The sequence below is a fragment of the Pseudophryne corroboree genome, chromosome 1 (assembly GCF_028390025.1).
Source record: "Pseudophryne corroboree isolate aPseCor3 chromosome 1, aPseCor3.hap2, whole genome shotgun sequence".
Lineage (NCBI taxonomy): Eukaryota > Metazoa > Chordata > Amphibia > Anura > Myobatrachidae > Pseudophryne > Pseudophryne corroboree.
In genome coordinates this window covers 1,211,325,774-1,211,397,862 of record NC_086444.1, presented here as the reverse complement: position 1 = coordinate 1,211,397,862, position 72,089 = coordinate 1,211,325,774, and the positions used below count along the sequence as shown (strand labels likewise).

At 46.2% G+C, this 72,089-nt stretch overlaps 1 pseudogene; it reads right to left on the bottom strand.

The window, feature by feature from the left end:
* Window positions 1-47,265: 47,265 nt before the first annotated feature.
* LOC134935511 (5S ribosomal RNA) lies at window positions 47,266-47,385 on the bottom strand (annotated as a pseudogene).
* Between the last annotated feature and the right edge of the window lie 24,704 nt (window positions 47,386-72,089).

Below are 72,089 nucleotides of genomic sequence, written 5' to 3'. Positions count from 1 at the left end.
ATATATATAATATCACTAGTACTGCAGCCGGACAGGTATATATATTTATTATGTAATGACTGATGACGGACCTGCTGGACACTGTCAGCTCAGCAGCACCGCAGACTGCTACAGTAAGCTACTATAGTAGTATGTATCAAGAAGAAAGAAAAGAAAAAAACCACGGGTAGGTGGTATACAATTATATATATATTATATACAATTATATATATATATATATATATATATATTAAACTGGTGGTGATTAATTAAACTGGTGGTCAGGTCACTGGTCACACTATCAGCAACTTGCAAGTAGTACTCCTAAGCAGACAATCACAATATATACTGGTGGTCAGTGTGGTCACAATGGCAGTGTGGCACTCTGGCAGCAAAAGTGTGCACTGTACGTTAAAATATGTACTCCTGCTCTCAGACTCTAACTGCTCCCCACTGTCTCCCCCACAAGTCAGATATACAGTCACACTATCACTTCAGCAAGTAGTAGTACTCCTCCTAATGCTCCCCAAAATTACTAAAGTAAATACTGTGTCTCTCTCTACTCTAGTCTCACTCTCTTCTCTATAAACGGAGAGGACGCCAGCCACGTCCTCTCCCTATCAATCTCAATGCACGTGTGAAAATGGCGGCGACGCGCGGCTCCTTATATAGAATCCGAGTCTCGCGATAGAATCCGAGCCTCGCGAGAATCCGACAGCGGGATGATGACGTTCGGGCGCGCTCGGGTTAACCGAGCAAGGCGGGAAGATCCGAGTCGCTCGGACCCGTGTAAAAAAACCTGAAGATCGGGCGGGTTCGGATTCCGAGGAACCGAACCCGCTCATCTCTAATAGAAACACGATCTTGCATGCCACCAGTTTTCACCCGCCAGCACTTAAATGGGGGTTACCATACTCTCAATTCATGAGAGCATATCGGATCTGCAGTGACCGCAAGGATGCTATCAAACAGATTGATATAATGTTACGTAAATTCTTGATGAGAGGGTACCACCTGAAATTTCTCAAAAAAGCCAAGGAAAGAGTCTTGTCGCAAGACCGAGTGTCCTTACTACAAAAAACAAATAGGCCAACGCATCACGACCGGATTGTATGGCCTCAGGATTTTTCTACATCCAGCGAACATACTGTAAGAATTGCCAAACAAATCTGGCCTATTGTCACACATGATAAGCAGTTTAAGAAATTTAAAGCCACTACTATTTTACCCTCTTACAGACGCGGACGCAACATCAAAAACCAAGTGGTCCACAATGATGTTACCAATTTCAGAAATGCAACCCCTGTGCATTTTCTTACACGAAAACCGGGTAGTTTTAGATGCTTAGGCTGCACCACCTGTAGCAGTCTGGAAACGGGTGAATTTTTTCACCACCCCAGATCGGGCAAGAAATTCCGTATCTCTCATCCATTTACATGCACCAGCAGATATGTAATCTATTACATTAAGTGCCCCTGTGGTCTCCTTTATATAGGGGAAACGATTCGACAGTTTAAAGAAAGGATTGCCCTACACCGGTCTAGCATACGGGCAGCCATTGAGGGCCGTGGATCCGACCAACCTGTAGCCCGACACTACAGAGACTTTCAGCATAGCCTAGCATCCATTCGCTATAAAATCATTGATGGCGTGCTTGAAAACACCCGTGGTGGTAATCGTGGACGTCTGTTGCTTCAGAAAGAAGCTAGATGGATCCACACGTTACAGACGGTAAAACCGTCTGGATTGAATGACATATTGTCATACACCTGCTTCCTATGACCATTTAGTATACGTTTTATGTTAGTAGTTGCCGAACTTGTACATTGTTTTATTGTCTGGGTTTATAATTTAATTGATGCATGCAGTACATCGTCCTTGCCGGTTCCTGCTCCGCCTGTGATGGTCCCAGAATCTCACCACCGCTACACTTTAATGTATTATTTAAGATATAAAGTTTGTCTACAGTAACGTTAACATGCAATGCGGTGCGTCAGATTGCAAACCTTGCCCTGACTATGATCATATTTTGTTCTCTATTGCAGCCGTCTTTATGGTTACTATGGTGATGGTACACTTCCCTCCTGTTCCACGCCCCCCCCGGGGGATGCCGTTTCGCCGGCGCCGACAGGCGCCTATGACGTCATGGACTCCCGGAGATTGCTGGACAGGGACGTGCACGAGGTGAATTGGTAATGTATAAATGTGAGTTTATTGTCTTGTGTGCAGCTTGTCTTGATAAAAGAGCGTGAGCTCTGAAACGTTGGCATAAGCAACTGTGTCAGCTCTTCTTTTCAAAGCCTCCTGAGGGCCAGTCGCACACTGTCTATACAATAGTTTTTGAATGACAGGGCACCGGAGCAATACCTACCTTATTTGAGGAGTGCCAAACCTCTATCTGTTTCATATATATATATATATATATATATATATATATATATATATTTTATATATATATATATATATATATATATATATATATATATATAACACACAAAAAAGATAAAGAAGGCAGCGGCACTCCAGATTAAATCAACCAAAATCTTTGTATTGGTGCAAAAGATGGTCACATACTGCCAACGTTTCTGGGTCCTTAGCCCCTTTGTCAAGGCGTGAACATATATTATGGCCGCCTCCTACATTTGACTTCAGCAGCGCGTAGCCCATGAAGTACATCACGTGTCATGCGCTGGCTTGGTGGGTATATAAGGTGTGTGATAGGACGTCTGCACACATATGACTCGTTACTGTCATGGGTTAAAGGGGAAATTTATCAGTTGCAGTAAGGGATGATTATGGTCTTTCAGGCAAGGGGCGACAGTATTTCTGAAACAGTACAGTGTCTGAACTGTCTGCATGCTGCTTCAGTGAAGGTTTATCAGTACTGGACAAATGGCACCATTGTCAACAACCGACATGGAAACTGCGGAGCGCCACATGCCACTAATGTGAGGTGAACGTCGGCTATGAAGGTGCGTGAGGGCCGACCGACACGCTGCAGGGGAACAGCTCTCCATTAAAATCAATCTGGTGGCTACCAGACGTGTGTCTAATGCGACAGTTCAGCCCGTCTAGCCGCTGTTCGTGCTGCACACGGTGGTTAGTCTGGCTATTAGCGGTCGTCTTAATGTGACTCAACCATGTGTATGTACATATATGATATTGAGCAGGTAGGAGATCAGCAGTTATGTGAGGTGAGGCAGAACCTTTTCTGTCATACCAACGTATACATCAGAGTTTTGACTATATGAAAAATACAAATAATATATCATAACTATCTACTTTTATTATTCTAATCATATTTATAGTCAAAACTCTGGAATAAAAAGTGTATGGCAGGTAAAGCAGAGTGTCCCCCCCCCCCACCCCCCGGCCCCCCTCCGCCCTGCTTATCTTTTCTCCTACGTCCTAGAGGATGCTGGGAACTCCAAAAGGACCATGGGGTATAGACGGGATCCGCAGGAGACATGGGCACTTTAAGACTTTAATGGGCATGAACTGGCTCCTCCCTCTATGCCCCTCCTCCAGACCTCAGTTAGATTCTGTGCCCAGAGGAGACTGGTCACACACTAGGGGAGCTCTCCTGAGTTTCTTTAAAAAAGACTATTGTTAGGTTTATTATTTTCAGGGTGACCTGCTGGCAACAGGCTCCCTGCTTCGTGGGACTGAGGGGAGAGAAGCAGACCTACTTCTGTGAGTTTCAAGGCCCTGCTTCTTAGGCTACTGGACACCATTAGCTCCAGAGGGTCTGATCACTTGGTGCGCCTAGCTGCTTGTTCCCGGAGCCACGCCGTCACCCCCTCACAGAGCCTGAAGTAAGAAGCCGGGTGAGTAGCAGAAGCAAGAAGCCTTCAGAGGCGGCAGAAGACTTCAGTTCTTCCTTGAGGTACCGCGCAGCGGTCGCGCTGCGCGCCATTGCTCCCACACACACAAGGCATTACATAGGCGCAGGGGGGGTGCCCTGGGCAGCAATAAAACCTCTAACTGAGACTGGCAAGTTGGTATACAGTGCATAGGCACTGTATACAGACCCCCGCCAGTATAAAGAAAAGCGGGACATAAGCGCGCCATTGAGGGGCGGGGCTGCCATTTTATCTCCACAGCTTGCTGCAGAGGCGCTGCTCATGGCCCTTCACTGCTGTCACAAGTAACAGGGTACAAAAAACAAGGGGGGGGGGGCACAGCAATTTGGTGTTGGTTACTATTATATAAAAGCGCTTATAGGTCTGAGGCATTATTTAATTCTTTCAGACCGGTGAGGCGCTGGGTGTGAGCTGGCAAACTCCCTCTCTGTCTCTCTGAAGGGCCTTACTGTGGGTCTGTCCCCTATAGCCCAGTGTGTTTGTGGGTGTCAGAACGCGTGTGTCGACATGTCTGAGGCTGAATGCTCTTCCCAGGAGGAGGCTGTGGTGGGGGCTGAACAGAATGAGGGAGTGACTCCGTTGGCACCGCCGACTGCTGATTGGGTAGAGATGTGGAATGTTTTAAATACAAGTGTGGCTTTGTTGCACAAGAGGTTGGACAAATCTGAGGCTCAGAAACAAGCATGGAGACAATCCATGGAGGATGTTTTGTCACAATCTCAGACCCCCTCAGGGTCCCAGAAACGTTCGTTTACCCAGATAGCAGACACAGACACGGATTCCGACTCCAGTGTCGACTATAATGATGCCAAGTTACATCCTAAGGTGGCTAAGAGTATTCAGTACATGATTGTGGCAATAAAAGAAGTGTTACATATCACAGAAGACCCCGCTGTTCCTGATACTAGGGTCTGTATGTTTAAGGGAAAGAAACCTGAAGTAACGTTTCCTCCCTCTCATGAACTGAACGCTCTTTTTGAAAAAGCTTGGAAATCTCCTGACAAGAGACTACTGATTCCCAGGAGGATTTCTATGGCGTATCCATTTCCCTCGGGGGATAGGTTACGGTGGAAATCCTCCACTACGGTGGACAAAGCCCTGGCGCGTTTGTCCAAGAAAGTGGCGCTACCGTCCCCGGACACGGCAGCACTTAAAGAGCCTGCCGGTCGAAAGCAGGAAACTACCTTGAAATCTATTTATGTCACTATGGGTACGCTGCTCAGGCTGGCCGTGGCATCGGCATGGGTGAGTAGCGCTATTGAAAAGTGGGCAGATTACTTGTCATCTGAAATAGACACCCTGGATAGGGAAAGCGTGCTTTTGATGCTGGGTCACATCAGGGATGCTGCAGTCTATCTAAAGGACACTGCGAGAGATATTGGCCTCTTGGTGTGAGCTCAGCCTTAGTTAACAAAATCCTTTTCCTCGAAATGTCCATCTCCTCTGGGCACAGTTCCTATAACTGAGGTCTGGAGGAGGGGCATAGAGGGAGGAGCCAGTTCACGCCCATTAAAGTCTTAAAGTGCCCATGTCTCCTGCGGATCCCATCTATACCCCATGGTCCTTTTGGAGTCCCCAGCATCCTCTACAGACTAAGAGAAAAGGATTTACCGGTAGGTATTAAAATCCTATTTTCTGCACATCTGTTCAAAACTCACCAGATTTTCATCAATATAAAACTGCTACACCTGTGTATAATGCCCACATGTATATACTGCTGCTCCTGTGTATAATGCCCACATGTATATACTGCTGCACCTGTGATTAATGCCCGCATGTATATATTGCTGCACCTGTGATTAATGCCCACATGTATATACTGCTGCACCTGTGAATAATTCCCACATGTATATCCTGCTGCACCTGTGTATAATGCCCAGATGTATATACTGCTGCACCTGTGAATAATTCCCACATGTATATCCTGCTGCACCTGTGTATAATGCCCAGATGTATATACTGCTGCACCTGTGAATAATTCCCACATGTAACTCCTGCTGCACCTGTGAATAATGCCCACATGTATATAGAAAAAAGAAAATCTACGGGAAGGTGAAGGATAGGAAGCCATAAGATGAACAAGAAAGGGACTTCTGCTACCCACTCAAGGGGGTTTCAGGTGGCGCCAGAGCCTGGACCACCCGACAGTATCCAACCTCTTCCTGTCCATATCCATGATCCTCTTAACCTCGTGCAGAATATTTCCCACCACCTCCTCACAGGGGAGGACCTTTGCTCTGAGGGAAACCTGACACCGTGAAACCCCATGTGTGAAACCTAACTTCTAAACTAACTATAAAAATTGTGGTTAAATCAAACCTTCTATACCCTTTGAACACCCCATAAACCCACTCAGGGTAACTAAGCCCCGAAAGGCACGGGATGCATAAGGCCCTTGATACCGCTCTGTAAACCTTTATATTCAAGGGACACTCAAGGAGGCAATGGTCCATTGTCTCCACGCCCCCTAGACATTCCTCACGTGGGCAGCCACGGTCATTGGCACTTCGACACTTGAGGTTGCCCCGCACAAAAAGCCTCCCTTGGAAGGAAAGCCAGGCAATATCTCTGAACTTCAGTGGGATTCTTCAAGAATTAATCAAAGACAATCCATCTGAGCAGACACTGCCTGGGCAGTCCCTTAACGACAGCGGAGCATAAAAGTGAGTCCGCAAAACTCTTCTCTCCAACTCCCTTCTAGAGAAGTTTTTGACTTCACCCACCTCCAGCCCCCAAAGCCTTGTCATCTTCAAGCACAGTATAACGTAGATCGGGAGGTAGTCATGTCGGACTCGAAAGGTTTTTACTTGGCCACCATCCATCCATAACCTGAGGAAGGGAAACACCCAGGCCCTAAAACTCTCTACCCATCGAGGGGGAGTTTTTAGAAACAAACTCCCTAGGTTCAGTTTTAAAAACGTTGTAGCAAAAAACACCACAGGGTTGACCATACTCAGCCCACCCTGTTCCCTCGATCTGTAGGTGATCCCTCTCTTGACCAGATTCATTCTATTCCCCCATAACATCAGGAAGAATATAGAATTCATCTTGGTCCACAAAGACTGTGGCAAGAAGCACACATAACTGACATACAGAAAAAGCGGAATCAGATAGGTTTTGCATAAGTCAACCCTCTCCCTGAGAGAAAGTTGCCACCTTCTCCAGGACTGCACCTTCCTGTTAGCATCTTCCAGCCTCTTCTCCCAATTCTGAGTGGCATAATCACCACGGTCAAATTTGATACCTAGAATTTATATCTCTGGACTGGCGCGGGGGAGGCTATCCGGAAGGGTAAACTCATCACCTTCCTCCCCCATCCAGAAAGCTTCACACTTATCCTGATTGATTCTGGAGCACGAAGCCTCAGAGTACTCACAGATAAGATGTTCCATGCCACGTGCCTCTGCCACAGATGACAGGACCACAGTAACATCGTCTGCGTACGCCACCACCCTCAGCGGCAACCCAGGGCCCAGCTGCACCCCTGCCACAGCACCACTCTCAATTCTCCGCACAAAAGGATCAATTGCAAATACATATAGAAGGGGGCTCAGGTTACACCCCTGACGGACACCCAAGTCGACCGCAAAAGCAGGGCCTACCCAGCCATTGACAAGTGGGAAGCTCTCAGCCTGATTGTAAATGACACATAGCCAATCTACCACCCTCACTGGAAGACCATACCTCTCCAGCACAGCCCACAGGTACTGATGATTAACTCGGTCAAAAGCCCTGGACTGATCCAATGCCAACAAATACTTACCCCACTTTTCAGCACGACATTGCTCCACAGCACTAAATGTGCTTCGGCCTTTTACAGTGCAATGCTGAGACGGAGAAAGTAACAGCCCGGAAACTTCCATCAGCCGATTAAAAAGTACCTTTGCCAGAATCTTTCTGTCCGTATTGAGAAGAGCGATGGGGCGCCAGTTGTCAACACGCACCGGGTCCCTACCTTTAGACACTAATATGAGAGCAGAGGATCTCATAGAGGGAGGGAGTGATCCCTTACCCAGGCTTTCATTAAATACCTCCATGAGATGAGGAGCCAAGATGTCTGAAAGAGCTTTAAAAAATTCAGATGTTAACCCATCTGGGCCTGGAGATTTTTTTATAGACAAACCGTCTATGGCTTTCTTGACCTCCTCCACTGTCACATCACTCCCCAAAGAGTCAAAAGAAGGATCAAGTTGCTCAAGCCCAGGTGTCTCCCTCAGAAACTGATCCATCCTCTCTCTGATGAGTGGCTGCTCAGACAAAAGGCTGGAGTAATAGGACCTGATGACTCCCAAAATACCCTCCCTGTCTTCATGAAGAGTACCCTGGTCATCAAACAGGCTCCGGACCTCCCTCAAATCAACTGATTTTCTGCAACTCTGGTAGGGATCAGGCGAGTGGTACTTCCCATAATCCCTCTCCAGAATCAAAGAAGCCAGGCGATCGTACTGATATTCCTTCATCTGAGCCTTCACCCGGGAGATTTCCCCACTATCTCCACGCTCAGAGATCAAGAAATCCAGTTTCTTTCTCAGGCTCTGGTAGATACATCTTTTTGTCAAGTTTTTCCTGGCTACCAGCCTTTGAAAAAGCCTTCAAGTCCTCTTTTTACACTCCTCCCACCACTCAGACCTACTCCAACCCGCCTCCAGAAGTGTTTCCTGTAGTTGAAGAAAGTCTCTAAAGGACTGGCTAACTCCCTCCTCCTTCAGGAGCTCGGAATTCAAACGCCAAAGGCCCCGCCCTTTCTGCTGAGTTTCTGAGACGTTTGTCTCAGGAGGCAAAGTTTTCGAGGACTCCTTAACAAAAAACCTATCTATCCTAGACCTACGACTACCACAATGATAGGTGAAACCTGTGAGGTCTGGGAAATGGCGAACGTGCACATCCACCAGACCAGCCTTTCTAACCATGCTAACTAGAAAAATTGGAATCATAGCCCAGGGTCGCCTTTGTGTCCCCTCTGTCTTTTGGCCTAATGACGGTGTTAAAATCACCTCCAAAGACAATCTGCCGGGCCGTAAAAAGAAACGGTTTTATCTCCCTGAAAAGACATTTCCTGTCCCACTTTGAATGGGGCCCATAGATGTTTATTAGCCTCAGGTCATGTCCTCTCAGGTTGACATCTAAAACCATGCACCTACCTACCTGTAAATCTATAATCCTGTGTACATTTACCATAGCAGTAAAAAGAACTGCCAACCCACTGGACGCCTCGGCCGCAAGAGACCAGAAGGAAGGCCCCCGCTTCCACTGACACTTGGCCCGATGGAGTGTGGCCAAGTCACCTACCCTGGTCTCCTGCAAAAATAAAAAGTCAACATCAACCGTGTTGAAAAAATCGAAGGCCAAGAAACGAGCACGTTCAGAAAACACGGAAGCCACATTAATGGTGGCACATCGTATAGGTTGGGGATCCATGTTTCTTTGATTATAGAGGTAGGACCCCATTCACTTTTTCTTTGCTTGTCTTTTAGAATCCTTGTCTGAGGACCCTACTCTTTTACACGTAACCCCGAAGGGAAGAACATCCTCGTCGGACAAAGATATTTCTTCCACCTCCCCCTCCTCCACCCCACCAACAACTGAGACCGCAGTCTCACAGAACAGACCCTTAGATCCCTCTACAACAACAACCTCCCTAATATCACACCCCTCCCCATTTGCAACCCTGTCTGGGGAGGATCCGGATCAGGGGCTTTTGAGGCAATAATACAAGAACCGCCCCCAGGATCATCCCCACCAGAGGACTCTAAAGGAGAATAGGTAAGGCTCCCCGCCTCAAGGCCAGGAGTCTCCTCCACCACCATCACCTTTCCCGGAGATTGAGGGGCCATCCCCTCTGAACTCTGCACTACCTCAACCTTATTTAATAGCGGTCCCAAGGCCTGACTTAACTCTGTCCTTGTAGGATCCCACTCTAGATCCCCCTGAGAACTATCTAAGTGCTTGGTTTTGCTCTGAACTTTACCACATCCCCCCTCTTCCTGTTTAGCTTTGACCGTAACTGCCACCCCATCAACAGACAGATTAGAGGCCTGTTTTGGCTTTTTACTTTTAGAAGTATTCGGAACAAACACTAGCTCTTTTCCCCCAACCATGACTACCTCCCCCTCATCCTCATCATCAGCGGAAGACAAAACGTCAAACCTGTTAGAGCATACAACGTCCACCCCCCTCTTTTTCAGCTTCTTCCTCCTGCTTTTACTAACTGCCTGAAAAGATGCTTCCCCCTTTCGCCAGCTTCTAGTTTCCTCAACATATCCTGATGCTGTAAAGCAACCACCATGTTCTCCTCACAACTGGGCCTAATTTCTAGTGCCTCCTCAACCACCCCTGCATCATGATTATGCAATGCTTTAGGGCACCGACTATAGGGATGGCCATCCGCTCCGCAGAGATTGCATCTCACCTTATTACACTCACGGGATCCGTGCCCCATCTGGCCACACAGAGCACATTTAACAACCGTACAATCATTACTAAGGTGGCGAAAGTCACCACACTTGTGACAAGTTCTGGGCTGCCCAGGATAGAAACACTGAAGCCGGTCACGGCCAATATAAGCAGCAGATGGTATGTGCTTAGTCTCAGCCCTTACCTGGTGCAACCTCACAAAGGTCGAATAGGCACCACCCCAGACCCCCTTAGTGTAATCAAATTTCTCAAGCGGGGACAACACTGTGCAGGACCTGGACAACCAATATACGATATCCGCGGATGGTAGTGACTCATTGCGCACCAGAACAGTAATCTTTACCCTATCCTGCCTGGTGATGGTGTTGGTTTTAAAATGGCAGTTCAGCTCCTTGGTCTTGTTCTTCTCCCATTGGGAGCCAAAAGCTTGCAAGCCATTCAGGGAGAGGAAGCTCAGATCAAAGTCGAGAGTTCTCACCGGATGGATGCACGCAAAAAGGTCTGCGGCCCTAAAACCCAGCGAGAATACTATATCCAAGAACTCCGACTTTGAAGGAGCCTCCCCCTCCCCTACCCATCTAAACTGAACCACATTACGCCTTTTTATAGGCTGACCCCCACTTACCCCAAGCTGAGGACCAGTACTAGCCCAACCAGAACCCTCCAAAGTTTTGGCATATGAACCAGATCCTGGTCTAACCACAGGAGAGATTACAGGGAGACCCTTGGGTGCCTGAACATTTACCTTCTTACTGACCTCTATACCCGCACTACCAGCCATCCTAGTTTGGTTTGCCTGGATCAAGCTTATGGCCGCTAAAACCCTCACAGGCATATCCATATCTCCGTAAACTGTTTGTACTAGTGTAGTCTCCTCAGGGGTTAAGCTGCTCTTATCAACTGCCGGCAGTCCTTGGGCCAATCTTTGCCCAGTTTTTAATATGGCTTCATACTCCGGAATTCCCATTGATGCAGTTAATGATGTCACTTGTGATGTCACACATGATGCGTCTTTGGCCCCGCCCCCCTCAGCCACCACAGCGACTAAGCCGGAGCCAGTCGCAGCAGGCTTACAGGGAGTGCCAGCCTCAGCATCTACCATGGCCCGCGCCATCCCCAAACTCGCAGCTTCAGAGACAAGTGTATCGGGAGCGAGTCCACAGGAAGCAGTAGCAGCTACCAGAGCTCCGGCACCCGCCGCCACCCCAGCAGCCACCATGCCCCCTGCACTGCCACCACCCAGCACTCTCTCTGGGAGAGACGCCTCCCCCTCATGGAAAGCACAGGATGACGTCATCACAGGGTTCCCCTCAGTATCACGGCACCAGACGCAATCCCAGAGGTTTCACCTCCATCATGGCCCACAATATCCACCATTTCTTCCGCAGTCTTGCCGACCACCTCCATGTCTTCCACTGGAACTATGAGCCCAGATGCCGCCACAGAACCCACCGGGACCGGGCCGCCATCACATCCACCATCTTATCCAGATATGGACTTTAGCAGTGCCTTTTTCTTTTGCAATAGAGCCTGATCCTGCAACATTTTAATCCTCTTTTTAACTGCAGCCAAACTGTCATTCAGCTCCCAAAGTTCATCTTTCAGGGCAACTCTCTCCCATCTGCTGCTACAGTTACGCCTTCTTTTTTTATAAGTAACACGGGAGTATATTAGAGATGAGCGGGTTCGGTTTCTTTGAATCCGAACCCGCACGAACTTCACTTTTTTTTCCACGGGTCCGAGCGACTCGGATCTTCCCGCCTTGCTCGGTTAACCCGAGCGCGCCCGAACGTCATCATGACGCTGTCGGATTCTCGCGAGGCTCGGATTCTATCGCGAGACTCGGATTCTATATAAGGAGCCGCGCGTCGCCGCCATTTTCACTCGTGCATTGAGATTGATAGGGAGAGGACGTGTCTGGCGTCCTCTCCATTAGAATAGAGATAGATAGATTAGATAGAGAGAGATTGTGCAGAGTCGCAGACAGAGTTAGTTTACCACAGTCAGTGACCAGTGCAGTTGCTAGTTAACTTTTATTTAATATAATATATCCGTTCACTTCTCTCTGCTATATCCGTTCTCTGCCTGAAAAAAAAAACGATACACAGCACAGTCAGTCACACAGTGTGACTCAGTCTGTGTGCACTCAGCTCAGCCCAGTGTGCTGCACAGTCATCAATGTATAAATTAAAAGCTTATAATTAATTGTGGGGGAGACTGGGGAGCACTGCAGGTTGTTAGCAGGAGCCAGGAGTACAATTATATTAATTAACAGTGCACACTTTTGCTGCAGGAGTGGTGACCAGTGCCTGACCACCAGTATAGTATTGTTGTATACTACTAATATCTCTTTAAATATCAACCAGTCTATATTAGCAGCAGACACAGTACAGTGCGGTAGTTCACGGCTGTGGCTACCTCTGTGTCGGCACACGGCAGGCAGTCCGTCCGACCAGAATTGTATTATTTATTATTATATACCTACCACCTAACCGTGGTTTTTTTTTCATTCTTTATACCGTCATAGTGTCATCCTAATTGTTACGAGTATACTACTATCTCTTTATCAACCAGTGTACAGTGCGGTAGTTCACGGCTGTGGCTACCTCTGTGTCGGCACACGGCAGGCAGTCCGTCCGACCAGAATTGTATTATTTATTATTATATACCTACCACCTAACCGTGGTTTTTTTTTCATTCTTTATACCGTCATAGTGTCATCCTAATTGTTACGAGTATACTACTATCTCTTTATCAACCAGTGTACAGTGCGGTAGTTCACGGCTGTGGCTACCTCTGTGTCGGCACACGGCAGGCAGTCCGTCCGACCAGAATTGTATTATTTATTATTATATACCTACCACCTAACCGTGGTTTTTTTTTCATTCTTTATACCGTCATAGTGTCATCCTAATTGTTACGAGTATACTACTATCTCTTTATCAACCAGTGTACAGTGCGGTAGTTCACGGCTGTGGCTACCTCTGTGTCGGCACACGGCAGGCAGTCCGTCCGACCAGAATTGTATTATTTATTATTATATACCTACCACCTAACCGTGGTTTTTTTTTCATTCTTTATACCGTCATAGTGTCATCCTAATTGTTACGAGTATACTACTATCTCTTTATCAACCAGTGTACAGTGCGGTAGTTCACGGCTGTGGCTACCTCTGTGTCGGCAGTCGGCAGGCAGTCCGTCCATCCATAATTGTATTATTATTATAATATATACCACCTAACCGTGGTTTTTTTTTCATTCTTTATACCGTCATAGTGTCATACTAGTTGTTACGAGTATACTACTATCTCTTTATCAACCAGTGTACAGTGCGGTAGTTCACGGCTGTGGCTACCTCTGTGTCGGCAGTCGGCAGGCAGTCCGTCCATCCATAATTGTATTATTATTATAATATATACCACCTAACTGTGGTTTTTTTTGCATTCTTTATACCGTCGTCATAGTGTCATACTAGTTGTTACGAGTATACTACTATCTCTTTATCAACCAGTGTACAGTGCGGTAGTTCACGGCTGTGGCTACCTCTGTGTCGGCAGTCGGCAGGCAGTCCGTCCATCCATAATTGTATTATTATTATAATATATACCACCTAACCGTGGTTTTTTTTTCATTCTTTATACCGTCGTCATAGTGTCATACTAGTTGTTACGAGTATACTACTATCTCTTTATCAACCAGTGTACAGTGCGGTAGTTCACGGCTGTGGCTACCTCTGTGTCGGCAGTCGGCAGGCAGTCCGTCCATCCATAATTGTATTATTATTATAATATATACCACCTAACCGTGGTTTTTTTTTCATTCTTTATACCGTCGTCATAGTGTCATACTAGTTGTTACGAGTATACTACTATCTCTTTATCAACCAGTGTACAGTGCGGTAGTTCACGGCTGTGGCTACCTCTGTGTCGGCAGGCAGTCCGTCCATCCATAATTGTATTATTATTATAATATATACCACCTAACCGTGGTTTTTTTTTCATTCTTTATACCGTCGTCATAGTGTCATACTAGTTGTTACGAGTATACTACTATCTCTTTATCAACCAGTGTACAGTGCGGTAGTTCACGGCTGTGGCTACCTCTGTGTCGGCAGTCGGCAGGCAGTCCGTCCATCCATAATTGTATTATTATTATAATATATACCACCTAACCGTGGTTTTTTTTTCATTCTTTATACCGTCGTCATAGTGTCATACTAGTTGTTACGAGTATACTACTATCTCTTTATCAACCAGTGTACAGTGCGGTAGTTCACGGCTGTGGCTACCTCTGTGTCGGCAGTCGGCAGGCAGTCCGTCCATCCATAATTGTATTATTATTATAATATATACCACCTAACCGTGGTTTTTTTATACCACCTAACCGTGGCAGTCCGTCCATAATTGTATACTAGTATCCAATCCATCCATCTCCATTGTTTACCTGAGGTGCCTTTTAGTTCTGCCTATAAAATATGGAGAACAAAAAAGTTGAGGTTCCAAAATTAGGGAAAGATCAAGATCCACTTCCACCTCGTGCTGAAGCTGCTGCCACTAGTCATGGCCGAGACGATGAAATGCCAGCAACGTCGTCTGCCAAGGCCGATGCCCAATGTCATAGTACAGAGCATGTCAAATCCAAAACACCAAATATCAGAAAAAAAAGGACTCCAAAACCTAAAATAAAATTGTCGGAGGAGAAGCGTAAACTTGCCAATATGCCATTTACCACACGGAGTGGCAAGGAACGGCTGAGGCCCTGGCCTATGTTCATGGCTAGTGGTTCAGCTTCACATGAGGATGGAAGCACTCAGCCTCTCGCTAGAAAACTGAAAAGACTCAAGCTGGCAAAAGCACCGCAAAGAACTGTGCGTTCTTTGAAATCCCAAATCCACAAGGAGAGTCCAATTGTGTCGTTTGCGATGCCTGACCTTCCCAACACTGGACGTGAAGAGCATGCGCCTTCCACTATTTGCATGCCCCCTGCAAGTGCTGGAAGGAGCACCCGCAGTCCAGTTCCTGATAGTCAGATTGAAGATGTCAGTGTTGAAGTACACCAGGATGAGGAGGATATGGGTGTTGCTGGCGCTGGGGAGGAAATTGACCAGGAGGATTCTGATGGTGAGGTGGTTTGTTTAAGTCAGGCACCCGGGGAGACACCTGTTGTCCGTGGGAGGAATATGGCCGTTGACATGCCAGGTGAAAATACCAAAAAAATCAGCTCTTCGGTGTGGAGGTATTTCACCAGAAATGCGGACAACAGGTGTCAAGCCGTGTGTTCCCTTTGTCAAGCTGTAATAAGTAGGGGTAAGGACGTTAACCACCTCGGAACATCCTCCCTTATACGTCACCTGCAGCGCATTCATAATAAGTCAGTGACAAGTTCAAAAACTTTGGGTGACAGCGGAAGCAGTCCACTGACCAGTAAATCCCTTCCTCTTGTAACCAAGCTCACGCAAACCACCCCACCAACTCCCTCAGTGTCAATTTCCTCCTTCCCCAGGAATGCCAATAGTCCTGCAGGCCATGTCACTGGCAAGTCTGACGAGTCCTCTCCTGCCTGGGATTCCTCCGATGCATCCTTGCGTGTAACGCCTACTGCTGCTGGCGCTGCTGTTGTTGCCGCTGGGAGTCGATGGTCATCCCAGAGGGGAAGTCGTAAGCCCACTTGTACTACTTCCAGTAAGCAATTGACTGTTCAACAGTCCTTTGCGAGGAAGATGAAATATCACAGCAGTCATCCTACTGCAAAGCGGATAACTGAGTCCTTGACAACTATGTTGGTGTTAGACGTGCGTCCGGTATCCGCCGTTAGTTCACAGGGAACTAGACAATTTATTGAGGCAGTGTGCCCCCGTTACCAAATACCATCTAGGTTCCACTTCTCTAGGCAGGCGATACCGAGAATGTACACGGACGTCAGAAAAAGACTCACCAGTGTCCTAAAAAATGCAGTTGTACCCAATGTCCACTTAACCACGGACATGTGGACAAGTGGAGCAGGGCAGGGTCAGGACTATATGACTGTGACAGCCCACTGGGTAGATGTATGGACTCCCGCCGCAAGAACAGCAGCGGCGGCACCAGTAGCAGCATCTCGCAAACGCCAACTCTTTCCTAGGCAGGCTACGCTTTGTATCACCGCTTTCCAGAATACGCACACAGCTGAAAACCTCTTACGGCAACTGAGGAAGATCATCGCGGAATGGCTTACCCCAATTGGACTCTCCTGTGGATTTGTGGCATCGGACAACGCCAGCAATATTGTGTGTGCATTAAATATGGGCAAATTCCAGCACGTCCCATGTTTTGCACATACCTTGAATTTGGTGGTGCAGAATTTTTTAAAAAACGACAGGGGCGTGCAAGAGATGCTGTCGGTGGCCAGAAAAATTGCGGGACACTTTCGGCGTACAGGCACCACGTACAGAAGACTGGAGCACCACCAAAAACTACTGAACCTGCCCTGCCATCATCTGAAGCAAGAAGTGGTAACGAGGTGGAATTCAACCCTCTATATGCTTCAGAGGTTGGAGGAGCAGCAAAAGGCCATTCAAGCCTATACAATTGAGCACGATATAGGAGATGGAATGCACCTGTCTCAAGTGCAGTGGAGAATGATTTCAACGTTGTGCAAGGTTCTGATGCCCTTTGAACTTGCCACACGTGAAGTCAGTTCAGACACTGCCAGCCTGAGTCAGGTCATTCCCCTCATCAGGCTTTTGCAGAAGAAGCTGGAGGCATTGAAGAAGGAGCTAACACGGAGCGATTCCGCTAGGCATGTGGGACTTGTGGATGCAGCCCTTAATTCGCTTAACAAGGATTCACGGGTGGTCAATCTGTTGAAATCAGAGCACTACATTTTGGCCACCGTGCTCGATCCTAGATTTAAAGCCTACCTTGGATCTCTCTTTCCGGCAGACACAGGTCTGCTGGGGTTGAAAGACCTGCTGGTGACAAAATTGTCAAGTCAAGCGGAACGCGACCTGTCAACATCTCCTCCTTCACATTCTCCCGCAACTGGGGGTGCGAGGAAAAGGCTCAGAATTCCGAGCCCACCCGCTGGCGGTGATGCAGGGCAGTCTGGAGCGACTGCTGATGCTGACATCTGGTCCGGACTGAAGGACCTGACAACGATTACGGACATGTCGTCTACTGTCACTGCATATGATTCTCTCAACATTGATAGAATGGTGGAGGATTATATGAGTGACCGCATCCAAGTAGGCACGTCACACAGTCCGTACTTATACTGGCAGGAAAAAGAGGCAATTTGGAGGCCCTTGCACAAACTGGCTTTATTCTACCTAAGTTGCCCTCCCACAAGTGTGTACTCCGAAAGAGTGTTTAGTGCCGCCGCTCACCTTGTCAGCAATCGGCGTACGAGGTTACATCCAGAAAATGTGGAGAAGATGATGTTCATTAAAATGAATTATAATCAATTCCTCCGCGGAGACATTGACCAGCAGCAATTGCCTCCACAAAGTACACAGGGAGCTGAGATGGTGGATTCCAGTGGGGACGAATTGATAATCTGTGAGGAGGGGGATGTACACGGTGATATATCGGAGGGTGAAGATGAGGTGGACATCTTGCCTCTGTAGAGCCAGTTTGTGCAAGGAGAGATTAATTGCTTCTTTTTTGGGGGGGGTCCAAACCAACCCGTCATATCAGTCACAGTCGTGTGGCAGACCCTGTCACTGAAATGATGGGTTGGTTAAAGTGTGCATGTCCTGTTTTGTTTATACAACATAAGGGTGGGTGGGAGGGCCCAAGGATAATTCCATCTTGCACCTCTTTTTTCTTTTCTTTTTCTTTGCATCATGTGCTGATTGGGGAGGGTTTTTTGGAAGGGACATCCTGCGTGACACTGCAGTGCCACTCCTAGATGGGCCCGGTGTTTGTGTCGGCCACTAGGGTCGCTAATCTTACTCACACAGCTACCTCATTGCGCCTCTTTTTTTCTTTGCGTCATGTGCTGTTTGGGGAGGGTTTTTTGGAAGGGACATCCTGCGTGACACTGCAGTGCCACTCCTAGATGTGCCCGGTGTTTGTGTCGGCCACTAGGGTCGCTAATCTTACTCACACAGTCAGCTACCTCATTGCGCCTCTTTTTTTCTTTGCGTCATGTGCTGTTTGGGGAGGGTTTTTTGGAAGGGCCATCCTGCGTGACACTGCAGTGCCACTCCTAGATGGGCCCGGTGTTTGTGTCGGCCACTAGGGTCGCTTATCTTACTCACACAGCGACCTCGGTGCAAATTTTAGGACTAAAAATAATATTGTGAGGTGTGATGTGTTCAGAATAGGCTGAAAATGAGTGTAAATTATGTTTTTTGAGGTTAATAATACTTTGGGATCAAAATTACCCCCAAATTCTATGATTTAAGCTGTTTTTTAGGGTTTTTTTAAAAAAACACCCGAATCCAAAACACACCCGAATCCGACAAAAAAAATTCGGTGAGGTTTTGCCAAAACGCGGTCGAACCCAAAACACGGCCGCGGAACCGAACCCAAAACCAAAACACAAAACCCGAAAAATTTCCGGCGCTCATCTCTAGAGTATATACGGTTCTGCTCCATTCTTAATTCCTCTAGACTCATATTCATGTATTTATCACTAGAGGATGATGAATCCTCCTGGCTGCTGTCATAAACCTTGTCATCTCCACCTCCAGCACTAACCCCCCGCATCACCACAGGCAAGCTCATTCACCTTATCACCTCCCTGGGTTACCTCACCCAGAGAGCCAGCAACCTGCGGTTTGGGGGTCTCCTGTTTGGGATCCTGTTTCATCACCGCACCCACAATCACTGGAAACACTGTACTGTCCAAATCCTCCAGCACCGAAGCTTTCACTGCAATCGGTAGGTCAGAATTCCCAGGGCCTCCCTCAGGCCTCGCAGCCTGGGACTCTCAGTCATCCTCCTCCCCAGGAGGATCCATCCTCCCCTGGGAGGCTCCCAGGGGAAACACTGCAGGCTTTTAAGAAGAACCAGGGCCAAGGAGCTATACACTGTGCACCTGTGTAGAATGCTCACATGTATATACTGCTGCACCTGTGAATAATGCCAACATGTATATACTGTACTGCTGCACCTGTGAATAATTCCCACATGTATATCATGCTGCACCTGTTATTAATGCACACATGTATATACTGCTGCACCTGTGTATAATGCCCACATGTATATACTGCTGCACCTGTGTATAATGCCCAAATGTATATACTGCTGCATCTGTGTATAATGCCCACATGTATATACTGCTGCACCTGTATATAATGTCCACATGTACATACCACTGCACCTATGCTTTGGCCCTCATTCCGAGTTGATCGCATCAAGCAACTTTTTGCTGCTGTTGCGATCAACTCATCTCCGTCTATGGGGGAGTGTATTTTAGTATAGCAGGGCTGCGATCGCTTGTGCAGCCCTGCTATGCTAAAAAAGTTTCCTGCAAAACAAGACCAGCCCTGGACATACTTACCCTGTGCAATGGATCCAGCGATGATGGGCTCGGCTTTGACGTCGGACATCCGCCCTCCATTCGCCTGGACACGCCAGCGTTTTTCATACCACTCCCCAAAAATGGTCTCCAACGGTCAGTTGACGACCCGGAACGCCTTCCTGCAGTCAATCTTCTTGCAATCGCCGCTACAACCGTTTTTTACGCTGTCAGCGACGTTGCCCGGTGTCAATGACGTGCGTGCGCATTACGGCCCCCGCGCGTGCACAGTAGTGACCCGATCGCAGCTGTGCAAATGAAAGCATACGGAGATCAGGTCGGAATGACTCCCATAATGCCCACATGTATACAGTATACCGCTGCACCTGTGCATGATGCCCACATGTATATACCGCTGCCCCTGTGCATAATGCCCACATGTATATGGACACATGTATATACCGCTGCCCCTGTGCATAAAGCCCACATGTATATACCGCTTAACCTGTGCATAATGCCCACATGTATATATCGCTGCATCTGTGCACAATGCCCACATGTATATACCGCTGCACCTGTGCACTTTGCCCACATGTATATACTGCTGCACCTGTGCACAATGCCCACATGTACGTACCGCTGCACCTGTGTATAATGTCCACATGTATATACCGCTGCACCTGTGCATAACGCCCACATGTATATACCGCTGCACCTGTGTATAACGCCAACATATGTATACCGCTGCACCAGTGCATAACGCCCACATGTATATACCGCTGCACCTGTGCATAACGCCCACATGTATATACCACTGCACCTGTGTATAACGCCCACATGTATATACCGCTTCACCTGTGCATAATGCCCACATGTATATACCGCTTTACCTGTGCATAATGTCCACATGTATATACCGCTGCACCTTTTCATAGTGCCCACAAGTATATAATGCTGCCCCTGTGCATAATGCCCAAATGTATATACCGCTGCCCCTGTGCATAATGCCCACATGTATATACCGCTGCAGCAGTGCATAATGCCCACATGTATGTACCGCTGCACCTGTGCATAATGCCCACATGTATATACCGCTGCACCTGTGTATAATGTCCACATGTACATACTGCTGCACCTGTGTATAATGCCCACATGTATATATTTCTGCACCTGTGTATAATGTCAACATGCATATGCTGCTGCACCTGTGTATAATGCCTACATGTATTTACTGCTGCACCTGTGTATAATGCCTACATGTATTTACTGCTGCACCTGTGTATAATGCCCACATGCATATACTGCTGCACCTGTGTATAAAGCCCACATGTACAAACCGCTGCACCTGTGCATTGACCCTCATTCCGAATTGATCGCACCTAGCAACTTTTTTCTGCTGGTGCGATCAACTAATCTCCGCCTATGGGGGAGTGTATTTTAGTATAGCAGGGCTGCGATCGTTGTGCAGCCCTACTATGCTAAAAAGTTTCCTGCAAAACAAGACCAGCCATGGACATACTTACCCTGTGTAACAGATCCAGCGATGATAGGATCGGCTTTGACGTCGGACATCCGCCCTCCGTTCGCCTGGACGTGCCAGCGTTTTTCTTACCACTCCCCAAAAACGGTCTCCAACGGTCAGTTGACGCCCCGGAACGCCTTCCTGCAGTTAATCTTCTTGCGACCGCCGCTGCAACAGTTTTTTCCGCTGTCAGTGTCGTTGCCCGGCGACAACTACGCTAATGCACAGTAGTGACCCGGTCGCAGCTGTGTGAATGAAATCATGCTGCGATCGGGTCGGAATGACCCCCATAATGCCCACATGTATATACCGCTGCCCCTGTGCACATTGCCCACATGTATATAACGCTTCACCTGTGCACAATGCACACATGTATATACCGCTCCACCTGTGCACAATGCTCACATGTATATACCGCTCCACCTGTGCACAATGCCCACATATATATACCGCTGCATCTTTGCACAATGCCTACATGTACATGCTGCTGCACCTGTGTACAATGTCCACATATACATGCTGCTGCACCAGTGCATAATGCCCACATGTATATACCGCTGCACCTGTGCATAAAGCCCACATCTATATACTGCTGCAGCAGTGCATAATGCCCACATGTATATACCGCTGCACCTGTGCATAACGCCCACATGTATATACCGCTGCACCTGTGTATAACGCCCACATGTATATACTGCAGCACCTGTGTATAACTCCCACATGTATATACCGCTGCACATGTGTATAATGCCCACATGTATATACTGCTGCACCTGTGCATAATGCCCACATGTATATACTGCTGCACCTGTGTATAATGCACACATGTATATACCGCTGCACCTGTGCATAATGCCCACATGTATATACCGCTGCACCTGTGCATAATGCCCACATGTATATACCGCTGCACCTGTGCATAATGCCCACATGTATATACCGCTGCACCTGTGTATAATGCCCACATGTATATACCGCTGCACCTGTGTATAATGACTACATGTATATACCGCTGCACCTGTGTATAATGCCCACATGTATACACCGCTGCACCTGTGTATAATGCCCACATGTATATACTGCTGCACCTGTGTATAATGCCCACAAGTATATACTGCTGCACCTGTGTATAATGTGAGAATGCTGACTTTCATACAGGACTAAAAGCAACACTTTAAAAAAGACATTTCATACACTTTAAATGAAGCCGCTGCGGCCGCTATACTTAATCCGTAACCTACGGACTTTTTACACCGTTAGCATACAGAGTCCCGTACCGAGTACAGACTTTGCGTACAAACGCTGCGCTGGCTGTACAAAGTACACACAGCACGTACACACCCAATGATTCACCGTGAACCCTTAACAGCTATGCAATGCTATAATAATACACTTTAAACCTTAGCAGGGAAAGGAATGCACGACACCAGATTGTAATTTAACTGCTGGGTTCCGACACCACAGCATATTATTACTGAAAGGGGGTTACAATAACAAAGCAATACAATACAAAAGAATAATGGCTACAGTCAATGATACATACTTGTTTGGATTTCGCCGCGCTACCCAGTCTGGTCCTCGGTCATCTAGATAGATAACTTTGTGAGTCTTGTGTGACCAGGCCTGCAGCAGGCATCTTTTATACAATCTTCCAAAACTTAACACAATGGACACTGTAATCTCTTTGTCCATTGGACACAGGGATGGTCATTTACAGTACAGGAGAGGTCATAGGTCGGTTTGAATAGGTGGGCGATGTCTGTTCCAGATGCACTTGTGGGTGGTCTCCTCTGGGTTCCCGCCGCATACTTAATGTACAGTAAATACAGTTTATATCTATATTCTGCTCCTGCACATAACTATTCGCAGGAACATGCGATCTTATTCAAACCAACACCAGAATATTACCCTTAAAATACCCTACAGCTGGATACCAAACACCACCTTATAACCTTGTTCTGTCCCCTCCTATCCTATTAAGGTGAATCCCTTTGTTCTGTTACCATTTAAACTGTTGTAACTTACTGATGTGGTGCAGGGAGACTATGTGTACATTGTGCACTATTTGGATTAAATATGTAATGTGTTTTGATAGCTTTTCCATGCGATCACAAACTCTACCGTAAATACTCATACCACGCACTAATGCACAGGACCGCGTGAGCGACCATACGCAAATTGCGGATATGCGCACGCACGGCAGAACAAGTACACGCACGGAGGCCATCTGTGTGTAGTTTGTACGTGATGTGTGTACTGCAATATTTTTCGACTTTGACAGTCCACCCTTTGGCAGTCACCAATAACTGCCACTATCTAATCAATAAACAGAAAAATATCTATACAATATCTACAGAAGTTTGGATGGTCGGGGGAGAGTTGTAGGTGGGAAATATATGACCAAGTGGGATAGTAAAAAGCATGTATGTATGAACCCATGTCTGAGGGGCATGTATCATCGTGCCGTATATGTAATAAGCTTTGAGGTATTGCAAAGTATACATTAAATCCTTCTCATCCCGTATTAAGGGTCTGTAAATGGGCCAACAAACACTACCGAGCTCTTTTCGGCTTCTTGTTCCAACAAATGGGGTGCACATTTAGTTGATGATACATGGAGGGGGAAACATATGTGAGTGCTAGTATATGTGAATATCACCTGTCGACTATGTGTGCCATTAACTGGAGGTTGCAGAGATGAAGATAAGACACATATCTAAAATACATTCACATAACATTTTGGGTAGGGCTGATGTCTTTTCCGGATGGATGTATCTGGGCAGAGGGGGAAACAAAAGAAAAACGAGTGAAAGAAACAGGCCATAAAATTCATTTGCAATCCTAATCATAACACTGTCTCTATGGATGGGTCATAAATTAAATCTGCTGCTATAACAGCGCCCTCACTCCTTAGACTCATCAGAGTTGTGCCGTGCTTGCGCCGCATTAGAATTCGAACACACCTAAATATCGAACCAATAATTATGACGACTCCCAGGATACAAGGGAGAAACTTCCCCACACTCATAATGACATTCTGAGCCCTCTCTCTTAAACCTGAGAACCATTTGCGTGGGTTCAACCATGAGACCCAGCCGGTCAGTTCATTACTCATAGTCGCTAAGGTATGGTTGTGCTTCCTCCTGAACTCCCACTTCAACTGCAAGATATCGTCCATCTTTCGATCGATAATCTCCGTTGGGTCGTCAGTGCTGTTTGTAATATAAGTACAGCACTTCACACCATATTGAGTTGCCAGAGTAACACAGTACCCACCTGTCACGGCTGTGACATAATTAAGGACCATCCTGTGCTGAATCAGTTCCTTTTTGTAAGCTTGTAACTCCCTTCCCATATACCTGAAGGTGTCGTCATACATCTCAGTGATATTATCTATCAAGTTCGCTAGCGCATGGATATACCTATAATTTATAGTTCCTCTGGCAGTACGGGTAATGTCTAATGCGAGAAGGAAATGAATCCTGGTGGATTCGTGGATCAAATCAGAGGCTGCGTGCTCTGCCCTATCTATGAGGTGTCTCTTGATGATGTGTTCATAGTGAGTATGAGTATAAGGAGCCTGAGCACTGCAGTGAACGTCTTTCATCTTATCATGAGTTATGGTCATGACCTCTGGTAGTACTCTCCCAATATAACACAATCCCTCTGAGCTCGGGGCAAGCCACTTGTACGCCTTCCTTCCACATATGAAATAGGCATCATCTGGGAGAACATAGGGGACAAAATATAACATCACCATATTTCCAAATTGCAAATTTTCCAAGTAAAGAAACCAATCCCTAGTTCTCCCATCTGCTCAGTACAAGTATCGGGCTGGATGATATGGGCACAATACCCTGACGATACTTTTCCAACCCACATGGTCTTGCTTCCACGGGTGTACCTATACCGAAAATACCTCCCACTGTTGGCTATTTGGCATATAATTTCAGAGTCTATGGGTATCCTATCAGCTCTGTATGAAAAGGTAATTGTCTGGTTATTCCATGTCACTTCCCAATTTCCCGGTTTTCAGTAATTGGAAATATTAAAACACAATAAGGACCTGTCTACATGATACTGGTGGAGCTTCAAACTAGGGGGCCTAGAGATATTGAATTTCTTGTCCACCGGTCTCCCACCCCACAATTCGAGTACCTCATCTATTGCTAAAGGGTATGGTACTAATCTTGACTTACTCTGACCTTGAGGTACTTGTGAGCACACCCAGCATTCTATCTGGTTTAAGACCTTACCCACTAGTGAGTGGTAATCACTCAACGGATGACGGTCCATGTCGATATTAAGGTTGAACTGACATCTCTGGATGCACCCATCCTCTACTATATTCTCACAATTCCTACAAATACAATATTCATCAGACAATAACCCCTCACAGTGCCTCCGAGCTTCCTGACTACCAGAGCGCTTACTGATGCCAGCCTTTACTAAAGTGATGTGCTGATCCCGAGATCCTACAAATTCATACTTGCCATCAGAACCCATTCTAGATCCCTGCTCGACCTCTCTGGGACCCTCACCAAAACAAACTGTCCTGATCAAAACCAGAATTACTAACAGAACCCGAAACGCAGTCTCTTGGGATCGATCCATTTCTTTAGGGGAAAGGAGGAAAATAAGGAGAAAAGAAAAAAAAATGCAGGGGGAGGTGAAAAAAGAAAGTGGTACGACAACCGTTCTAGGTCTTGTTACTCTCTGTGCTCAGATGCCCTTCACAGTCCTGCCTCTCAACTTTCCCGGAACAGACACTCCAGTGATACGAGATTCTCTACACTCTGTTCTTTGTCACGAGTTCTCTCCAGGTCAGCGACCTTCTTGCAGTGGGACGAGTGGACCCAAGTCTCTCTTTCGGCGACCTTCAATGCTGTCGTGCTGGTTAACAAGACTTGGTATGGTCCTTCCCACCTGTCTGTGAGGCAACCTGAGCTTAAGAAATTTCGAATTATCACATAATCCCCAGGCTCAATGTCATGACAATTACTGTTCGGCAGGTCAGGAATCACCAGCTTTAAATTTCTTTGTTGATTTCTCAGCTGCTGGCTCATCCCAACCAAATATTTCACAGTCACTTCATTATTACATTTCAAATCATCCTGGGGGTCTATCATTACATGAGGTTGTCGACCAAAAATAATTTCAAAAGGTGATAGGTTAAGGGGAGACCTGGGAGTGGTTCTGATTATGTACATCACTAGTGGCAAAGCTTCTGGCCACGACAATCCAGTTTCAGCCATTAGTTTGCTCAGCTTGTTCTTAATAGTGCTGTTCACGCTCTCTACCTTTGCACTCGCCTGTGGACGGTACGGAGTATGCAGCTTGCTATTAATTCCCATCAGTTTGCACAGGACCTGAAAGACTTCACCTGTAAAATGGGTACCCCTGTCACTTTCAATTATTCTAGGGATACCATATCTACACACAAATTCCTGCACAATTTTCTTTGCAGTGAACGTAGCAGTATTTGTGGCAGCAGGGAACGCTTCTACCCAGTTGGAAAATACACCAATGCAAACTAACACATATTTCAAATTCCTACAGGGTGGTAACTGTATGAAATCGATTTGTACTACCTGAAAAGGTCCGTCTGTCGGAGGGATATGGGATGGCTCTGTTGGTATTGACTTTCCAATATTCTTCCTCAAGCAAGTCAAGCATGTCATTGCTCTCTTACCTGCATGAGAAGAGAATCCTGGCGCACACCAGTAGGCCCAGATGAGTCAGACCATGTGCCGCCTCAGCTAAGCTTGGAAGATATGCTCTGGGGGCCACCGGCTTACCTTGTCCACCTGTCCACAGTCCTGAGGATTCCTGGCCATACCACTTTGACCTCCAGACCGCCTTTTCCTGTAAGAACACAAATCTTTTTCATTTTAATTTACTATCGTGTGTTATCAGTTGTGTGAAGTAAACCGTCTCTGGATAAGAGAAAAGAGGGGGATATAGTAAATAGAGAAAAGAAAAATGTCAGATTTGGAAATGTCAGGTTTGGCATTCACCAACAGGCTGTCACACCATCATGCATATCAGTGTCTGTGCACAGTCTCCCTTCACCAGTATTCTCATTCTCCACCCTTTGTGCATGACCAGGCACACTGCATTAATACTGGTGTCCTTATGCTCTTATGCTGGTGAGATATACTGGATTTGGGCAGAGCTCTGAAAGACCGAGTAGGTATGTGGCGTTTGAACTGTAATCGGGTCCATGTGTTGTACCCTCCTGTCGGTGAACTTAAGAGGTGAGGATGAAACTTTGAAGAAAAATCACATAGAGGTTAGTAACAGGTAAGAGACAAAGAGGATTTTATAAAGTTTTGACAACTGGATTGGGCACTATGGGGAAGTGATTCTCTACTGTCTATAACTCATAAAAAAAAATCTTTGTGTCATATATCTACTGGGATTATCCCAGCCATCAATCCAGTGTCCTGTCCATCCTAAATTCATAGGGAACCCGGTATCTGTGAGATGATTTCCTCTACCTGTGATGGACATGCATTTAGAACAGTTAAATGCAATATTAGTCTTCGTGGGTATCCAACATACTTTGTGCTTCCTGGGCGGGAGCACTCAATATGTATACCATCTCTAACAAAACTCCTGTTATGTTAATCAGGGGCCATTTCTGCTAAAGAAAGAAGCAAAAGTTTAGAGGCCTCCTCCTAACCCCAGCAAATTCTGTCAAAAGGGTAAAGTTACATTTATTCTGTTCTTCCCATTAACCGAATCTGTGTTTTCTATATGGCTCGTGATTCCTTACTAGATGTCCCTTGATCCCGTCTATGTGTTTAATACTGTGGCTTGTTTTCTCTGTCTAGGGGTCTATATTGACTATGTGTTCTACAATACCTACAATCTCTGGCAAAATGCCTTTCCTTCCTACAAGTGTAACATATTCTAGGTCTTTTCCAAACGGCAGGGGTCTGGGATTTTGGTTGATGAGGCTTTGCTGCAAGAGCCTGTAGACTTATTGTCATTAGCTTCTCCTCCTGTTGTTTTCTATATATAGCAATATTCTTATGATGTTCAATTGCACATGCTCTAACACAAGCTACTGTGGCCCCTCTCCAATTAGGGAATGATGCTTGTACCCTGTCCCTAACTGCCTTATTGAGTCCATCCATTAGCACAGAGACAGCCACCTCCCTGTGATTCGCATCGTTCCCTGTATCTGATACCCCAATGTATCTATCCATTGTTTGCAGGGCCCGATGAAAATATTCAGATGCCATTTCATTTTCCCTCTGTTTTATGGAGAAAATTCTTCTCCACTTAACATTAATGGGGAAACACAACTCTAGTTGCCTATTAATTCGTTTTATATTTTCCTGATTGTTTCCGTCAGTCATAGGACTATCTGACTCTAACCCACAATCAGTGATACATTTTTGGGTGTCAATATTAGGGGGTAGGCACGCTTTTAAGAGTATCCGCCAATCTTTATTAGCTGGTTCATAAGCATTACCCAGATCTCTGATAAACTTCTGACATCTGGCTAAATACTTCCAGGGATCGGGGAAGTCTGAAATGATTGACCGCAGCTCAGCTCTGGACCACGGGCAACACATTTCATTATTCCTGGTGAGGACTACTCCCTGACTATCGGTTCCCCCATTGGGAGTAACTATTTCCAAGACAGGATGTAATCCTACCATTCCGTTTCTAATCTGTTTACTGTAAGGTGTTGTTGTCTCTGTGCAATGACCCGTCTCACACTTACCCCTAGCCAGGGCCGGACTGGGACTAAAAATAGGCCCTGGCATTTTTGAAGCACACAGGCCCACCTTTGTGACTCCTCCCCTTATTATTCCTGACTCCTCCCACTTATTAGTCTATGCTCTTACAAATATAATTAATATTCTAACAACATACAAGCGTACATCATTTTCTATTAAAATACACACAACCTGTGGTTGAAGTGGAAATTTTTAAGTGGGGGCATGTAAATGTGAAGTTTGTAAATAAGCGCGCGCCGAAGGCGCGCGCTCCGGAAAAGGGGCGTGACCACTCAAAAGGGGGCGTGTCCTTCAGTGTAGTTTATCACACCATACACCCCTTATACGCATTATGCACCACAATAGTAGGACCCCTTATACTATCTAGTACTGGTGCCTCTTTCACATTATACCACACAGTATGAGCCAAAATTCACATTATAGCACCCAGTATGAGCCGAAATTTACATTATAGCACCCAGTATGAGCCGAAATTTACATTATATGCCCCCAATAGTGCAGTGCCAGATCCACAATTGCCCCCACAGTGCCAGGTATACAAATGCCCCCACAGTGCCAGGTATACAAATGCCCCCACAGTGTCAGGTATACAAATGCCCCCACAGTGCCAGGTAAACAATTGCCCCCACAGTGCCAGGTATACAATTGCCCCCACAGTGCCAGGTATACAATTGCCCCCACAGTGCCAGGTATACAATTGCCCCCATAGTGCCAGGTAAACAATTGCCCCCACAGTGCCAGGTATACAATTGCCCCCACAGTGCCAGGTATACAAATGCCCCCACAGTGCCAGGTAAACAATTGCCCCCACAGTGCCAGGTATACAAATGCCCCCACAGTGCCAGGTAAACAATTGCCCCCACAGTGCCAGGTATACAAATGCCCCACAGTGCCAGCCAATTGCCCCCACAGTGCCAGATATACAATTGTCCCCACAGCAGCCAGTGCTGCAGCTACTTACCGCTGCTGCACTGCTGCTGCTGCTGCTCCACCGGGCTGTGAGGGACGGGGGTGAATCAGGAGAGCAGAGCGCCCGCCAGCGCGGCTGTGTCTGGTGCTGCGGCGGCTTCGTTCAAACCAGCCGCCGGTTCGTGAGCCAATCAGAGCTCGCGGACCGGCGGCTTCTGATTGGCTGCCGGTCCGCGAGCTCTGATTGGCTCACGAACCGGCGGCTGGTTTGAACGAAGCCGCCGCAGCACCAGACACAGCCGCGCTGGCGGGAGCTCTGCTCTCCTCTCCTGACAGCTGAGACATGCTGCCGCCGGACTGAGCGGCAGCGTGTCTCAGTGACCGCTGGACCGGCCCAAGTGGCCATCGGCCCTTCTGGCATTTGCCAGAAGTCATAAAAAAAAAAAAATGACCACAAAGAAGATCAAAAAAAACCCTGGTTGGAAGCACTCTTGTCTGAGGTAACGGAACAAAAATTGTTTTGAAAAAAAGATACTGATAAGAATTATTATAAATATTAAGATTACAAATTTTATTTGGTATGCCTTAAAAATGATTTATATAACATCCATATGAACGAACTAATAAATATATGAGTGATCTTCTTGCAAAAATATGAAAAGAATGTGTATGGTCTGATCTAAATGACCTCAGTCAAAGACAGATAATTCTATTTGAGTCCGTCTGTGCAATAATTCCCTTCTCATGAATAAGAAAAAGTATATCAAAATTTTTTTGATAGTGTGACCATCATCTGTATCATATATGTGCCCATATATGGATTCTCAGGGCAATAATTTTGAATCATAGGTCACTTTTGAGTCGGGTCACTTATGTATCAGCGTGTGGCCCAGTTAACGTGGAGAAAGTGTCTATGTAGTGGTTTCTTTCAAGACATATCAAATCAGGGTATTCCATCAATAGGACAGAAAGAATGGTACCACCTGTATAAGGAGACAAGGAGTTAAAGTTTTGTTGATTCACCTACATAAATAATGGGAGAATGCAAGGCACCCGTATCATAACCAAATTGCCCTGTGTACTCTATCCCAGTTGTTTATAGGTTAATCACCCAAAAAGGGAAAGGATCGAATTACCTTAAGAGAGGATCATATAAGTTATTGTATAAAGGTACGAGGTGCATGGGCTTCCAAATCCAGCAATCAATCAGGCAATCCGCCTGCTGGATTAAAGAGAGGAGGTATTGAGGCAGAAATGCTCAGGCAATTGTCTAATCAATAAATTGCCTTGTTATAACAATTGGATAATGGTTCTCCAAATGTAATTTTACCTTAATTGTCCACAGCTGAGCATTCCTATGTCTCAAAAGCAAATCCTTTCTATGAAGAGCCCTGGACGTACCACTCCAGATCTCCTTGTCATGAATTCTTTCACATATGTCCCATGATTTTGAGCCAAGATCCTGACAGAGGTATGGGGCACAATTGCCTCAGTTATTTAGTCACTGACTATCAAGTGGTTAACTTAGCAACAACTGATAATTTCAGATGCTGAAGTACAGAGAGTAGTTATTTACAACCATGTCCAAACGGAGGTATGAGGCACCAAATCCTTGATTCCTATTAAGAGTTATCAGATGATCTCAGTACCATGACAGAGGTGTACAGCATACAAAGTTATAGTTCTTTTTGACTAATACCATGTGGTTGGATGTCAAAGGTATGAGGCACCAATGCCTCAGTTTTTATGATGTCAAAAAAATTATTTTATTACTAGGCAGAGGTCACTGACCCACAAACTTCTGGTATTTCCAGCAGCTACTGGTGCATCTCGCTAGTTTTTAACCATAATATGTTATGCACATAGAGGTATAAAGGGTGGCCAAGATATAGGCAAACCTCCCTTCTGCTGTTCTCCCGTCTTGCCAACAGGTATAGGACGAGGAATGAGAGAGGGTAGGTGCATCCAAATTGACCAGAAGGAAGAGAAAGAGGAGGTATCAAGCAAAGAGACTCAGGCAGGAATTCCCTGATGCCTTATAACAGGTAGTGCAGAGATTTAAACCTGCACATTTGTCTCTAGTGCGGTACACTCCAGAAAAGTCAATTGAAATTGTAGTTACTATTGATTCTAGTCACTATCAACCAAGATGCATGAAAATATACTTCTTCTCTCTTTACCCTAAACTCCTCCCATATGTACCCCTGAAGGACATATATACATATATAGTAAATAAATGAATAAGTATTTTCACAGTGCCCATATACACATATATAATAAATAAATGGTGAATATCTTCACAGTGCCTATCAACAACCGTTTGTCATGCAATAATAAGCTGTTCTCTCTAATACAATATAGCTGCTACTACCAATGTAAGTAACCAGTGTTCTCATGTACTAATTAGGACAATGGATAATTCCTGAGGGCTCATGAGCATGTTATAATGAGCTGTTTTCTCTGATACAGTATTGCTGCTAATGCCAGTGCTAGTAGCTAATGTTGATACTTGTCAGAGATATGTATCAAAAAAGTATGATACATCTATCAAAAAGATATGTTGCTGTTTTCAAAATAACACCTCAATAAGTATCCCCATAATTATTAATTATATTCCCCTCCTGTCTTGTTCCATTTCATACAAATAATAAGAATTTACTTACCGATAATTCTATTTCTCATAGTCCGTAGTGGATGCTGGGACTCCGTCAGGACCATGGGGAATAGCGGGCTCCGCAGGAGACAGGGCACATCTAAAAAAGCTTTTAGGTCACATGGTGCGTACTGGCTCCTCCCCCTATGACCCTCCTCCAAGCCTCAGTTAGGTACTGTGCCCGGACGAGCGTACACAATAAGGAAGGATCTTGAATCCCGGGTAAGACTCATACCAGCCACACCAATCACACCGTACAACTTGTGATCTGAACCCAGTTAACAGTATGATAACACAAACGAAGTAGCCTCTGAACAGATGGCTCACAACAACAGTAATAACCCGATTTTTGTAACAATAACTATGTACAAGCATTGCAGACAATCCGCACTTGGGATGGGCGCCCAGCATCCACTACGGACTATGAGAAATAGAATTATCGGTAAGTAAATTCTTATTTTCTCTAACGTCCTAGTGGATGCTGGGACTCCGTCAGGACCATGGGGATTATACCAAAGCTCCCAAACGGGCGGGAGAGTGCGGATGACTCTGCAGCACCGAATGAAAGAACTCCAGGTCCTCTTTAGCCAGAGTATCAAATTTGTAAAATTTTACAAACGTGTTCTCCCCTGACCACGTAGCTGCTCGGCAAAGTTGTAATGCCGAGACTCCTCGGGCAGCCGCCCAGGATGAGCCCACTTTCCTTGTGGAATGGGCCTTTACAGATTTAGGCTGTGGCAGGCCTGCCACAGAATGTGCAAGTTGGATTGTACTACATATCCAACGTGCAATCGTCTGTTTAGACGCAGGAGCACCCAACTTGTTGGGTGCATACAATGTAAACAACGAGTCAGATTTTCTGACTCCAGCTGTCCTTGAAATATATATTTTTAATGCTCTGACAACGTCCAGTAACTTGGAGTCCTCCAAGTCGCTAGTAGCCGCAGGCACCACAATAGGCTGGTTCAAGTGAAATGCCGAAACCACCTTAGGGAGAAATTGAGGACGTGTCCTCAATTCTGCCCTGTCCGAATGGAATATCAGATATGGGCTTTTGTATGACAAAGCTGCCAACTCCGAAACTCTCCTGGCTGAAGCCAGGGCCAACAGCATGGTTACCTTCCATGTAAGGTATTTTAAATCTACCGATTTTAAAGGCTCAAACCAATGAGATTTGAGAAAATTTAGAACCACGTTCAAATCCCACGGTGCCACTGGAGGCACTATTGGGGGTTGTATATGTAGTACACCTTTGACAAAAGTTTGTACTTCAGGCACTGACGCCAATTCCTTCTGGAAGAAAATTGATAAGGCCGAAATTTGAACTTTAATGGACCCCAATTTGAGGCCCATAGACAATCCTGCTTGCAGGAAATGTAAGAATCGACCCAATTGAAATTCTTCCGTTGGAGCCTTCTTGGCCTCACACCACGCAACATATTTTCTCCAAATGCGGTGATAATGTTGTGCGGTCACTTCTTTCCTGGCTTTAATTAAAGTAGGAATAACTTCCTCAGGAATGCCCTTCTCTTTTAGAATCCGGCGTTCAACCGCCATGCCGTCAAACGCAGCCGCGGTAAGTCTTGGAACATACAAGGTCCCTGCTGAAGCAGATCCCTTCTTAGAGGTAGAGGCCACGGATCCTCCGTGAGCATCTCTTGAAGTTCCGGATACCAAGTTCTTCTTGGCCAGTCCGGAGCTACCAGTATTGTTCTTACTCCTCTTTTCCGTATAATTCTCAGTACCTTTGGTATGAGAGGCAGAGGAGGGAACACATACACTGACTGGTACACCCACGGTGTTACCAGAGCGTCCACAGCTATTGCCTGAGGGTCTCTTGACCTGGCGCAATACCTGTCCAATTTTTTGTTGAGGCGAGACGCCATCATGTCCACCTTTGGTTTTTCCCAACGGTTCACAATCATGTGGAAAACTTCTGGATGAAGTCCCCACTCTCCCGGGTGAAGGTCGTGTCTGCTGAGGAAATCTGCTTCCCAGTTGTCCACTCCCGGGATGAACACTGCTGACAGTGCTACGACATGATTCTCCGCCCAGCGCAGAATCCTTGCAGCTTCTGCCATTGCACTCCTGCTTCTCGTGCCGCCTTGTCGGTTTACGTGGGCGACTGCCGTGATGTTGTCGGACTGGATCAACACCGGCTGACCCTGAAGCAGCGATTTTGCCAGGCTTAGAGCATTGTAGATCGCTCTTAGCTCCAGTATATTTATGTGAAGAGACGTCTCCAGGTTTGACCACACGCCCTGGAAGTTTCTTCCCTTTGTGACTGCTCCCCAACCTCGTAGGCTGGCATCCGTAGTCACCAGGACCCAGTCCTGTATGCCGAATCTGCGGCCCACTAACAGATGGGCAGTCTGCAACCACCACAGGAGAGACAACCTTGTTCTCGGTGACAGTGTTATCCGCTGATGCATGTGCAGATGCGATCCGGACCATTTGTCCAGCAGATCCCACTGAAATGTTCGTGCATGGAATCTGCCGAATGGAATCGCTTCGTACGAAGCCACCATCTTTCCCAGGACTCTTGTGCATTGATGTACTGACACAGTTCCTGGTTTTAGGAGGTTCTTGACAAGTTCGGATAACTCCCTTGCTTTCTCTTCCGGGAGAAATACCTTTTTCTGAACCGTGTCCAGAATCATGCCCAGGAACAGCAGATGTGTTGTCGGGGTCAATTGAGATTTTGGAAGATTTAGAATCCACCCGTGTTGCTGAAGCACTACTTGTGTTAGCGCTACACCGACTTCCAGCTGTTCTCTGGACTTTGCCCTTATCAGGAGATCGTCCAAGTAAGGGATAATTAATACGCCTTTTCTTCGTAGAAGAACCATCATTTCGGTCATTACCTTGGTAAAGACCCGAGGGGCCGTGGACAACCCAAACGGCAGCGTTTGAAACTGATAATGACAGTCTTGTATCACGAACCTGAGATACCCTTGGTGTGAGGGGTAAATCGGGACATGTAGATAAGCATCTTTTATGTCCAAGGACACCATGAAGTCTCCTTCTTCCAGATTCGCTATCACTGCTCTGAGTGACTCCATCTTGAACTTGAATTTCTTTATGTACAGGTTCAAGGATTTCAGATTTAGAATAGGCCTTACCGAACCGTCCGGTTTCGGTACCACAAATAATGTGGAATAATACCCCTTTCCCTGTTGTAGGAGGGGTACCTTGACTATCACCTGCTGAGAATACAGCTTGTGAATGGCTTCCAAAACCGACGTCCTTTCTGAGGGAGACGTTGGTAAAGCAGACTTTAGGAACCGGCGAGGGGGAGACCTTTCGAACTCCAGCATGTAACCCTGAGATACTATCTGCAGGACCCACGGGTCCACTTGTGAGTGAACCCATTGATTGCTGAAAATCTTGAGTCGACCCCCCACCGTTCCTGAGTCCGCTTGTAAAGCCCCAGCGTCATGCTGATGGCTTTGTAGAAGCCGGGGCGGGCTTCTGTTCCTGGGCAGGGGCTGCTTGCTGCCCTTTCTTACCCTTTCCTCTGCCTCGCGGCAGATAAGACTGTCCTTTTGGTCGCTTTTTATAGGAGCGAAAGGACTGCGGCTGAAAAGACGGTGTCTTTTTCTGTTGGGAGGGGGTCTGAGGTAAAAAAGTGGATTTGCCGGCAGTTGCCGTGGCCACCAGGTCCGAAAGACCGACCACAAACAATTCCTCTCCTTTATATGGCAATACTTCCATATGCCTCTTGGAATCCGCATCACCTGACCACTGTCGCGTCCATAAACTTCTTCTGGCAGATATGGACATCGCGCTTACTCGTGATGCTAGAGTACAAACATCCCTCTGAGCATCTCGCATATAAAGGAAAGCATCCTTTAATTGCTCTAGAGTCAATAAAATACTGTCCCTATCCAGGGTATCAATATTTTCAGTCAGAGAATCCAACCACACTACCCCAGCACTGCACATCCAGGCTGAGGCTATTGCCGGTCGCAGTATAACACCAGTATGTGTGTATATACTCTTCAGTGTAGTTTCCAGCCTCCTATCTGCTGGATCCTTGAGGGCGGCCGTATCAGGAGACGGCAACGCCACTTGCTTTGATAAACGTGTGAGCGCCTTATCCACCCTAGGGGGTGTTTCCCAGCGCGCCCTAACCTCTGGTGGGAAAGGGTATAATGCCAATAACTTCTTGGAAATTAGCAGTTTTCTATCGGGGTTAACCCACGCTTCATCACACACGTCATTCAATTCCTCTGATTCTGGAAAAAATACAGGTAGTTTTTTCACCCCCCACATAATACCCCTTTTTGAGGTACCAGCAGTATCAGAGATCTGCAAAGCCTCCTTCATTGCCGTGATCATATAACGTGTGGCCCTATTGGAAAATACGTTTGTTTCTTCACCGTCGACACTAGATTCATCTGTGTCGGTACCCGTGTCGACTGACTGAGGTAAAGGACGTTTTACAGCCCCTGACGGTGTCTGAGACGCCTGAACCGGTACTAACTGGTTTGCCGGGCGTCTTATTTCGTCAACTGACTTTTGTAATGTGCTGACATTATCACGTAATTCCATAACTAAAGCCATCCATTCCGGTGTCGACTCCCTAGGGGGTGACATTACCATCATCGGCAATTGCTCTGCCTCCACACCAACATCGTCCTCATACATGTCGACACACACGTACTGACACACAGCAGCCACACAGGGAATGCTCTAATCGAAGACAGGACCCCCTAGCCCTTTGGGGAGACAGAGGGAGAGTTTGCCAGCACACACCAAAAGCGCTATAAATGTATATAAACAACCCTAGAAGGTGTTGTTTACTATATATGCGCTCTTAATATATAAATATCGCCAATTTATGCCCCCCTTCTCTTTGTTACCCTGTTTCTGTAGTGCAGTGCAGGGGAGAGACCTGGGAGCCTTCCTCACCAGCGGAGCTGAGCAGGAAAATGGCGCTGAGTGCTGAGGAGAATAAGCTCCGCCCCTTTTTCGGCGGGCTTTTCCCCGGTTTTTAAGAAACTGGCCTGGGTTAAAATACATACATATAGCCTTAATGGCTATATGTGATGTATTTATTTTGCCACTAAAGGTAATTATATTGCTGCCCAGGGCGCCCCCAGCAGCGCCCTGCACCCTCCGTGACTGAGTCAGTGAGCCGTGTGACAACAATGGCGCACAGCTGCCGTGCTGTGCGCTACCTTCAAGAAGACTGAGGAGTCTTCTGCCGCCTGCTTTCCGGACCTCCGTTCTGCCGTCTCTTCAGCGTCTGTAAGGGGGATCGGCGGCGCGGCTCCGGGACGAACCCCAGGCTGACCTGTGTTCCGACTCCCTCTGGAGCTAAGTGTCCAGTAGCCTAAGACTCCAATCCATCCTGCACGCAGGTGAGTTGGAAATCTCTCCCCTAAGTCCCTCGATGCAGTGATCCTGTTGCCAGCAGGAATCACTGAGATTGAAACCTAAAAAAAAACTTTTCTAAACAGCTCTTTAGGAGAGCCACCTAGATTGCACCCTCTCGGACGGGCACAAAAACCTAACTGAGGCTTGGAGGAGGGTCATAGGGGGAGGAGCCAGTACGCACCATGTGACCTAAAAGCTTTTTTAGATGTGCCCTGTCTCCTGCGGAGCCCGCTATTCCCCATGGTCCTGACGGAGTCCCAGCATCCACTAGGACGTTAGAGAAAATGATAAATCCTAAATGTTCCTAAAATAATCTTGGGTTTAAATAGGACCCCTTTAGGAATATATCTATAATATTTAACCATATCATCATCATAGGTTACTGAAATACCCTACATATTATCATCCCTCTTTTTTTTCCCCTTCTTTTCCTTTAATTGGGACTATATGTATTTACTTACTGCAACACAGTTTACATATTTATTAGTGAATTTTTTATTCATTATTTGTTAAAAGGCAGTAAAAATAATCTTGTATCTATAGATTCTGATTAATTTTAATTGGAAACCTATGATCTTCAAATTGGGTAGCCTAGTTGCATAGGATTGCGTTCGGCACCTACAATTGATCAATAATGAAGAAAAGCTGTGAATAAGCAGTCCTTTTTTTCCTTTAAAAGCAACGGACCACAGGCTATCTAATCACCTGTGATCAAGCCTTGTGAAACGTACGTCAGGTCTTTCAGTGGGTGAGTCACGTGGTGCGCACACGTGACCCACCGGTCCGTCAGCGGTACAGCAGTGTGGCAGCTGGGAACGAAGGAGGTATCGGCCTGTTGCTGGCCAGAGCGGCCGCAGGAGAACGGGACGCCGCGCGGTGACAGACGGCGGGGATTATCTGCGAGTACAGCCGTCCGTATGTGAAACTCTGGGGTGACATTTCCCCCTTTTCCTCCGCACCGTGTCCCGGGAGTGGTAATTATATTGACAGAGTGGTGGCCAGTGATAAAACACATTCACAATTTATACGTGACAATCAAATCTCTGTTTCCACCTCAAAAGACCAGGACAATAATTATGGGGATACTTATTGAGGTGTTATTTTGAAAACAGCAACATATCTTTTTGATAGATGTATCATACTTTTTTGATACATATCTCTGACAAGTATCAACATTAGCTACTAGCACTGGCATTAGCAGCAATACTGTATCAGAGAAAACAGCTCATTATAACATGCTCATGAGCCCTCAGGAATTATCCATTGTCCTAATTAGTACATGAGAACACTGGTTACTTACATTGGTAGTAGCAGCTATATTGTATTAGAGAGAACAGCTTATTATTGCATGACAAACGGTTGTTGATAGGCACTGTGAAGATATTCACCATTTATTTATTATATATGTGTATATGGGCACTGTGAAAATACTTATTCATTTATTTACTATATATGTATATATGTCCTTCAGGGGTACATATGGGAGGAGTTTAGGGTAAAGAGAGAAGAAGTATATTTTCATGCATCTTGGTTGATAGTGACTAGAATCAATAGTAACTACAATTTCAATTGACTTTTCTGGAGTGTACCGCACTAGAGACAAATGTGCAGGTTTAAATCTCTGCACTACCTGTTATAAGGCATCAGGGAATTCCTGCCTGAGTCTCTTTGCTTGATACCTCCTCTTTCTCTTCCTTCTGGTCAATTTGGATGCACCTACCCTCTCTCATTCCTCGTCCTATACCTGTTGGCAAGACGGGAGAACAGCAGAAGGGAGGTTTGCCTATATCTTGGCCACCCTTTATACCTCTATGTGCATAACATATTATGGTTAAAAACTAGCGAGATGCACCAGTAGCTGCTGGAAATACCAGAAGTTTGTGGGTCAGTGACCTCTGCCTAGTAATAAAATAATTTTTTTGACATCATAAAAACTGAGGCATTGGTGCCTCATACCTTTGACATCCAACCACATGGTATTAGTCAAAAAGAACTATAACTTTGTATGCTGTACACCTCTGTCATGGTACTGAGATCATCTGATAACTCTTAATAGGAATCAAGGATTTGGTGCCTCATACCTCCGTTTGGACATGGTTGTAAATAACTACTCTCTGTACTTCAGCATCTGAAATTATCAGTTGTTGCTAAGTTAACCACTTGATAGTCAGTGACTAAATAACTGAGGCAATTGTGCCCCATACCTCTGTCAGGATCTTGGCTCAAAATCATGGGACATATGTGAAAGAATTCATGACAAGGAGATCTGGAGTGGTACGTCCAGGGCTCTTCATAGAAAGGATTTGCTTTTGAGACATAGGAATGCTCAGCTGTGGACAATTAAGGTAAAATTACATTTGGAGAACCATTATCCAATTGTTATAACAAGGCAATTTATTGATTAGACAATTGCCTGAGCATTTCTGCCTCAATACCTCCTCTCTTTAATCCAGCAGGCGGATTGCCTGATTGATTGCTGGATTTGGAAGCCCATGCACCTCGTACCTTTATACAATAACTTATATGATCCTCTCTTAAGGTAATTCGATCCTTTCCCTTTTTGGGTGATTAACCTATAAACAACTGGGATAGAGTACACAGGGCAATTTGGTTATGATACGGGTGCCTTGCATTCTCCCATTATTTATGTAGGTGAATCAACAAAACTTTAACTCCTTGTCTCCTTATACAGGTGGTACCATTCTTTCTGTCCTATTGATGGAATACCCTGATTTGATATGTCTTGAAAGAAACCACTACATAGACACTTTCTCCACGTTAACTGGGCCACACGCTGATACATAAGTGACCCGACTCAAAAGTGACCTATGATTCAAAATTATTGCCCTGAGAATCCATATATGGGCACATATATGATACAGATGATGGTCACACTATCAAAAAAATTTTGATATACTTTTTCTTATTCATGAGAAGGGAATTATTGCACAGACGGACTCAAATAGAATTATCTGTCTTTGACTGAGGTCATTTAGATCAGACCATACACATTCTTTTCATATTTTTGCAAGAAGATCACTCATATATTTATTAGTTCGTTCATATGGATGTTATATAAATCATTTTTAAGGCATACCAAATAAAATTTGTAATCTTAATATTTATAATAATTCTTATCAGTATCTTTTTTTCAAAACAATTTTTGTTCCGTTACCTCAGACAAGAGTGCTTCCAACCAGGGTTTTTTTTTGATCTTCTTTGTGGTCATTTTTTTTTTTTATGATTTGTGTCTCTATACCCTTGGGAGCACCACTGACCGTCATAATTTATTGTAACCATTATACCAATAGGTTATAGGTATACAATCGATGAATAAAAGGGAAAGCAATATCCCAAGAGCGTCAGTTCTTCTGAGGTAATTATAATCTGTAAAACTACCTTCCTGTGCGGCCTACATCCCTAATCCCTTTTCCCCTCTTGTTTTGTGCAATTTGCCAGAAGTGCCAGATGGCCAGTCCGGCTCTGCCCGTAGCTGTGACCTCACCAGTTCTTTCAGTGGGGAACACTGGTACTGCTCTAACTGGGTGGACAGGCCCCACCTGAGTTTCTTGCAAAGCGACTGCCTGAATGAGAGCTGTGATTTGGCTGGATCCTTCATCTTCCTGTGACCTATGACCTTGAAAAGACTTCAAAACAGGATAAAACTTGCAAAGGTTAGGGTTAATACATTGCTCTTGCATACTATTATCATTTACAGATGTACCATTGATTGCAGCCATCTTTTTACCTTTGACCTGTGTCGGTAATGGTGTGTTTGTGTCTCCATTCCTGCTAGGTTTGGAACCTGCATTACGAGTTAATTCCCTCTGCACATCCCCCTCCTGCTGCCATAAATTTAAACAATCTGTATGTCTAATCCTTTGTTTTCTGGATTTTATCAGACATATCCTTAAGTTCTGCAATACCTCTGGTACAAAGCTCCCTACCCTAGGGAATGGTTCCCTATCTTTGTCATTCATACGTACCCATTCATTGCAAAAAGCCTCTGTGTGTGAACCATACTTTTCACACATAATAAACCTTGCTGACCTTCTCGGTCCCACTTCTTCAGCCTGAACCCTGGCTACTAAACGCCCACTGCTTGTGCAATTGGATCCCATCGCGGACTTTTTGCCAATAAACGCAATCCCCAATGCACACCGCAGATAGACGGTGAAAGACACCTAGCGCTTTCACTCGCTCCTTCTCCGCTGAGTACCACGACTCACTCCAATAGTGAACACCGCGTACCCAGTGAGGCCCTATCTAGTTTCTATTTACTGGAAGTGTTAGGAGTGACTTACCTTTTCCATAAATATCTGCCATTGGAGATTTTCCTGAGAGAGACCAGCGAAAACTCCCTATACACTTATACACAAATCACGCTTGCGTATGCTCCATACAGCGCTAATGATACCGCAGTTTTACGCAAAAGCTCGTAAAGGGGTATCAAGTTGCGCTGCATATATTGCACCCACAAACGCGCGGTCCAATCGTACAGCGTATAGGTACTTGTTACCTATCTGCCGTACGACCACGGGTCGATGTACAAACTGCGATCCTCAGTTCGGAGCGTAATACAAAAACCTTTTTACTTCAATACTTCGCAATACTATGCACTATCATGCTCCTCTGCAAATCACCTCACGATTTGCGTATTTCAATCTATATTAATGTGAGTCAGCCGCCTCACGCCACCGCGCCTCCACTTACTTGATGTACCACGGGACCCGATTTCCGGAGTTCAATACGTTCACTCTTACGTTCGCTCACTCAAATACACTTTGCTTTTCTGTACAGAAAATTTTAATTCATTCAGATAGGCAGCTTTACCCCCAGAGGCAATACAGTTTTAAACAAAAGTTTTATACTAATCTGCTTTAGAAACCGGGCAGTTTTGTGCTATTGTAGCATGGCTACTGTCCCACCTTTTAGCTAAACGACACTATTGTGTAATTTGTACTTAGCGCCCGTACTCTTATGCACTTTGCGTAAACACGCGACCATGCGTGTCTTTTATGCCGTGTGCGCAGTCCTGTACTTTGTCCGAGACACGTGTACAAAACCGTACATCCGCAATAAAACAAATCCCACAACTTCTATAAATGTGAGCAATACTAACTATAATCGCTCACTTAACACAACACACAGTTTTTTTCTGTATAAACCTTTACAACCAGGCCAGACTGCGTTTGTGCCTTACACTTACTTCCTTAAACATTTATTTTAGTTTTTACTATATAGCAACAAATGTATCCGGTTTCACACAGATCTAAATGAATCTAGCAATCTGAGTCTTCTGGCAACAATGTGAGAGGGTATACAAAGTATGGGTGCCTTTTGTTGTGTACGCTTTTGGCGCCAAAAAAAATTCACAGATTTTTAAATCGCTTTTTTCCTGTTTATTTTACGGGTTCTACCAGCATCTCTACAAACCATACAAAGCAGACGTCATCTAATCAGCACACAAGTAGGATTTTCAGTGTATCCATCGACCAGGAAAAGGTTACGTAGGATACTTTCTGTCCGCCCTTTTGCTGATAGATTAAGTCTGCTGTGAACTGTTAGGCTGTGAGTATGTGGAAAAGCGGACAATGCCCCCAATTGAGAATGCTGACTTTCATAAAGGACTAAAAGCAACACTTTAAAAAAGACATTTCATACACTTTAAATGAAGCCGCTGTGGCTGCTATACTTAATCCGTAACCTACGGACTTTTTACACCGTTAGCGTACAGAGTCCCGTACCGAGTACGGACTTTGCGTACAAATGCCGCGCTGGCTGTACAAAATACACACAGCGCGTACACCGTGAACCCTTAACAGCTATGCAATGCGATAATAATACACTTTAAACCTTAGCAGGGAAAGGAAGACACGACACCAGATTGTAATTTAAATGCTGGGTTCCGACACCACAGCATATTATTACTGAAAGAGGGTTATAATAACAAAGCAATACAATACAAAAGAATAATGGCTACAGTCAATGATACATACTTGTTTGGATTTCGCCGCACTACCCAGTCTGGTCCTCGGTCATCTAGATAGATAACTTTGTGAGTCTTGTGTGAGCAGGCCTGCAGCAGGCATCTTTTATACAATCTTCCAAAACTTAACACAATGGACACTGTAATCTCTTTGTCCATTGGACACAGGGATTGTCATTTACAGTACAGGAGAGGTCATAGGTCGGTTTGAATAGGTGGGTGATGTCTGTTCCAGATGCACTTGTGGGTGGTCTCCTCTGGGTTCCCGCCGCATACTTAATGTACAGTAAATACAGTTTATATCTATATTCTGCTCCTGCACATAACTATTCGCAGGAACATGCGATCTTATTCAAACCAACACCGGAATATTACCTTAAAATACCCTACAGCTGGATACCAAACACCACCTTATAACCTTGTTCTGTCCCCTCCTATCCTGTAAAGGTGAATCCCTTTGTTCTGTTACCATTTAAACTGTTGTAACTTACTGATGTGGTGCAGGGAGACTATGTGTAAATTGTGCACTATTTGGATTAAATATGTCATGTGTTTTGATAGCTTTTCCATGCGTTCACAAACTCTACCGTAAATACTCATACCACGCGCTAATGCGTAGGACTGCGGGAGCGACCATACGCAAATTGCGGATATGCGCACGCACGGCAGAACAAGTACACGCACGGAGGCCATCTGTGTGTAGTTTGTACGTGATGTGTGTACTGCAATATTTTTCGACTTTGACAAATGCCCACATGTATATACTGCTAAACCTGTGTATAATGCCCACATGTATATCTGCTAAACCTGTGTATAATGTCCACATGTATATACCTCTGCACCTGTGTATAATGCAAACATGTATATACTGCTGCACCTGTGTATAATGGCCACATGTATATACCTCTGCACCTGTGTATAATGTAAACATGTATATATTGCTGCACCTGTGTATAATGGCCACATGTATATACTGCTACACCTGTGTATAAATGCCCACATGTATATACTGCTACACCTGTGTATAATGCCCACATGTATATACTGCTGCATCTGTGTATAATGCCCACATGTTTATACTACTGCACCTGTGTATAATGTCCACATGTATATACCTCTGCACCTGTGTATAATGCAAACATGTATATATTGCTGCACCTGTGTATAATGGCCACATGTATATACTGCTACACCTGTGAATAAATGCCCACATGTATATACAACTGCACCTGTGTATAATGGCCACATGTATATACTGCTACACCTGTGTATAAATGCCCACATGTATATACTGCTGCACCTGTGTATAATGTCCACATGTATATACTGCTACACCTGTGTATAATGCCCACATATATATACTGCTACACCTGTGTATAAATGCCCACATGTATATACTGCTGCACCTGTGTATAATGGCCACATGTATATACCGCTGCACCTGTGTATAATGTCCACATGTATATACTGCTGCAGCTGTGTATAATGCCCACATGTATATACTGCTGCAGCTGTGTATAATGCCCACATGTATATACTGCTGCACCTGTGTATAATGGCCACATGTATATACTGCTGCACCTGTGTATAATGCCCACATATATATACTGCTACACCTGTGTATAATGCCCACATGTATATTTTGCTGCACCTGTGTATAATGCCCACATGTATATACTGCTGCACCTGTGTATAATGCCCACATGTATATACTGCTGCACCTGTGTATAATGCCCAGATGTATATACTGCTGCACCTGTGTATAATGCCCACATGAACCCTTATCGTGCGTAAATCTGGCTCAGGTTCTAGCCAGTGCTCCTGTGCTATTACATATATCTATATAAACACACACACTAGAAAGAAACTGAGGTCTGTATGATCTCTATGTGTTATCACAGCAATAAAGGAAAACCTGACGCTTGACACTCAGTGCAGTGTGCCGGCCCCTCAAGTCCAAAATGACTTTGGGCCTTATTCAGTATGCACAGCACCTGTGATGCGATCGCATTTGGCCAATTATCGGGCCAGTGTGCATGTGCAGAGCCAGTTCTGCGCGTGCAATGCGATCTCATAGCAGTGCTGCGAACGGCTCTGCCTGTCCCATTCACGTGGCTGCGACACGGTGTTGTGGGGTCACGGCAGCAAAGACCGGGGTGGGTCCAGAACATTTTCGGGGCCGCTGCATGACATCACACGCAGCCGCTGTGACAGGTAGGATGTCGGCGGTGCATCTGCCCCAGATGGGTTTGCGATGCGATCGTAATTGAATCGCATTGCTGGTTGGCAATTAGCATGCTGGGCGGCCCCCAGCATGTGAGAACTAGCAGCTGCAGTTTTGCTAAATTAGTAAAACTGCAACTGGAGCTGTATTTGATATATATATATATATATATATATATATATATATATTACTTTTGTCCCATCTCTGCAGGACATCTCGTGCAGAATGGATCTCCTAATCTACAAGCCGGGGCACACAGCGGGGTAGCGTGTTGCATGCGATGCGGTCTGGCCAGGTAATGTCCTCCTGGTACCACCTGCATCACGTGACTATGCCAGGCAAGTGGTTAACTTGCTATTATTTACATAATTTTTTATATATTATACAGTGTATAATGTTTTTTAAATGTATATTTATTAGCGCTGCTTATGCTACAGTAAATTAGGAAACAAGGTCAATTCAGATAAACTTATGGTAATTAAAACGTACTTTCAATTGTTAACAAACTTTTGTCTTGACTCTGACATAGACATACTGTAAGACAGGGAAATGGGTTTAGAAGGGAACCGCACCAGTCCAAGCAATAATGTATAAATAGTTAGTAACCTCTGAAAAAAACTGAATTTAAATAGAATTTCTTCTGTATATGGCAAATATAGATGTTGTAGGAGTTTTTCCCAACACCAATGTTGCTTTCAGTGGTGCTCCCTAGAGTCAGAAAGTATCAAGTACCAAAAAATAACCAAGGAAGGTTCAAAAGAAAGGACTCTTTTTTGGGAGCACTCTTGATTCAGAGGAAAATGCTATACTTAATAAATTTTCAAAACAACAATTAATCAATATAAATCAAATCCTAGGAGTAAATGTGTGTGAAAAACATAGCTTAGCGAAAATATTAATAATTCTAGTTATTCGTGATCTCAGATTCACGATTGATGAATTGCCGGAGAGTAGAATTCTGTGATGCCTATGTCAACAAAAATCTGCATCATATTTTTTGAAGTGTATGACCATCATTCATACTGCTGATATCCATTACGGATTATATAAGTGCAGAAAGTAAAATCATTGGTCATGCGAATCCCAATATTGCATGACATAAAGTTGAGTGCCACTGTGTCCAAAAGTCAATTTTTTGCAGTACCAGGGTGTTCAGAGGAGGTCTCCCTTCCTTGTACTAACCCGGCCTTTCACTGCTTAGCTTCCAAGTTCGGAAGAGATTGGGCATCTCCAGTGAAGTGTGACCGCAATTATTGGACTTTCCTCCTTGGTCACTCCAAATATATGTCAAATGGTTGCTGTATGTTAGGAATGGAAATAGTATGTGATTCGTAACAAATGAGTTACAAAAGAAAATTACATGCAATCAGCTAAATCATCAACATATGACACAGTGGTCACAAGGGTTAATTACATCTGCGTGACACGGCGGTCATAAGAATACATACATATGATTATGAATAATCAGCAGATGCAGTGAAACAGTCACAAAAAAGGAAGGAGAAAATAGACGTATGCAATTATCCTAACAATCACCAGCTGGTTAATCAGCATAAGACACAGTGGTCACAAAAGAAGATAATTATACATACACCCCCTGATTATGTGACTGAGTTTTGTTGATTGACCTGTAATTAGCTGACAAACAGATACATGACACAGCGGCCATATAAAGAAATTATATGCATGTAATAAAACGATCACCGACTAATTAATTAGTATATGACACAATGGTCACTAAGAGATGATTATAAACACAATTCCTTGATTATACAGCATGTGATATCAGAATCACAGAAGACATGTAGTTAAGGATAATGAATGTGGGAAATTCACAAATGCCACGTATAATTACTAAATGATTATCCTTATATCTAGGCTCAGAGCAGATCATCAGTACGGCCGTACCAATTTAGATAATTGCTTTAGATTATGCTGTAAAAGACAGCATATATGTATGGCAGAATGGCTGACAGACGGGCATAAATTATCAGGATACCCGTTCTTTATGACAGACCTGTGTGGCGTAACAGCAGGCAAACGGAATAAGTCAGTCAGAAGGTTATTGGTGATAAAGCCCCTCTGGGTCAATGGGGAAAAGAAAAAGGGGAAGGGGTAGGAAAGGAAGGGGGGAGAGAAAAAGAGGGGGGGGGGGGAAGGGTGGGGAGGGGGGGGGCTTTTGAAATGGTAGGGAAAAGATGTGTGACATAAGACACTAATCGCTATTTAAAACCAGCGCCAGGCGACAAGTTCAGGTTCATCTAAATGAAACTTCCAGGAACTTTCTAACCAATAATTAGTCTGGCTTATTTTCTATGACCGTTCTATAAGCGGTGGAGGTGGAACGTGGGGTGTGTCAGAGGAGGGGACCTACAGGGAATTGCGGCACATCTTGCTGTTCATTTCATCAGGTCTGCGGGGACGTCTCGCTCAGCAGATATTCTCAGTGTCACATCCTCGGGGATTGTCTGGCTGAAATACCCAGCGCTCAGCGTCACAAACTACTGACTGAGAAACAAAAAAAGTTGAACTTCTGTCATGTTTGCTGAAGACTTTGTATACAGAATGGAGTTTAATAACTATACCAGGCCCAGACCAATGTAGTGATATTTTATTTTTCAAATGAACAGACTATACAATAACTCAGTCACTTCCAAAGACACTGTATGGGAGCATTGCAATCACTCTATGTAAATATGCCTGCTGTACTGTACAGGGTGTATACTGGTGGTCATTCCGAGTTGTTCGCTCGTTGATTTTTTTTCGCAACGGAGCGATTAGTCGCTAATGCGCATGTGCAATGTCCGCAGTGCGACTGCGCCAAGTAAATTTGCTATGCAGTTAGGTATTTTACTCACGGCATTACAAGGTTTTTTCTTCGTTCTGGTGATCGTAATGTGATTGACAGGAAGTGGGTGTTTCTGGGCGGAAACTGGCCGTTTTATGGGAGTGAATGAAAAAACGCTACCGTTTCTGGGAAAAACGCGGGAGTGGCTGGAGAAACGGAGGAGTGTCTGGGCGAACGCTGGGTGTGTTTGTGACGTCAAACCAGGAACGACAAGCACTGAACTGATCGCACTGGCAGAGTTAGTCTCGAGCTACTCAGAAACTGCACAGAGAAGTCTTTTCGCAATATTGCGAATCTTTCGTTCGCAATTTTGATAAGCTAAGATTCACTCCCAGTAGGCGGCGGCTTAGCGTGTGTAATGCTGCTAAAAGCAGCTTGCGAGCGAACAACTCGGAATGAGGGCCACTGTTGGCTATGCAGTATGACTCCCGTCTACATGCACGCAGCAGCAGCAGGTCACAAGAAGTGAGCTCACGGTCTTCCCTCTTTTGCTGGGTTGACACAATAGCAATTTAAGTGAAGATACTGTATCACAATTCACCTGCGGCTGAACCTTAGTCACCCTGCGAGGCCCATCCACACCCCCACTTGCGTCACTCAGAATCAGGCCCCATGTCTGGAAAGATTACTCCCATTGGACCAAGAAAATTCTATTTTTTTTGATAGTGACACAGAGGTTTCATTTATATGAAAATATAAATGACATTGTATTTAACCCCCTGTGTGATTGGGCCAGCCTGGCAAACCTCAACCCCAGGATGCGTGTTTCGTGCTGTACTGGTAACTAGCACCAGGCTAAGCCGGTACTGATTAGTGATTACCTGTCTGAGGCTCACACTGCTTTATTGCTGTAAACCAATAACATTTAGGGAACCAGCTGCGATGAACCACATGCCGTGTCACAGTGGACCTGGAGGCTGGGGCAGAGGCAGTCTGATGACCATGCATTGATGATCTAGAGATCGATTGCTTAATAACCTAAAGGCAAATCCCAAGATAGCTTTAGAGCAGGTCTGGCCAAGCTGTGGCTCTCCAGCTGTTGTGAAACTATAAATCCCAGCATGCCTTGCCACAGATTTGCTATTAGAGAATTCTAAAATTGTAGCAGGGCATGCTGGGATGTGTGGTTTAACAACAGCTGGAGAGCCACAGGTTGGCCAGGCCTGCCTTAGGGGGATAGAAATAGTGTAGACACCAGCACACCTGAGGAACAGAGCAGGGAGGTGTTGGAGGAAGAACCTCAATATACCAGTGTGTGGAAACTCCTATACAAGGTCTGCCATGATGGCATCAGGAAAACACGGCCCATTCATCAACCCATATTAATTGTGGTAGATCTGTGCTCTTGCGAGGTGGTACTGTATGACAGGAACTGATGGCATTAGAGGTTTCCTGTTTCCGTAACATGGCTTTATAAGGGGTGTGATCGTGTTAGTGCCGCACCTGATGCAACAGTTCTGTTCGTTTGTACCTGTCGGCGCTGTACCTGGTGTGACAATCCTGTCAGTCTGTACATGTCGGCACTGCATTTGGCGTGTCAGTCCTGTGCATCTGCAAGCACTGCACCTGGCATGAAAGTACTATCAGTAAGTGCTGCACCTGGTGTGACAGTCCTGTTCTTCTGTCGGCACTGCAGATGGCATGAGAGTTCTGTCAGTCTGTACCTGTCGGCGCTGCACCTGGCATGATAGTCCTGTCAGAATGTACCTGTCGGCACTGCAGCTGGTGTAACAGTTCTGTCACTCAGCAAGCACTGCATCTGGTGAGTCCCATCAGCCTGTACCTGTCATCACTGCACCTGGTGACAATCCTGTCTGTCTGTAAGTGCTGCACCTGGCATGAAAATTCTGTCCGTCTGTCAGCACTGCATATGGCATGACAGTTCTGTCAGTCTGTACCTGTCGCCACTGCACCTGATAAATCCTGTCAGTCTGTACCTGTCAGCACTGCACCTGGTGTGACAGTCCTGTGCGCCTGTAAATACTGCATCTGGATTGACAGTCCTGTCCATCTGTCAGCAATGCTTCTGGTGTGACAGTCCTGTCCGTCTGTACCTGTCTTCGCTGCACCTGGCGTGACAATCCTGTCCGTCTGCAAGCACTGCACCTCACGTGGTAATCCTGTTAGCCTGTAAGCACTTCACCTGACGTGAAAGTACTATCCTTCAATAAGTGCTGCACCTGGCGAGACAGTCCTGTCAGTCTACAATGCATATTTATTGGCAAGCTGCTCAATCAGATTGTGATGGCACTCAGGTGCTAAAAGGGAGGGGTAATTCTGGGTAAGAGAAAGACATTTTGCTATCCCTAATGCACACTGAGTGAAAAATAACCCTACTGAGCCTGGTACTGCAGTCATATCATTATGTGATTCCCTCAAACCGGTGGAAGACCAGGGAAATACCCATGGAGATTACTGGCAAGAGGGAATACAATCCGTTCCGTGTACTGCACCTGGCCTAGCTATCGTTACTTAAGAGGGACAAATGTGGCATGAGCAGGTGCTTGGCATTCTATATAATATATGCATTCTATGAATCCTCGGCTAACAGTTCATAACTACCAGGCGAGTACTAAGGGCCCGATTCAGGAAGGATTGCAAATTCTGCTAAGTAGCAGAATATACAATCCTTGTGATCACATGCTGGGGGCTGCCCATCGCAGGACAAGGCCGCACAGCACGCTGACCGCATAAGCCCCCCCCCACTCCATTAATCAAGCAGAAAATAGGATTTTGGTATCTACCGGTAAACTCCTTTTCTCGTAGTCCGTAGAGGATGCTGGGATCCACATTAGTATTAGAAATGACAGTCCAGCAATGCAAAGCGGAGATAAGCCTGATGCGGCAGCCAGAACGGAATGTGGAGGTACGCATCCTTGATATCCAGTGATACCAGGAATTCCCCTTCTTCCAGACCTGATATCACCGCCCTGAGGGACTCCATCTTGAACTTGAACTCTTTTAGAAAGGGGATCAATGATTTTAGGTTCAGAATGGGCCTGACCGAACCATCCGGTTTCGGGACCACAAAAAGGTTCGAATAGTAACCTTTGGTCAGCATGTGAGGTGGCACTGGCACAATGACCTTTGCCTTCACCAGCTTTTGGACAGCGTCTTGCAGTACAGTGCTGTCCTCTAACAGAGTTGGTAAGCCTGACTTGAAAAAGCGATGTGGAAGGAGACTTTGAAATTCCAGCCTGTATCCCTGAGACACAATATCTATCACCCAGGGATCCAGGCCGGACAATACCCAGACATGACTGAAGTGTCTGAGTCTCGCTTCCACTGGCCCCACCACTGGGGCGTGCAGTCCACCGTCATGCGGAGGACTTAGTCGTACCCGAAGTAGACTTTTGTTCCTGGGAACCTACAGCAGCAGGTTTCATGGACTTAACCTGACCTCCCCTAAAGAAGGTATTTGCTGTTCTGGCCTTTCTAGGCTTGTTAGGCCGAAAGGACTGTGTTGTAGATGAATAGAAGGATTTCTTTGGAGCAGGTGCTGCTGAGGGAAGAAACGGAGACTTACCCGCTGTAGCGGTGGATATCCACGCGTCTAGAGCTTCCCCAAAGAGAGCCTGACCTGTATAGGGTAGGGACTCCACACTTCTTCTGGATCCGCGTCGGCCGACCACTGGCGCAGCCACAGTCCCCGACGAGCTGAAACAGACATGGAAGATATTCCCGCAGCCATGGAACCCAGGTCTTTCATGGATTCTACCATAAAACCTGCAGAATCATGTTGCGTAAATACAATGCAACATCATCCCTATCCATCGTATCCAAATCCTCAAGTAAGGTAGCCGACCACTTTACTATTGCCTTTGCAATCCATGCAGTAGCAATAGTGGGACATAATATGGACCCTGAAGCATTATACATTGATTTAAGCGTGTTATCAATTTTCCTATCAGCCGGCTCCTTTAAGGCGGTAGATCCTGGAACAGGTAAAACCACCTTCTTTGAGAGTCTGGATACAGAGGCGTCAACAATCGGCGGGTTTTCCCATTTTTTCCTATCCTCCTCAGGGAAAGGAAATGCCACCTGGACCCTTTTAGGGATCTGGAATTTTTTCTCAGGGATTTCCAATGCTTTTTCAAATATAGCATTCAATTCCTTTGATGCAGGGAAGGTTAGCGAGGCTTTTTTATTTTCAATGAAAAAAGCCTCCTCAACCTGCTCAGGTGTGGTATCATTAACATTTAACACATCCCTGATAGCCTCTATCAACAATTGCACCCCCTTTGCAAGAGATGCGGACCCCCGCAACACATCCCCATCACCATCTGTAGTGTCAGAATCGGTATCCGTGTCGTCTTGTGCGACATGCACAAGCGCACGTTTGTGGGGGTATAAAGCGGGGCGTCCTGAGGTACCAGAAACAGGCCATACTGCCATAGAGCTCTGTAATACCTGGGTTGCAGATTCATTACTTGCAACCCTGTCAGAAATCTGAGAAATCCAAGATTTGATAGAGGAAAACCACTCTGGTTCCCTTGCTGGTATCTGTGCTAAACCAGTGCAATCCTGATTACATGGAATGGGATCATCCTGGAAGGATAAATTCTCTGCAGCATATGACACAGTGTCCCTGGACATATTTAAAGGAGACCACCAAACACTCCACACACACACAGGTGGGGGCAAACAGAGTCGTCGCCCCCCCCCCCCAAGAATGGCAAGAGAGACACAGAGATTGGAGCCAACCCACACACAGCACTTTCAGTAAAGGGAGACCCCTTATCAGCGCAGACTGTATCCCTTAATAGGAGACACGGTCATTTTACAGCCTCCCCTCTCTTCTACAACCCCCTGGTACCGTGTACAGATAGCTGGAGTTGCTGTGGAGGGACCTGTTCTTCCATCCAGCGCTGTGCAGGCAGGAAAATGGCGCTGGAACGCTGCGGGGTCCGCTCTGAGGAGAAGCTCCGCCCCCTTAATGGCACTGTCTTCCCACTCTTCATAGATTATACTGGCCTGAGGAGAAATGTGCTGACTGAGATCCGCGGAACCCGACAGACTTGCTAGGGGGGTCGGTGTCTTACTCACCACTCTTCAGCTTCTGTAAGTGGTTGGCGGCATACTGCTGGGGCGAGCGGTTCCCTGTGGCGGAGAACAATCCGACCACTCTGGAGCTCAGTGTCCAGTCAGCGGAGTCAGTGGCTCAGACCCCACAGGGCGAACACTGCTCCCCCCCCTTAGTCCCTCGCTGCAGGCAGGCTGTTACCAACAGCCTCCTGTAAAAAAAATAAACTCTAAACTAACTTTAACTAGAAAAGCTCAGTAGAGCTCCCCTAGCTGTGACCGGCTCCTCCGGGCACATTTTCTAAACTGAGTCTGGTAGGAGGGGCATAGAGGGAGGAGCCAGCCCACTCTCTCAAACTCTTAAAGTGCCAATGGCTCCTGGTGGACCAGTCTATACCCCATGGTACTAATGTGGACCCCAGCATCCTCTAGGACGTAAGAGAAATTGCAATTGCACCGCAATTTGCTTGTTTGCAGAAATTAGGGTTGCCTCCTGCCGACCCACCTTGACTGCGCCTGCAGGAGGCCCACCGCCATCTTTCTGATCGTGGCGGCTGTGCGCGACATCATGCAGGCACCGCATCACGCTACGCGTTTGTATGATGCCGCCGCCGTTTCCCCATCTCCACCCCCGCAACGCTGTCTCCGCCTAGGAATCGGAGCGTTGCCGCCCACCCGCATGCACCCGCATCATTTTAGTAATTTAGCGATTAAACCTGATTCAGGCCCTTAGCCCACAACTGTTTTCTCTAAATAATTCCCAAAACAAGCTGCCAATACTCAGTGCTGACTGGCAGTGCACAGAGAGTCTGTACCAGCCCGCTAGCCAAGAACACTGCTGGATTTGATCCTCTAGTGGTAAGCAACAAGACTAGCACTAACTGGCCCCAAAGCCCAACTACCCTAGAAATGACAATAATGGGCTGAAATATATATATATATATATATATATATATAAAACGAAGAATAACGAGGCGGCACTCGGAGACTTGCAAAAACTTCAAACGTGTATTAGGTGCTGTCAACGTTTCGGGGACCACCTCCCCTTCGTCAGGATAACTACAACAATGTGTAAAACAATCTTATATAGTGATAAACTTACCCCCCTTCACATGCTCCCACACGTGCGTTCTCCCCTGGCCACGTCACTTGGGTTTCCCGTTCGGCGTCACCGCTCGCCTCAGCGGAACCGGAAGTGACGACGCGGCTCCCTCCTGCGTGGCCATGGAGACGCTGTAAACAAAACAAAGTATGTAAAAGACACTCGTGCCTAGTTAAAAGATTCTGATAATACATACATTATACATAAACAAATGTGCATGATAGTGCTATTAAGAGCCAGCAACACTTTGGCAATATGCAATAAACAATTTGAAAGTGACTTTTAAGTGATCGTGCATAAAGCACTAATTATACATAGATCTGTGTCTATCGGTGTCACATACTGAATCAACATACTCCACTGTGTACATGATATATATAGAGAACTAATGACCAGAGAAGCTGAGACATGTCTAAAACAGAGTATGTGCCGTATCAGTACTATCCATACTCCTGTTCAAAGTGTCTATGTATGAGTCTCAAATGTCTGTAACACGTGAACCTGACTCAATTGTTGTACCCCCTAAAATCGGTCTACACTCATATATAGACATGGCCTACAAGGGTGAAAAAAATCTGAACATACCATCATTGTCCTAACCTGCTCTCTTTAATCACAAGAAGTTAATGAGCCCAAGACTGTCATTAAGCCCGCCCGGTTTAAGGGTATTGAGTCTATGTATCCACATAGACTCAAGTTGAAGGAGTTTTTTGCCCCTATTGCCCCCCCGGGGTGATTCAGGGACATGATCTATTATCCGGTGTTTAAATGTGGCCATACTATGTCTGTATTCTACAAAGTGCTTAGCCACTGGCTGTTCCCCATTACCTGATGCCAGCGCATTCCTTATAGCTAGCCTGTGTTGGGCCATCCTCACCTTGAATTGGCATTCGGTTTTTCCGATGTAATAACGTCCGCATGGACAAATGATGGCGTATATCACGTATTTGGAGGTACAGGTAAGGGGCCATCTGATATTGAATTTTTTCCCAGAGAAAGGATGCGAGATACTGTCCCCTGGAGACATATGGGTGCACGTAGTGCACCCTGTGCATTTAAAGCACCCATTTCTGCGGGTCAAAAAATGTCTAGGGGGAGGAGTCTTCAACTTAGCCATGTCGGTCTTGACTACCATATCTCTGATGTTACGACCTCTGGTATAACTGGGCATTACCCTTTTATCATGAAATATTTTTAACTCAGGGTCTGTGGATACTATGGGCCATAGATGTCGCAACTTCCTGGAGTCTTGTTCGCTGTATACATTAAATTCTTTAACCCACGGGATGATTCTAGACATGTCCCGTGTCTGCGTGGGCTTTAGTAACTCCTCCCTATTTTTGGCAACAGCCCTCTCTCTGGCCGTGCAAAGGAGGTCCTGAGGATAACCTCTTTTAGCAAACCTCTGCTCCATTTCCTCCAGCTGCGCATCTCTAACTGCACTGTCACTGTTCACCCTGCACACCCGCAGGAATTGGGAGAATGGTAGACCCTGTACCGTGGGTCTGGGATGGCAACTTTCGAACCTCAAGATTGTATTACGGTCGGACGGTTTTTTATATAAACTCGTCTCCACCTTTCCTGCTCTGAGGTTCAGTTGGATGTCTAAGAAACAGATCTCAGTACTGCTATGGTTCATGGTTAGTTTCACGGGGCTGTCTGTAGAGTTGTGCATTGTCACAAGATCAACCAGGTCTTGTACGTCACCTCTCCAAAATAGTAGCAGGTCATCTATGTACCTGTAATAGATGAACAGCCTTTGGGCTATTTGAGGATCAGTGAAAAAAAGCACCCGCTCCACCTCCCACATATACGCATTAGCGAACGAGGGTGCCACGGCCGACCCCATGGCACACCCCGTTCGCTGTCTGTAAAAAACGCCATCAAACATGAAAAAATTATGTGATAAGGTGAACCGTAACAGTGCAATAAAGAAATCTATATCCGGGCCTACATAGGCATTATTACCAATAATCAACTGCCTCACGGCCTGTAATCCCTGCTCGTGTGGAATACACGTGTACAGGCTTGTGACGTCTATAGTAGCCAGGATGACATCGTCTGGAATATTACCTATCTGTAAAAGCCTCTGTAATAACATGCTTGAATCTTTCAAATGGGAAAATGTACCCTGTATGCACGGTTGTAGGTACGCGTCTAGGTATATTGCTAAAGGTTCACACAGGGAGCCCCGGGCAGATATGATGGGTCTCCCCGGGGGCCTCTGTGCGTCCTTGTGTACCTTGGGGATGGTATAAAACAGAGGAATGACAGGCCACTCAGAGAATAATTTTTGTGCAACATTAGAATTAATGATTCCCTCCTCTTTGGCTTGCTGTAGTAACTGAGTCAATTCAGCTTGGTACAACTTGGTGGGGTCCTTGGATAACGTGCAATATGTGTCCCCATCAGACAGCAACCGCTGGCACTCCTGTGTATAGTCCGTGACCTCCTGCACCACGATTGCTCCCCCCTTGTCCGCACTGCGAATCACAATGTCAGTCCGTTTACTCAGTGCCTTAAGCGCTTGTCTTTCTTCGTATTGTAGATTGTGGAATTTCTTCCCCCGCATGTCACTTTCTGGACTGTCTAACATGCGGTGAAAGGTCTTAAGAGACGCACTGTTGGATACTGGGTCGAAGCGGGACTTCGGGCCTAGCCTCTGGACCCTGGCAGGTAATGGAGTGTCAGTGGTAACAGACGATGTCATCCTGGCTACTATAGACGTCACAAGCCTGTACACGTGTATTCCACACGAGCAGGGATTACAGGCCGTGAGGCAGTTGATTATTGGTAATAATGCCTATGTAGGCCCGGATATAGATTTCTTTATTGCACTGTTACGGTTCACCTTATCACATAATTTTTTCATGTTTGATGGCGTTTTTTACAGACAGCGAACGGGGTGTGCCATGGGGTCGGCCGTGGCACCCTCGTTCGCTAATGCGTATATGTGGGAGGTGGAGCGGGTGCTTTTTTTCACTGATCCTCAAATAGCCCAAAGGCTGTTCATCTATTACAGGTACATAGATGACCTGCTACTATTTTGGAGAGGTGACGTACAAGACCTGGTTGATCTTGTGACAATGCACAACTCTACAGACAGCCCCGTGAAACTAACCATGAACCATAGCAGTACTGAGATCTGTTTCTTAGACATCCAACTGAACCTCAGAGCAGGAAAGGTGGAGACGAGTTTATATAAAAAACCGTCCGACCGTAATACAATCTTGAGGTTCGAAAGTTGCCATCCCAGACCCACGGTACAGGGTCTACCATTTTCCCAATTCCTGCGGGTGTGCAGGGTGAACAGTGACAGTGCCGTTAGAGATGCGCAGCTGGAGGAAATGGAGCAGAGGTTTGCTAAAAGAGGTTATCCTCAGGACCTCCTTTGCACGGCCAGAGAGAGGGCTGTTGCCAAAAATAGGGAGGAGTTACTAAAGCCCACGCAGACACGGGACATGTCTAGAATCATCCCGTGGGTTAAAGAATTTAATGTATACAGCGAACAAGACTCCAGGAAGTTGCGACATCTATGGCCCATAGTATCCACAGACCCTGAGTTAAAAATATTTCATGATAAAAGGGTAATGCCCAGTTATACCAGAGGTCGTAACATCAGAGATATGGTAGTCAAGACCGACATGGCTAAGTTGAAGACTCCTCCCCCTAGACATTTTTTGACCCGCAGAAATGGGTGCTTTAAATGCACAGGGTGCACTACGTGCACCCATATGTCTCCAGGGGACAGTATCTCGCATCCTTTCTCTGGGAAAAAATTCAATATCAGATGGCCCCTTACCTGTACCTCCAAATACGTGATATACGCCATCATTTGTCCATGCGGACGTTATTACATCGGAAAAACCGAATGCCAATTCAAGGTGAGGATGGCCCAACACAGGCTAGCTATAAGGAATGCGCTGGCATCAGGTAATGGGGAACAGCCAGTGGCTAAGCACTTTGTAGAATACAGACATAGTATGGCCACATTTAAACACCGGATAATAGACCATGTCCCTGAATCACCCCGGGGGGGCAATAGGGGCAAAAAACTCCTTCAACTTGAGTCTATGTGGATACATAGACTCAATACCCTTAAACCGGGCGGGCTTAATGACAGTCTTGGGCTCATTAACTTCTTGTGATTAAAGAGAGCAGGTTAGGACAATGATGGTATGTTCAGATTTTTTTCACCCTTGTAGGCCATGTCTATATATGAGTGTAGACCGATTTTAGGGGGTACAACAATTGAGTCAGGCTCACGTGTTACAGACATTTGAGACTCATACATAGACACTTTGAACAGGAGTATGGATAGTACTGATACGGCACATACTCTGTTTTAGACATGTCTCAGCTTCTCTGGTCATTAGTTCTCTATATATATCATGTACACAGTGGAGTATGTTGATTCAGTATGTGACACCGATAGACACAGATCTATGTATAATTAGTGCTTTATGCACGATCACTTAAAAGTCACTTTCAAATTGTTTATTGCATATTGCCAAAGTGTTGCTGGCTCTTAATAGCACTATCATGCACATTTGTTTATGTATAATGTATGTATTATCAGAATCTTTTAACTAGGCACGAGTGTCTTTTACATACTTTGTTTTGTTTACAGCGTCTCCATGGCCACGCAGGAGGGAGCCGCGTCGTCACTTCCGGTTCCGCTGATGCGAGCGGTGACGCCGAACGGGAAACCCAAGTGACGTGGCCAGGGGAGAACGCACGTGTGGGAGCATGTGAAGGGGGGTAAGTTTATCACTATATAAGATTGTTTTACACATTGTTGTAGTTATCCTGACGAAGGGGAGGTGGTCCCCGAAACATTGACAGCACCTAATACACGTTTGAAGTTTTTGCAAGTCTCCGAGTGCCGCCTCGTTATTCTTCGTTGTACATTGGGGTGACCCCCCGGAGGAAGGCACCGCTGCAAGTAGGTCCTAAGGGACGTCTGGAGTGCCGGAGCTGTGAGTTGTATATATATATATATATATATATATATATATATATATAAAGATCTGACTTTAATACAAGTTTTTGCTATGATGATAGTCCCTGAGTGCCGCTCTTTTTGGACATATATATATATATATATATATACACACACACACACACACACACACACACATATATATATATACAGTATATAATAGGATTTTAATACCTACCGGTAAATCCTTTTCTCTTAGTCCGTAGGGGATGTTGAGGTCACATCAAGAACCATGGGGTACAGACGGGATCCGCAGGAGACATGGGCACTTTAAGACTTTCAAAGGGGTGTGAACTGGCTCCTCCCTCTATGCCCCTCCTCCAGACTCCAGTTATAGGAACTGTGCCCAGGGAGACGGACATTTCGAGGAAAATAATTTACATTTTTAACTAAGGTGAGATACATACCAGCTCACACCTCAAGCACGCCGTACAACATGGCATTCAACACAACGCAAGTCAACGGCATGAACAACATCAGCAACAGGCTGACTATAAACATAACACAACATGTGTGTAACCACAACTAATAACTGCAGATACAGTACGCACTGGGACGGGTGCCCAGCATTCTCTACGGACTAAGAGATAAGGATTAACCGGTAGGTATTAAAATCCTATTTTCTCTGACGTCCTAGTGGATGCTGGGAACTCCGTAAGGACCATGGGGAATAGACGGGCTCCGCAGGAGACTGGGCACTCTAAAAGAAAGATTAGGTACTATCTGGTGTGCACTGGCTCCTCCCTCTATGCCCCTCCTCCAGACCTCAGTTAGAATCTGTGCCCGGCCAGAGCTGGGTGCTCCTAGTGGGCTCTCCTGAGCTTGCTAGAAAGAAAGTATTTGTTAGGTTTTTTATTTTCAGTGAGATCTGCTGGCAACAGACTCACTGCTACGTGGGACTGAGGGGAGAGAAGCAAACCTACCTGCTTGCAGCTAGCTTGTGCTTCTTAGGCTACTGGACACCATTAGCTCCAGAGGGTTTGAACACAGGGCCTGACCTCGATCGTCCGTTCCCGGAGCCGCGCCGCCGTCCCCCTTGCAGAGCCAGAAGACAGAAGAGAAGCGATGAAATCGGCGGCAGAAGACTCCTGTCTTCATTAAGGTAGCGCACAGCACCGCAGCTGTGCGCCATTGCTCCCACAGCACACCACACACTCCGGTCACTGTAGGGTGCAGGGCGCTGGGGGGGGGGGGGGGGGGGCGCCCTGGGCAGCAATAAAAATACCTTTGGCATAAAAATACACATAATACAGTCTGTGACTGTATATGTGTAAAACCCCCGCCATTTTTAGTCAGAAACAGGACAGAAGCCCGCCGCTGAGGGGGCGGGGCCTTCTTCCTCAGCACACCAGCGCCATTTATTCTTCACAGCTCCGCTGGAAGGAAGCTCCCCAGGCTCTCCCCTGCAGTATCCTGGTACACAAAGGGTGAAAAGAGAGGGGGGGGGGCACATAAATTTAGGCGCAAAAATTGTATATACAGCAGCTACTGGGTAAACACTGAGTTGTAGTGTAATCCCTGTGTTATATAGCGCTGGGGTGTGTGCTGGCATACTCTCTCTCTGTCTCTCCAAAGGGCCTTGTGGGGGAACTGTCCTCAAATAGAGCATCCCCTGTGTGTGTTGTGTGTCGGTATGCGTGTGTCGACATGTCTGAGGTAAAAGGCTCCTCTAAGGAGGTGATAGAGCGGATATGTGTGTGAGAGGGTGTCTCCGTCGACAACGCCGACACCTGTTTGGATATGTGTAAGTGCTAAGGTGAATTTATTGCACAAATGGTTAGGGAACAGACAGGAAATCTACCCATGTCTGTCCCTATGTCACAGAGACTTTCAGAGTCTCACAATGCTCACTATCCAAATAACAAACACTGGTATCGACATGGAGTTTAACTCCACTGTCGACTACGATAATGCAAAGTTACAGCCAAGATGGCTAGAAAGTATTCAATATATGATTATTGAAATAAAAGATGATTTGCATATCACTGATGACTCATCTGTCCCTGACACGAGAGTACACATGTTTAAGGGGAAGAATGCTGAGGTAAATTTCCCTCCTCTCATGAGGAAAAAGAGCGGGAATCTCCAGACAAGAGAAGGCAGCTTCCCACAAGAGAATTCTCAGGCTGTATCCTTTCCCCACTAGGGCCAGGATGTGTTGAGAATCTTCCCCTAGGGTGTCCTGTTTGCACAGACGGTAGCACTTGCTATTCTCAGGGATCCTGCAGATAGCGTGCACATTCTAGTATACTACCCAGACCGGCGATTGTGTCGGCATGGGTTTATAGCGCTGTGGCAGCGTGGACAGGTACCTTATCAGCAGAGATTGAGACCCTAGTAAATATATTAAAGATGCTGTCTTAAGTGATAGATATATAGTTATAAAGCATGCCCAAAGAGACATGAGTATACTGGGTCCTAGAGTCAAAGCTATGTCGATCTCTGCTTGACGTGTCCTGTAGAATATGCATTGGACAGATGATGCCGACTTAAGAGGCATATGGAAGGCTGAGGATTGTGTGGAGAAGGGTTCTCGGGCCTGGTCTGCACAGCTATAGCTGGTAATTCTGCTAGTTTGCCTTATATTCCTGCACAGCCTAAGAAAGCACAACATTATTAAATGCAGCCTTTCGAATAAAGAAACAAGAAAGTCTGAGGTGCGTCCTTTCTTGTCAGAGCCGGGATCAACACAGCTAGTTCCCAGGAACAGAAGTCCTCCCCGGCCCCTACAAAAATCCACCTATGCCGCTGGGGCTCCACAGGCGGAGCTAGGCACGGTGGGGACACGACTTCGTAAGTTCAGCCACAAGTGGGTTCACTCCCTGTTAGGTCCCTGGGCAATAGATATTGTGTCTCAGGGATACAAGCTGGACTGTGAGAAGATGCCTCCTCACCGACGGCCCTGCGGGCTTCCCCCCAAGAGAGGGAGCCAGTGTTAACTGCAATTCACAATTTGTATCTTTAACAGGTGGTGGTCAAGGGTCCCCTCCTTCAACAAGAGGGTGTTATTATTCGACCATGTTGTAATCCCGAAACCAGACGGTTCGGTCAGACCCATATTGAATTAAAAATCCCTGAACATATACCTGAGAAGGTTCAAGTTCAAGATGGAATCGCTAAGAGCGGTCAGGGCAAGCCTAAAAAGAGGGAGATTTTATCGTGAATCGGGTCATAAGGGATGCATACCTTCATGTCCCCATTTATCCACCTCATTAGGCGTACCTCAGAATTGCAGTACGGGATTGTCATAACCAAGGTAATGGCGGATATGATTGTGCTCCTGCGGAAGCAAGGTGTCACTATTATCACGTACTTGGGCGATCTCCTCATACAAGCGAGATCAAGAGAGCAGTTGCTGAACAGCGTATCACTTTCTCTGGAAGTGTAACGGCAACACGGCTGGATTCTATATATTCCAAAGTCGCAGTTGGTTCCTACAGCTCATCTGCCTCTCCTAGGCACGATCCTAGACACAGACCAGAAAAGGGTTTATCTCCCGATAGAGAGAGCTCAGGAGCTCATGACACTGGTAAGGAATCTATTAAAATCAAAACAGGTGTCAGTGCATCACTGCACTCGAGTCCTGGGAAGGATGGTGGCATCATACGAGGCCATCCCCTTAGGCAGGTTCCATGCGAGGACCTTCCAATGGGACTTACTGGACAAGTGGTCCGGATCACCTCTTCAGATGCATCGGTTAATCACCCTATCCCCCAGGGCCAGGGTGTCTCTCCTGTGGTGGCTGCAGAGTGCTCACCTTCTCGAGGGCCGCAGATTCGGCATTCAGGACTGGATCCTGGTGACCACGGATGCAAGCCTCCGAGGGTGGGGGGCAGTTACACAGGGAAGAAATTTCCAAGGTCTGTGGTCAAGTCAACAGACTTGCCTTCACATCAATCCTGGAACTAAGGGCCATATACAATGCCCTAAGTCAAGCGGAGATCCTGCTTCGCGACCAACCGGTTCTGATCCAGTCAGACCGCAGGGGTTCATGTAAACCGCCAAGGCGGCACAAGGAGCAGGGTGGCGAGGGTAGAAGCCACCAGAATTCTTCGCTGGGCGGAGAATCAAGTAAGCGCACTGTCAGCAGTGTTCATTCCGGGAGTTGACAACTGGGAAGCAGACTTCCTCAGCAGGCACGACCTCCAACCGGGAAAGTGGGGACTTCATCAGGAAGTCTTCACGCAGTTTGCAAATTGATGGGAACTGCCTCAGGTGGACTAGATGGCATCCCACCTCAATAAAAAGCTAAAAAAGGTTTTACGCCGGGTCAAGGGACCCTCAGGTGATAGCTGTGGTCGCACTAGTAACACCGTGGGTGTTCCAGTCGGTCTATGTATTCCCTCCTCTTCCTCTCATACCCAAGGGCTGAGAATTGTAATTAAAGGAGGAGTGAGAACAATATTCTTTGCTCCGAATTGGCCAAGAAGGACTCGGTACCCGGAGCTGCAAGAAATGCTCTCAGAGGACTCAGGGCTTCTGCCTCTCAGACAGGACATGTTGCAACAGGGGCCCTGTCTGTTCCAAGACTTACCGCGGCTGCATTTGACGGCATGGCGGTTGAACGCCAGATCATAGCGGAAAAGGGCATTCCGGATGCAGTTATTCCTACGCTGATAAAGGCTAGGAAAGACATGACAGCAAGACTTTTTCACTGTATATAGCGAAAATAGGTTGCTTGGTGTGAGGCCGGGAAGGCCCTACAGAGGAATTCCAGCGGGGTCGATTCCTTCACTTCCTACAGTCAGGAGTGACTATGGGCCTAAAATTAGGATCCATAAAGGTCAAGATTTCGGCCCTATCCATTTTCTCTCAAAAAGAACTGGCTTCACTGCCTGAAGTTCAGACGTTGTTCCGGGGGTGCTGCATATTCAGCCTCCTTTTGTGCCACCGGTGGCACCTTGGGATCTTAACGTTGTGTTGGATTTCTTGAAATCCCACTGGTTTGAGCCACTTAAGACCGTGGAGCTAAAATATCTCACGTGGAAAGTGGTCATGCTATTGGCCTTAGCTTCGGCTAGGCGTGTGTCAGATTTGGCGGTTTTGTCATGTAAAAGCCCTTATCTGATCTTCCATATGGACAGGGCAGAATTGAGGACTCGTCCCCAATTTCTCCCTAGGGTGGTATCATCGTTTCATTTGAACCAGCCTATTGTGGTGCCTGCGGCTACTAGGGACTTGGAGGATTCCAAGTTGCTGGACGTAGTCCGGGCTTTGAAAATTTATGTTTCCAGAATGGCGGGAGTCAGAAAGTCTGACTCGCTGTTTATTCTGTATGCAGCCAACAAGGTTGGCGCTCCTGCTTCGAAGCAGACTATTGCTCGCTGGATCTATAGCACGATTCAGCTGGTTCACTCTGCGGCTGGATTGCCGCATCCAAAATCAGTGAAAGCCCATTCCACAAGGAAGGTGGGTTCTTCTTGGGCGGCTGCCCGAGGGGTCTCGGCTTTACAGCTTTGCCGAGCTGCTACTTGGTCGGGGTCAAACAAGTTTGCTAAGTTCTACAAGTTTGATACCCTGGCTGGGGAGGACCTTGAGTTTGCTCATGCGGTGCTGCAGAGTCATCCGCACGCTCCTGCCCGTTTGGGAGCTTTGGTATAATCCCCATGGTCCTTACGGAGTTCCCAGCATCCACTAGGACGTCAGAGAAAATAAGAATTTACTCACCGGAAATTCTATTTCTCGTAGTCCGTAGTGGATGCTGGGCGCCCGTCCCAAGTGCGGACTCTCTGCAATACATGTATGTAGTTATTGCTTAACTAAAGGGTTATTGTTATGAGCCATCCGTTAAATGAGGCTCAGTTGTTGTTCATACTGTTAACTGGGTATGGTTATCACAAGTTGTACAGTGTGATTGGTGTGGCTGGTATGAGTCTTACCCTGGATTCCAAATCCTTTCCTTGTTGTGTCAGCTCTTCCGGGCACAGTTTCCCTAACTGAGGTCTGGAGGAGGGGCATAGAGGGAGGAGCCAGTGCACACCAGATAGTACCTAATCTTTCTTTTAGAGTGCCCAGTCTCCTGCGGAGCCCGTCTATTCCCCATGGTCCTTACGGAGTTCCCAGCATCCACTACGGACTACGGGAAATAGAATTACCGGTGAGTAAATTCTTATTTTCTCTTACGTCCTAGAGGATGCTGGGGTCACATCAAGAACCATGGGGTAATACCAAAGCTCTAGAACGGGCGGGAGAGTGCGGATGACTCTGCAGCACCGATTGACCAAACATGAGGTGTTTCTCGGCCAGGGTATCAAACTTGTAAAACTTCTCAAAGGTATTTGAACCCGACCAAGTAGCTGCTCGGTAAAGTTGTAATGCCGAGACCCCCCGGGCAGCTGCCCAGGACGAACCCACTTTCCTGGTAGAATGGGCCTTTACCGAATTCGGTACTGGTAATCCAGCCGTAGAATGGGCATGCTGAATCGTATTACAGATCCAGCGCGCAATAGTCTGCTTGGAAGCAGGAGCCCCAATCTTGTTGGGAGCAAACAGGACAAACAGAGCCTCCGTTTTCCTAATCTGAGCCGTTCTGGCGACATAAATTTTCAAAGCTCTGACTACATCGAGAGACTTCGATTCCACTAAGGCGCCAGTAGCCACCACAATAGGTTGGTTCATGTGGAATGATGAAACCACTTTCGGCAGAAATTGCTGACGAGTCCTCAACTCCGCTCTATCCTCATGGAAAATCAAATAGGGGCTCTTGTGAGACAAAGCTGCTAATTCAGATACCCGCCTCGCGGATGCCAAGGCCAACAACATGACCATTTTCCAAGTGATGAATTTCAACTATACCTTCTGCAAAGGTTCAAACCAATGTGATTGAAGGAACTGCAACACCACGGTAAGATCCCATGGAGCCACTGTGGGCCCAAAGGGAGGTTGGATGTGCAACACGCCTTTCACGAAAGTCTGAACTTCTGGAAGGGAGGCCAATTATTTTTGAAAGAAAACCGATAAGGCTGAAATTTGTACTTTAATTGAGCCCAACTTTAGGCCCGCATCCACACCTGCTTGCAGAAAATGGAGAAAACGTCCTAAGTGATACTCTTCCGTAGGAGCCTTCTTGGATTCACACCAAGACACATATTTCCTCCAAATACGGTGGTAATGTTTAGATGTTACCCCTTTTCTAGCCTGAAGAAGTGTGGGGATGACTTCACAGGGGATACCCTTTCGGGCTAGGATCCGGCGCTCAACCGCCAAGCCGTCAAATGTAGCGCGGTAAGTCTTGATACACGCACAGCCCCTGCTGTAACAGATCCTCTCGCAGAGGAAGAAGCCAGGGATCTCCTATGAGTAATTCCTGAAGATCTGGATACCAAGCCCTCCTTGGCCAATCTGGAACAATGAGGATCGCCTGAACCTTTGTTCTTCTTATGATCTGTAGCACTTTTGGAATGAGAGGAAGCGGAGGGAATACATACACTGACTGAAACACCCATGGTGTTACTAGTGCGTCCACTGCTATTGCTTGAGGGTCCCTCGACCTGGAACAATATCTCTGCAGTTTCTTATTGAGACGAGATGACATCATGTCTATTTGAGGAATTCCCCAACGACTTGCCACTTCTGTGAAGACATCTTGATGAAGACCCCACTCCCCTGGATAGAGATCGTGACTGCTGAGGAAGTCTGCTTCCCAGTTGTCCACTCATGAAATGAAGATTGCTGACAGAGTGCTTGTATGTCTTTCCGCCCAACGGAGAACTTTTGTGGCCTCTGCCATCGCCACTCTGCTTTTTGTTCCACCCTGGCGGTTTATGTACGCTAATGCTGTTATATTGTCCGAATGAATCAGGACGGGCAGATTATGCAGAAGATGTTACGCTTGAAGAAGGCCATTGTAAATTGCCCTTAACTCCAGAACGTTTACGTGTAGACAAGTTTCTTGGCTTGACCATCTTCCCTGGAAGTTTTCCCCCTGTGTGACTGCCCCCCAGCCTCGGAGACTCGCATCCGTGGTTACCAGGATCCAGTCCTGGATCCCGAACCTGCGCCCCTCTAGAGGTGAGAGTTGTTCAGCCACCACAGGAGTGAGATTCTGGTCTTGGAAGACAGGATTATTCTTGGACTTACACTTGTCGGCTTCAGAATTTGTTTGACCAGGTTCAGAATTCCCAGAGCTTTTTCCACTGGAAGAAAAACTCTCTGTAATTCTGTGTCCAGAATCATTCCCAAAAATGACAGTCGCGTCGTCGGCACCAACTGTGATTTCGGCCAGTTTAGGAGCCAACCATGTTGTTGCAGAACTGTCAGAGAGAGCGTAATGTTCTGCAGTAACTGGTCCCTGGATCTCGCCTTTATCAGGAGATCGTCCAAGTACGGGATAATTGTGACTCCCCGCTTGCGCAGGAGAACCATTATTTCCGACATTACCTTGGTGAAAACGCTCGGAGCCGTGGACAGACCAAATGGCAACATCTGAAATTGGTAATGACAATCCTGAATTGCAAACCTCAGGTAAGCCTGATGCGGAGGATAAATGGGAATGTGCAAGTAGGCATCATTTATGTCTACCGACACAATAAAATCCCCTTGCTCCACAGTGGAGATCACCACCCGGAGAGATACCATCTTGAATTTGAATTTTCTTAGGTAGAAATTGAGGGATTTTAGATTCAGGATTGGTCTGACCGAGCCGTCCGGCTTCGGGACCACGAACAGGCTCAAAGAAAAGCCTTCTCCCTGTTGTGACGGGGGAACCTTGATAATGACCTGATTTAGACACAACTTTTGTATTGCGTCGCGTACAACCTCCCTGTCCGGAAGAGAAGCTGGTAAGGCCGATTTAAAAAATCAGCAAGGGGGAACGTCTTGAAACTCTAGTTTGTACCCCTGAGATACTACACTGCTCAAAAAAATAAAGGGAACACTAAAATAACACATCCTAGATCTGAATGAATGAAATATTGGCCCTCATTCCGAGTTGTTCGCTCGGTAAAAATCTTCGCATCGCAGCGATTTTCCGCTTAATGTGCATGCGCAATGTCCGCACTGCGACTGTGCCAAGTAAATTTGCTATGCAGTTAGGAATTTTACTCACGGCTTTTTCATCGTTCTGTCGATCGTAATGTGATTGACAGGAAATGGGTGTTACTGGGCGGAAACAGGCCGTTTTATGGGCGTGTGGGAAAAAACGCTACCGTTTCCGGAAAAAATGCAGGAGTGGCAGGAGAAACGGAGGAGTGTCTGGGCGAACGCTGGGTGTGTTTGTGACGTCAAACCAGGAACGACAAGCACTGAACTGATCGCATATGCCGAGTAAGTCTGAAGCTACTCAGAAACTGCTACGAGGTGTGTAATCTCAATATTGCAAATACATCGTTCGCAATTTTAAGATGCTAAGATTCACTCCCAGTAGGCGGCGGCTTAGCATGAGCAAATCTGCTAAAATCCGCTTGCGAGCGAACAACTCGGAATGACCTCCATTCTTATTAAATACTTTGTTCTTTACATAGTTGAATGTGCTGACAACAAAATCACACAAAAATTATCAATGCAAATCAAATTTATTAACCCATGGAGGTCTGGATTTGGAGTCACACTCAAAATTAAAGTGGAAAAACACACTACAGGCTGATCCAACTTTGATGTAATGTCCTTAAAACAAGTGAAAATGAGGCTCAGTAGTGTGTGTGGCCTCCACGTGCCTGTATGACCTCCCTACAACGCCTGGGCATGCTCCTGATGAGGTGGCTGATGGTCTCCTGAGGGATCTCCTCCCAGACCTGGACTAAAGCATCCGCCAACTCCTGGACAGTCTGTGGTGCAATGTGGCATTGGTGGATGGAGCGAGACATGATGTCCCAGATGTGCTCAATTGGATTCAGGTCTGGGGAACGGGCGGGCCAGTCCATAGCATCAATGCCATCGTCTTGCAGGAACTGCTGACACACTCCAGCCACATGAGGTCTAGCATTGTCTTGCATTAGGAGGAACCCAGGGCCAACCGCACCAGCATATGGTCTCACAAGGGGTCTGAGGATCTCATCTCGGTACCTAATGGCAGTCAGGCTACCTCTGGCGAGCACATGGAGGGCTGCGCAGCCCCCCAAAGAAATGCCACCCCACACCATTACTGACCCACTGCCAAACCGGTCATGCTGGAGGATGTAGCAGGCAGCAGAACGTTCTCCTTGGCGTCTCTGTCATGTCTGTCACATGTGCTCAGTGAGAACCTGCTTTCATCTGTGAAGAGCACAGGGCGCCAATTTGCCAATCTTGGTGTTCTCTGGCAAATGCCAAACGTCCTGCACGGTGTTGGGCTGTAAGCGCAACCCCCACCTGTGGACGTCGGGCCTTCATACCACCCTTATGGAGTCTGTTTCTGATCGTTTGAGTAGACACATGCACATTTGTGGCTTGCTGGAGGTCATTTTGCAGGGCTCTGGCAGTGCTCCCCCTGTTCCTCCTTGCACAAAGGTGGAGGTAGCGGTCCTGCTGCTGGGTTGTTGCCCTCCTACGGCCTCCTCCACGTCTCCTGATGTACTGGCCTGTCTCCTGGTAGCGCCTCCATGCTCTGGACACTACGCTGACAGACACAGCAAACCTTCTTGCCACAGCTCGCATTGATGTGCCATCCTGGATGAGCTGCACTACCTGAGCCACTTGTGTGGATTGTAGGGAGGTCATACAGGCACGTGGAGGCCACACACTCTACTGAGCCTTATTTTTACTTGTTTTAAGGACATTACATCAAAGTTGGATCAGCCTGTAGTGAGTTTTTCCACTTTAATTTTGAGTGCGACTCCAAATCCAGACCTCCATGGGTTAATAAATTTGATTTCCATTGATAATTTTTGTGTGATTTTGTTGTCAGCACATTCAACTATGTAAAGAACAAAGTATTTAATAAGAATATTTCATTTATTCAGATCTAGGATGCGTTATTTTAGTGTTCCCATTTTTTGAGCAGTGTATTTCTAAAACCCATGGGTCTAGGGCCGAACGAACCCCGAACTGACGAAGAGTTTGAGACGCGCTCCCACCGGTGCGGACTCCCGCAGAGGAGTCCCAGCATCATGCGGTGGATTTGGCTGAAGCCGGGGAGGACTTCTGCTCCTGGGAACCTGCCACTGCCGGTGACTTTTTTCCTTTCCCCCTTCCTCTAGTAGCATAATAATTCCTACATGTATAATATGTCTAATATGTTGAGTCTATTGTACAGTTGCAATGTGCAGTATCAACTCATACGTGTAATGTGTGTAATGTATGCTATGTTCTTCCCCCTTCGTATGCTATGTATTCCCCCTTCATGTTGCTGCTTGGCGATGCATTGTACCACAAAGAATTCCTAGTGTACGTGAGTACACCTGGCCAATAATGCTGATTCTGATGAAGGAAGAACCTCGGCCTTTCTTGTATTTATTGGGCCGAAAGGACTGCATCTGATAGTGGTGTGTTTTCTTTTGTTGTGCAGGAACATAAGGTAAAAAGGACGACTTACCCGCGGTAGCCGTAGATAGCTAATCGGCGAGGCCGTCACCAAACAAGACACCACCTTTATACTGCAGAGACTCCATATTTTTCTTAGAGTCGGCATCAGCATTTCATTGATGAATCCACAATGCTCGTCTAGCTGAGACTGCCATGGCATTGGCCTTTGCACCCAAAAAGCCAATATCCTTGCACCTTCCTTTAGGTATGCTGCCACGTCCCTGATATGACCTAGTGTCAATAGAACGCTGTCCCTATCCAGGGTATCTATATCAGATGACAAGTAATCTGCCCATTTTTCGATAGCACTACTCACCCACGCAGATGCAATGGCAGGCCTGAGCAGCGTACCTGTGGTGACATAAATGGATTTCAATGTAGTTTCCTGCCTACGATCTGCCGGATCCTTAAGGGCTGCCGTGTCAGGGGACAGAAGAGCCACCTTTTTTGGACAACCGTGATAGAGCCTTGTCCACAATGGGTGGTGACTCACACTTTTCCCTATTCCCAGAGGGAAACGGATACGCCACCGGAATCATTTTG